This window comes from Cervus elaphus, chromosome 33 (assembly GCF_910594005.1).
Source record: "Cervus elaphus chromosome 33, mCerEla1.1, whole genome shotgun sequence".
NCBI lineage: Eukaryota > Metazoa > Chordata > Mammalia > Artiodactyla > Cervidae > Cervus > Cervus elaphus.
Window position 1 is genome coordinate 67,363,213 of NC_057847.1, and position 72,089 is coordinate 67,435,301.

The window sequence follows — 72,089 nt, forward strand, 5'->3', positions numbered from 1 at the left end:
CTCAGCCTAAGTCCATTGTCCCTGTGGTGGTGACCACCCAAGAATATATTTCCACATCTTGGAACCTGTGAATATGATCTTATTTGAAAAAAAAAAAAAAAGGATACTTGCAGATACAATGTATTTAAGGATGGGCTTCCCCCATGGCTCAGTTGGTAAAGAAACTGCCTGACAATACAGGAGACTCAAAAGATATGCGTCCAATGCCCTTAGTCAGGAAGATCCTGTGTAGAAGGAAATGGCAACCCCTACCAGTAATCTTGCCTGGAAGACAAGAGGACCCTGGTGGGCTACTGTCCATGGAGCTACAAAGAGTCAGACACGACTGAGGATGCACACACACTCACACATGAGATAAGATTATCCTAGATTATCTGGATAGGTGCTAAATGCAATGCTAAGTATCCCTATAAGACTCAGAAGAGGAGAAGACAGAGAGGAGACCAGGTGAAGATGGAGGCAGGCCCTGGAGGGATGTAGTCCCAAGTTCAGAAATGCCTGAAGCCGCCAGGTATTTTAGAGAGACTGTCCCCTGGAGTCAGTGGAGCATTCTGCCCTGTGGACACCTTGATTTTTGGATTTCTGCTCTTCAGAACTTTGACAAACTAAGTTCCTGATTTTTTTAAAGCCCTCCAATTTGTGGTAATTTGTTAGGAATGAATGAAAGTCTCTCAGTCGTGTCTGACTCTTTGCAACCCCATGGATAGTCCATGGAATTCTCCAGGCCAGAATACTGGAGTGAGTAGCCTTTCCCTTTTCCAGGGAATTTTCCCAACCCAGGGATCGAACCCAGGCCTCCCACATTGCAGGCTCAGGAAAGGAAGGAGGAGAAAAAGGAAAACAAGTGCCCAGGGTCCTCAAAGATAATTTTGTTAGAACTTTGCTTCATTGCCTTTGTTGTGCCCTCCAACTGGTTTCTGCCAACAACAGGCTATCAGCAATCTTCAACAAGGCAGAGCTTTTCTGTTTATCCTGATCTTGCATCCAAATACAGATCAGTGAGACCTGAAGAACGCTAAGGGAATTCTCTGTGGGTAGTTCGTGGGGAGTTGTGTGTTTGTGTGGTTTCAGCCAAAATCTTCAGGTTTAAACAGACTTCTACGGACTAAATAAAATGCTGAGATTTAAAACAACATTCTCGGTGGGAGTCTGCATATACCAGGCCCTCTTGGTGGTGAATGCTGTTACTTTTTCTCTCACAAAATAGGCGGCTAGAAAGATACTGACTCTCCCAGGGGAATCCATAGCCCTCCAGGTCTATTTCCAACAGTCTAGTTTATGTTATTCATGTCAAAAAGAACCTCTTCTCACTGGTGTTCAGTCTCACTATTGAATCATTAGTTTTTATATTTCCAATATTATTTGGCAATTAATGAAAAATCGATTCCTGTCTGGCCTATGTTTTCCCTGACTATCCCACTACAATTTAGACAAAGACCTGCCACTCTCTTAAGCTGTGCTTTCCATGAGAGTCTAGGTGTTTCTGTTCCTACTTGGGTTTCCAGACAGGCAGGCAGCCTAACTAGATTGCAGATAAGCTACCTGGGTATAAATGACTCACCTAATTACAACTTTTGATTCCTTGCTAAACTTCTATATGGCTTCAGTAAAAATTATGTTCCCTTTTCACAGCATGAAAGAGGCAGTTAAGGCAAGAAAAGTGCATTCAGAAGTTTGAAGAGTGCAAAAGTCTGATGGGTTGAGAAATGAGATTAACTCTTCATTGACTGGACTCCTTTCTCTGTCAAGGTCAATTCTTCTGGAAAAAGTTATGATGGCTAGCATGGTAGCAAAAGAGTGATAGTATCCTCTTGTTTATTTTTTGTCTTTCTCCTCCAGGTCTATTTCATTGTCTAATGTATCTTCTTTTCCTCATCAACCTGATACCTGGTATGTAATAGACACTTTTTGGTAACATTGTTCTTCAAGTATTCAGTTTACATAATTAGGGCTTCCCTGGTGGCTCAGAAGGTAGATAAACAATCTGCCTACAATGCAGGAGCCCAGGTTCTATCCCTGCATCAGGAAGATCCCCTGGAAAAGGAAACGACAATTCACTGGAGTATTCTTGCCTGAAGAATTCCATGGACAGAGGAGCCTGGTGGGCTACAGTTCATGGGGTCGCAAAGAGTCGGACACGACTGAGCGACTTTCATTCACTCACTTATATAATTAAGTGTGGTTTTGTGATTACCTTTTACATCCCAAGGTGAGACACTTCATAGAACCTAATTATTTTTTTCCATTGAAAAGATGTTTCAGAGACAGAAGCTATAGATCAGGATTCATTACTACAGCATCTCATTATTTTTAATGAGAAATTCCATTATTTCTGACTCTGCTGACAGTGGGATTTAATTCTGTCTGCTTGTTAAAATTTGGTGGTCAGAAACATGAATTCTGGTGGAAGTCTGCATTACAGATTATAAAATGTAAAGACAATGCTTCACAAAACTACTTGATGTAAGAAGGTGTGCTTCCTTTGAAGGGATAATTTAGATGTGTTGTAATTCAGTGTTATTTGTGTGTCTTCGAAATTCCTCTGAAAAATGGGTAATTTCTAGCAAATATTCTCAGTACTTAAATCTACTGAACTAGCCAAAAGTTTGAATTTCAGAAACGTTGGTCAAATCATCTGATAACTCTAAAGACTTGGTCCCCATTTTCTTCCTGACTTTTAGGATGCATCTGTTGTTAAAATGTAGATGGGTGATGAGTTTGTTCAAACATTTTTTGGAACATGATTGATGGAATGGAAAGAAAAGGGGGTCATGTATTTTAGACCAGAGGAAAGAATGATTTTCAGAAAATAAAAAAAAGAGGAGAAAAAGAGGAAATTAAATTTGCATACATTATTGCAGATATGGATATGGATGGTTTACATGAACGTAAACTCTTGTAACCAATATCAGCTGCCTTATTTTCAAAAGGAGAAAGAGACACCCAAATATAACTGTTTATATATAAACATAACCTGTTATGTAGTGTTTTGCTTGATGAGAGGGATATATAGTAAGTAAGGCAAAATTTCTATTGAAGACTGTAGAGTGTGTTGCGTGTGTATGTGTGTGGTGGTGGGGTCAATTACATAAAAGAATGGTGAGGAATGAGTAGATGAGAAAGTAGTGGTCAAACCAAGTTCAAAAAACAAAAACTAAAAAAAAAAAAAAAAAAAAAAAAACAAATATGTAAGCATCATTTTTATCTCCAAATCTTAGGGGTAGAGCATTGGAAAAAGGACTCTGCTCATGGGAAGATCACAAACCTGGGCTCATAGGGCATCTGAAGAGCATATAAAGGGTGTTAGTAGGCTCCAAACCTAGAAGGTTCAAGTGTAGGTTCAATCTCCTGTTAATTTTTCATAGGCCCAGACTTACACTGTTTAAGATCCAAAAGATACAATGGTTTACTTGAAAATTTGTAATATAACCAATTCTAGTTCTGTGTTCTTTCTTTTAATTCCCAGTGGTCATTAGCAGACATTTAAAAATGAATAGATTTTGTTAGCTTTAAACTCAATCTGGAATGACCAGAAATAGGCATTTCCCCCCTTATTATGTTTTAAATGACAACCTTTCAGTGCACCCCTTTCAAAATAGTCATAATTTAGCTTGATAACTTAAAATTAAAATATTAGTCATTAGTCAGTATTAGAATTGTAATACTTGTTTAAACAAATCTAGCTTGTCAAAACTATATACTAATTATTTTCAATGTTTTTTTCTCTATAATTTAAAATCATAAAGTAGAAATAATTTTGTTCTTTATACCTAGTTTAAGAATAACCCATTGTGTGAAGGCAAGGTATAATTATTATTCAACATATGTATTTTTGCCAATAATATGTAACTAAATTTGTTAGTTTCTTTGTGTCATGCATGAGACCAACTCGTTAAGCAATGCCTGGATAAGATATGTTAGCAAGTGAAGCATTATTTAAACTTGCTGGTGTTTTATAAATTCAAGTATAATTTATTCATATATGATCACTATTGGCTTTACAACTCATGCATTTATTTATCTCTAAATATTCTTTAACCTTTGTTACATGCAAGACATCAAACTAACTTCTGTAAGATGAATCAGGATTCCATTTCTTCCTATAATAAAGTTTCAATCATTTATATGCATATATATATATATATGACTGTAGTTCAGTTCAGTTCAGTTGCTCAGTTGAGTCCGACTCTTTGCAGTCCCATGAACCACAGCACGCCAGGCCTCCCTGTCCATCACCAACTCCCAGAGTCCACCCAAACCCATGTCCATTGAGTTGGTGATGCCATCCAGCCATCTCATCCTCTGTCATCCCCTTCTCCTCGTACCCTCAATCTTTCCCTGCATCAGGGTCTTTTCAAATGAGTCAGTCCTTCCCATCAGGTGGCCAAAGTATTGGAGTTTCAGCTTCAATATAAATCCTACCAATGAACATCCAGGACTGATCTCTTTTAGGATGGATTGGTTAGATCTCCTTGCAGTCCAAGAGACTCCCAAGAGTCTTCTCCAACACCACAGTTCAAAAGCATCAATTCTTCAGCGCTCAGCTTTCTTTATAGTCCAACTCTCACATCCATACATGACTACTGGAAAAACCATAGTCTTCATTAGATAGACCTTTGTTGACAAAGTAATGTCTCTGCTTTTTAATATTCTGTCTAGGTTGGTCATAACTTTTCTTCCAAGGAGTAAGCGTCTTTTAATTTCATGGCTGCAATCATCATCTGCAGTGATTTTGGAGCCCCGAAAAATAAAGTCAGCCACTGTTTCCACTGTTTCCCCATCTATTTGCCATGAAGAGATGGACTGGATGCCATGATCTTAGTTTTCTGAATGTTGAGGTTTAAGCCAACTTTTTCACTCTCCTCTTTCACTTTCATCAAGAGGCCCTTTAGTTCTTCTTCACTTTCTGCCATAAGGGTGGTGTCATCTGCATATCTGAGGTTATTGATATTTCTCTGGCAAGTAGAGAACTTACAAAAAGTAAAAATAAATAAAAATAAAAAATAAGAGTAGTAGACCTGTGTGACAAATATAAAAGGATAAACTGAGCATCACTCTCCAAATGTGGGCTTCCCTGATGCTGCTGCTGCTAAGTCACGTCAGTCATGTCCAACTCTTTGCGACCCCGTAGATGGCAGCCCACCAGACTCCCATCCCTGGGATTCTCCAGGCAACAATGCTGGAGTGGGTTGCCATTTCCTTCTCTAGTGCATGAAAGTGAAAAGTGAAAGTGAAGTCGCTCAGTTGTGTCCAACTCTTCACCACCCCATGGACTATAGCCTACCAGGTTCCTCCATCCATGGGATTTCCCAGACAAGAATACTGGAGTGGGGTGCCATTGCCTTCTCCACTTCCTTGATGGCTCGGATGGTAAAGAGTCTGCCTGCAATGCAGGAGACCAGGGTCCAATTCCTGGGTGGAGAAGATCTCATAGAGAAGGGAATGGATATCCACTCCCATATTCTTGCCTGGAGAATTCCATGGACAGAGGAGCCCGGTGGGCTATAGTCCATGGGGTCACAGTGTCAGGCACTACTAAGTGACTAGCACTTGGGGCTTCCCTGGTGGTTCAGTAGTAAAGAACTCACTTGCCAATGCAGGAGACCCGGGTTTGATCCCTGGGTCAGAAAGATCCCCTGGAGAAGGGAATGGCAACCTTGGCAATTCTTGCCTGGAGAATTTCATGGACAGCAGAGCCTGGAGGGAGTACAGTCCATGGGGGCATGAAGAGCTGGACACAACTGAGCGACTAACACTTTTTCACTGCAAATGTATCTCATAATTTGTGCCATGTGTACCCTGTGTTGGTACCAGCTATTGAGTGAAACTATTTTAACTTCTGGAAGGTCAACAAAGCCTGTTTGGTGTCAGGCATCTTGGAATGTCTCTGCCTATACAATACATGTAGCATGAAGATCTCAGAGTTACTGTCAGATAAATAAATATGAGAAGGGACTATGGATAGTTTAAATTCCCTAGTAAATAAAAACTTAAAACACAAAATTCAAAAGTGAATGTTCCAATGAGTTGTAAAAAGGCTGATGGAAGAATCCCCTCACCAGGAACTGTTGCCTAATCTCTGCAGTGGCTGTACATGTCCTGACATGTTAGGGATGATGCCCCACTTCTGACTTCTTAAAAAACCCCTATACCAAGCCAGGTAATGGGGTATGGTATCAGACCTAGCTATTTTCAAACTGTTTTCTGAGTTGGCCAAATATTTATAAATAGTTCAAAAACCAATCATCCAGGAGTGTGTCTATGGTTTCCTGAAGCAATACTGTCTTTATTAAATACAATCAATTTGGGAGCCATAGTGGATTGAATTATATCACCCAAAATGATATGCTACAGTCATAACTTCTAGTACCTCTGAACATGACCTTACTTGGTAATAGGGATTTTTCAGCTGCACTTAACTTAGAAAAGATTATACTGGAATAAGGTGGGCCCTTAACTGGTATACTTATGAAGATAGGAAACACACATCCAGAGGGGAAAAGGCCATGTGAAAACCAAGGGAGATATTGGAATAATGCAGCTATAAGCCAAGAAACACCAAGTATTGCCAGCAACCACCAGAAGCCAGGAAAGAAGCATGGAACAGATTATCTGTCACAGCCTTCAGAAAGAACATTGCCCCACCGACACCTTGGTTTCCGACTTCTTGTCTCCAGAAATGTAAGAAGATTTCTGTTCTTTTAATTCTCTCTGTTTTTGGTACCTTTTTACAGCAGTCCTAGGAAGCAGGGGAACAAAGAAGTGGGGAAGGAAATGGTGACCCAAATTCTGTTTCTTGCCTGACCACTAACTCCAATAAATGGATATTGATGTTAAGAGATTTTATATCCAGTATGCTTGGTATTAACAGCCTGCTTGTGGAATCCTCAGCTTGAGGAATATATGATGCTGTTTTCTAGAAAAATTAGGCTTGCTCAATTCTTCTGGAAAGGGATACCCATGAGAATACTCTGTTTTACTAAAAATCAGTGACCACATAGGAGACCCAGTATCATGTTCTACCCCTGACCTTCAGCTTGAGACAAGGTACCCGCTGAGATCTTGGACCTGAGATGCTAGGGAAATTTACTCAGTATCTAGTATGGCTTAGCCAAGTGTTTCCTAGAAAGTGCAGGGAACTTAGAGACATAGGCCTAAATTTGATTCTTTACTTCTTAACTTTTTAAAAAGTGACCTTGTACTTGCTGAGGAAACTCTCTGTACCTCATCAGTAATAAGAGGGTTTTGTAGGAGGTGAATTTAATGTCCTTTTCAACACTATGATTCAATGATTTGGTAAATGAATAATTTTCTTGAAATACTTATAAAGAATCTGAGTGATGCAGTTGGAATTAGCAGTTTACTCACCTGTAAACTGCCTTTTAAATAATTTTAATTAGTTCTTGTTGAATTATGAAGTTTATTTTATTGCTATTTTATTATAAATGAACTGCACCTCCTTCTCTTAGATGACTTTGCTAAGAATAAAGGAAAAGGAAGTAATTTGAATTGCAAATTTCTAGCCCATCAAATATGAAATGAATATTTAAAGATGAACAATAAAATTAGGCTACATTTTTTTGAAAATGTTTCTGCTTGCTAAATTCAGAATTATACAGCCACGACCTTTAAAATAAAATACAGAGTTTCAAATAAATGCTGTAGCTGCAGATTACAGTTTCTGGCGAATTCTGCCCAAAGTGATGTAAGCCCATTCATCTTTCCTTTCAAGGAACAAAAAAATCTTTCTCTTTAAGTCAGATGAGTATTCTAGAATGCTAAAATAATGCAAATGGCTCCCAGTCTTCCATGATAATATGGATTCTCCCTCAAAGGTTTATAATCTTTGATGCCCAATCATGCTTGACTTGGCATTTGAAAATTCTCTAGTAGATTTGCATCAGAACATGATTAACTACCGGGGAGTCTGTAAAGAACTTTGAGCTGTTCTATTTTTATTTCTTTTCAGATCGCATGCTATACTGAGTAGTCCATAGCAGAATCAAAGGAAATGGAGCATATGGTTCCCATAGCAAAATTTGACTTTGCTTGAGATATTATAATGCGTATACATAGTATACATGACAATTATTCCACAAGTTGGAGCATGTGTTAATGTTATGAAAACATCAATGGAAAATAACCTGAATTTTGTAATACAAAAGTATTGGGGGAGGGTTTTGACATACATTGTATAATAAGGCAGAAAGGCAACCATGTCTCTGGAAGTTTCAATGCCTCTCCCACATTCATTAGCTAAGTAACTGAAGGCTCCTTCTTTCTGTGTATATTTTGTTCTACTGCCTCAGATAAAGTGCAAATCCATCTTCATTGTAACAAAAATAAGAGAGAGGTGCAGGGTATTTATAATCTACTGTAGACTCTTTGACACTCAACAGTGTTTGCCTAGTACTTTAAATAAATGTACACAGTAGTAAGATTTTTGCTAGGTATATTCAGTATTAGAACATCTCCCACTAAATGAAATAATGACACAGTAATGAAGATTCCTGCTGTCTAAGGAGCCCAGTGGTTAACAGAGGAACTTCATTGTTTAGAGCTTTGGTTCTCTAGAGCCACACTACCTGGATTTACCCAGCTCTGCCACTTACTAGCTGTGTGATCTTGAACAATTCACTTAATCTCTCTGTAGACTAAATGCCATAAAAGCAGAATGGGAATGATAAGAGGACCCTCCTCTGAGGAGTGAGTGAATACATGCAAGGCACTTAGACTAGTACCCTTACTATAATAGGCCTTTGATAAATCATAGCTGTCATTATTAATGATAGTTTAAAAATGGGTAACTAGAAGGGAAATTTTGTGGAAGAAGTAAAAGTCTGCATCATCCACAAACATCCTAAAGAGCTATTGTATAAAATTCTACAGTTGGATCTTGTAGTTGGAATAATTTTAGATTTGGGTACCAAGTTTGAGATTCTCATTTTGGCTGAATAATCCAGAGCATGATAACTTGAATTTTGACTACCTGTATTTTGTACTCACAGCTAGCTCTTCTAGAGCTGATCTGTGGGACTCAGGCAGCATACAGAAGTTAGACTTTGAACTCCATTTCTTCCCTCTTAGTGAAGAAGCATGTGGATAAATATAAAGCTAGAAGGAGGATCATCGTCACTTTGAGGGACTCAAGCGTAGAGTACAGTAGGACATGGTCATCTCATTGGCAGTACCTGTAACTCTGGCCACAGTCCGGGAAGGAGAAGAACAGTAGCATAGGTTGAACAGTGGATGGTATGTGTGCTGCAGGAGGGGGTCTGGAGTTCCCTGAAATAGCATAGGTCTCCTGCCAACTCGTAAGTACTTTGTATCCTAACCTAGTGGTCAAGGAAAAATGAGTGCGGAAAAGTATGTTGAAATGTTATCCCATTTTTCTTTTCAGTTGCATTTTCTGGTATTTTTATTGGAGTATAGTTGCTTTAGCTGCATGACACTGTGTTAGTTTCTGCTGGATAATGGAGTGAATCAGTTGTATATATACTTACATCCCCTCCCTCCCGAGCCTCCCCTATCACCTGCCCCCCCCACCTTGCCATCCTACCCCTCTAGGTCATCAGAGCACTGAGCTGAGCTCTCTGCACTATGTGGCAGGTCCCCACTAGCTCTCTATTTTGCATCCCACGTGTATGTATGTCTATGCAAATCTACCAATGCATCCTTCCCTCTATCCATCCCATGTCCACACATCCATTCTCTATGTCTGTGTCTCTATTCCTACCCTAGGTTCATCTGTGCCATTTGGCCCCTTCACACCTAGTCTTGTGAATGGACCCCAGGAAGCAGAAAAACCACACCAAGAAGGCTGTTTTTTTCCCCCTTGTGATATGACAGTGGGCTGTCATCCTTGAACCACCTACCCAATAGCCTGGTTAAGTGCAATCTCATGACCTCCCTGCCCTTCCTTCTCTTCACTGATACATAACCTCAGCAGAAAGGAAAATGAGCTTGTTGTTTTCATGCACTATTTTCTTCTTTATCAGTTTTTGCTTGCCAAACTGCCCATGACTGCTGCAAAAGACAGTATGACTCCTTGTAGATGTGAACCTGCTGTGTTTGTTCCTACTTCTTTGTATCTGAGTAAAAGTGGAGGTGATCTTTGCCTTCTTTACACGTGCCAGAAAAGGAAGGGCAGCTCTTGGAATGCCAGGACTAAAATTGTGTAAGACAAGCCTTATGAAAAATCTTTCCTGTCACCTGATTAGGGGAATTAATTTGGAAGTTGTCTAAATAATAGGGACACTGTTATTCTTATTTTGAGCTGCAATTCTTAGAAACCCAAGTCCTGTGATCACAGGTGATTCCAAGAGAATGAGCTTCTTTTAGAGGAGAAGAATCAGAGAGACCAATGCATTACAGAAGCCGTGTGGCCCAGCCACGCTCACTCATTGCAGTCATTCTACTGTGCGGGCTGCAGTCCTTGGGTTCGTAAAGAGTCAGACATAACTGAGCACACACACACATTCATATAATAATACATTTTAAATGTATTATGTTATATATATAAATGTATAAGTAAATGTGTAAATACAAAATATAGATAAATGTATAAGTGGGGTACAGAGTTTGGGAGAATTACTTTTGCTTTAGTATCCTAAGTAAAATAATGCAAACTCACAGTTCTGGACATCAAAGATTCTATATATCACTAAGTTTGAGCTTGAGAAATCTTAACATATAGTTGATCAGATAAGAACATTTGCTGCTGTTGTTCAGTCACCAAGTCAGGTCTGACTCTTCGCAACCCTATGGACTGCAGCATGCAGCCTTCCCTGTCCCTCACCATCTCCCGGAGTTTGCCCAAGTTCATGTCCATTGAGTCGGTGATGCCATCCAAGTATCTCATCCTCTGTTGTCCCCTCCTCCTCCTGCCCTCCATCTTTCCCAGCATCAGGATCTTTTCCAATGGGTCAGCTGTTTGTATCAGGTGTAAGACTTACTTTTTATCTTCAGGATTTAGACTTCTATTCATTATTGAGCATCGTCATTAAAGTCTAATATCTATCTCCCTTGTATTTCTATCCCTAATGCATAACCCAGTGCTAGAGACATATTAGGCATTTAGTATTTTTTATTACTAAAGTGAACAAATTAATACATGAATATAAAACTAGTGTTTTATTTATAAAAACTTTTCAGTGAACAGATTAAAAATGAAAAAGTAAAACAAGCCAAACATACTGTGATTTTCTATTATACTTGATTTCTAAAGTTGGTATTATTTGACTTCTAGCAGAAAGAATACAAGGACTTCCCTGTAGCTCCCTGCCTGCAATGTAGGAGACCAGGTTTCGATCCCTGGGTTAGGAAGATCCTCTGGAGAAGGGAATGGCAATCCACTCCAGTATTCTTGCCTGGAGAATTCCATGGACAGAGGAACCTGGCAGGCTACAGTTCGTGGGGTGGCAAAGAGTCGGACATGACTGAGAGACTAACAGACACAGAAAGAATACCTAAATGAAGAAAATGTAACATTATCTCCTTCCAGCAGAGCTGAACAGTTGCACAGTTTTTTGAACGTGAAAACATGGAGACCTAGACCCACCAGTAGAAGCCATAAAATGTGTGATCAGCAAAAACCCAGTGTCTTCCATTTTTATCTAGAGGAGTATTTAGAACCTGGTCTCTCAACTGTCCTCAGATATGTTAGAATTAAATAAACAAGCATATTTTCAACCTCTAAAGTTGCATGTATGCTGAAAGACTGTGGAACAGAGACAGAACCAGAGTCAGAATTGGAATCATCTTGATTTTTATTGAGTTATAAAAGTAAAAGTGTCAATGCAATCCCTATCAAGTTACCAACGGTATTTTTCACAGAACTAGACCAAAGAATTTCACAATTTGTATGGAAATACAAAAAACCTCGAATAGCCAAAGTAATCTTGAGAAAGAAGAATGGAACTGGAGGAATCAACCTGCCTGACTTCAGACTCTACTACAAAGCCACAGTCATCAAGACAGTATGGTACTGGCACAAGGACAGAAATATAGATCAATGGAATAGAATAGAAAGCCCAGAGATAAATCCATGGACCTATGGACACCTTGTCTTTGACAAAGGAGGCAAGGATATACAATGGAAAAAAGACAACCTCTTTAACAAGTGGTGCTGGGAAAACTGGTCAACCACTTGTAAAAGAATGAAACTAGAACACTTTCTAACACCATACACAAAAATAAACTCAAAATGGATTAAAGATCTAAATGTAAGACCAGAAACTATAAAACTCCTAGAGGAGAACATAGGCAAAACACTCTCCGACATAAATCACAGCAAGATCCTCTATGACCCACCTCCCAGAATATTGGAAATAAAAGCAAAACTAAACAAATGGGACCTAATGAAACTTAAAAGCTTTTGCACTACAAAGGAAACTATAAATAAGGTGAAAAGACAGCCCTCAGATTGGGAGAAAATAATAGCAAATGAAGAAACAGACAAAGGATTAATCTCAAAAATATACAAGCAACTCCTGAAGCTCAATTCCAGAAAAATAAATGACCCAATCAAAAAATGGGCCAAAGAACTAAACAGACATTTCTCCAAAGAAGACATACAGATGGCTAACAAACACATGAAAAGATGCTCAACATCACTCATTATTAGAGAAATGCAAATCAAAACCACAATGAGGTACCATTACTCGCCAGTCAGGATGTCTGCTATCCGAAAGTCTACAAGCAATAAACGCTGGAGAGGGTGTGGAGAAAAGGGAACCCTCTTGCACTGTTGGTGGGAACGCAAACTAGTACAGCCGCTATGGAAAACAGTGTGGAGATTCCTTAAAAAACTGGAAATAGAACTGCCATATGACCCAGCAATACCACTTCTGGGCATACACACTGAGGAAACCAGATCTGAAAGAGACACGTGCACCCCAATGTTCATCGCAGCACTGTTTATAATAGCCAGGACATGGAAGCAACCCAGATGCCCATCAGCAGATGAGTGGATAAGGAAGCTGTGGTACATATACACCATGGAATATTACTCAGCCGTTAAAAAGAATTCATTTGAATCAGTCCTAATGAGATGGATGAAACTGGAGCCCATTATACAGAGTGAAGTAAGCCAGAAAGATAAAGAACATTACAGCATACTAACACATATATATGGAATTTAGAAAGATGGTAACGATAACCCTATATGCAAAATGGAAAAAGAGACACAGAAATACAGAACAGACTTTTGAACTCTGTGGGAGAAGGTGAGGGTGGGATATTTCAAAAGAACAGCATGTATACTATCTATGGTGAAACAGATCACCAGCCCAGATGGGATGCATGAGACAAGTGCTCGGGCCTGGTGCACTGGGAAGACCCAGAGGAATCGGGTGGAGAGGGAGGTGGGAGGGGGGATCGGGATGGGGAATACGTGTAAATCCATGGCTGATTCATATCAATGTATGACCAAAAAATAAATAAATAAATAAATAAAAATTAATTGAAAAAAAAAAAAGTAAAAGTGTTAGTCACTTAGTCATGTCCGACTCTTTGTGACCCCTTGGACTGTGGTCCTCCAGGCTCCTCTGTCCATGGAATTTTCCAATCAAGAGTATAGAAGTAAATTGCCATTCCCTTCTCCTTGAAAAATGTGAAAACTGAGGTTGAAAAGGGGCAGTCACATAATATATCTACACAACAGAGTACTCTTGCAGTTATTAAAGTAATAAAGAAGACTGAAGTTCATCACAGAAAAATGTATTTACCACAGGAAGCAAAAAATAAAACACTAAGTTTTGTATACACTTTAACTACAAGTACACAAGTACACAAAATTATGCTCATAAAAAATAAGTATGTTTTTTTCTATTTTCAAGCATTCTTCTATGTAGGAGTTAGTAAACACTTTTCATAAAGGGCCAGATAATGTATTTCAGCTTTGTATTCAAGAAGTCACATACTCTGCCTTTGTAGCACGAAAGTGATCATAGGCATTAATAAATGCTTTGGCATGGCTGTGCATGTGGCCATGCAAATAAGGCATGATTGGATTTGGTTCAGCTGCCATAGTTCAACTGCCTATACTTCATTCTTTCAACAAATGTTTATTTATTAAGCAAGTGTTATGTTCCAGGCACTGTTTTATACTTAAAAACAAATGTGAATAAGACCTGATCCTCATGGCCAACTACGTCTTTGTCCATATGGTCCTTGCCTTATGTTTTAATTAAAAAGTCATTTGTGAATTATTTTTCTCTTTATGTTGTTGACATCTTTCTCATTTATATAACCTGAAGGGCAAGCTTCTTCTTCCAATGTGCCTTAAGAACTTAGGGAAGGAGGAAATGCAAATGAGTCAGGTATGGTTGAGCCTCTAAGAATAACAATTTCCTACTGAATATAAATTCCCCTCATAATACGGGGTTAATATTATCACTTAGCTTTGCAAAGGAAGAAGGGAACTCAGTGTTTATGTTGAAATTTGCTTTCAAAGACAATAGAGTCAGTGAATTACGGAATCCTTGTGATCCTTTATGGAATATTCATGCTTGGCAAATCCCATTCTGTGTACTATTATTGCTCAAAGAGAGCTCAGGGGATATTGAGTAAATGCTGCTGGAGAGGAGATAAGACTTCAGAAAAGAAGAGCGCAAACAGAAATGCACACTTTTACAAAGAGCTGTATTGTGTGAGTGCTAATAAGAATGCAATCTAAGTTTAATCAGGAGGCCTTGTACAAGTAGGCTGAGTACAAATCGGAAACAACCTAATGGCTTTGCCAGAGGTTGTTCTACACACTGGAACTTTGACAAAAATTCTTATCATATAATGTGTGTTTAGAAAATATTCAATGAGTATACACTGATTATCTCTTGTGTCCTTAACTCAGTGACCTCTTAAAGTTGGAGGGAGGGGGAAAGAAATCATTTTGCTTAGGAGATGGTCCAGTGGGAATTTAGAAATGTAACATAGTGAAATCAGAAAGAGAAAGATAAATACCATATGATATCATGATATGTGAAATCTAAAATAGGACACAAGTTAGCTTATCTACAAAATGGAAACAGTCACAGACAAAGAGAACAGACTTGGGGTTGCCAAGGGGGAGGAGAAGTAGGGAAAGATGGATTGGGAGTTTGGGATGAGCAGATGCAAACTATTATATGTAAAATGGGTGAACAGCAAGAGCCTACTATTTAGTACAGGAGTTTACTCAGAATCCTGTGATAAACTCTAATGGGAATGAATATGAAAAACAATGTATATATGTATAACTGAATCACTTTGATATATACAGCAGAAATTAGCACTATATGGCAAATCAACTACACTTCAGTAAAATAAATTAAGAAAAAAAAAGAAATATAGCTTTTAGAATGCTGATCATGACTTCCCTTTGCCCCACACAGAAATTTTGCTAGTTCTCCAGTAAAGATGAGACTGGGAGATGGGGAAAAATAATTCAAAAATCCTTCCCATCCCACGTGAAACAATATGAAAAAATGTACATTATATTAAAGAAATACCTGCACTCAGAGGCACAACTGGTTCTCAAAAGACAGGCAAGCTTAAGAGCCCTTCAAAGAGATTAAGAGAAGGTGCAGCCTGCTGGTCCTATGAAGCTAGATGTACATTTCTCCTACTTAATGGCTTACACTTGCCATCTTGTATAGTTCTCATATTGACAAGTTTATCTTTGGTCAGGGAACCCCTCCTTAGTCAGAGCTAACCACTCAGTTTACAGTGTTGTTTCTAAGGAGCAATGCAAAGAAAGGAAATCTGAGCTTCATCATAAGCTTCCAGATGTGTGACCTCAGACATGTTACTAAATATCTCTATGTCTTGCTTTATCTCTAATAGTGGATAAAAATCATGCCTACATTATAGAGTTCCTAGAAAAAAGAAAGGTAAAGCACTTGAATTACCTGATAGTATCTTTTCATAAAAATTAGGAATTATTAATAGGAATGTAAATAGCAATAAAATATATATTTATGAGTTGCAGTTTAAGTAACAATTCTGTCCTTATGCTTAATCTGAAATTAATTTCCATCCCTTTCCTGAATAGCAGAAGGCTAATAAGACACTGTGTATGCAAGTATGCTCAGTCATGTCTGACTCTTTGTGACCCCGTGGACTGTAGCCCGCCAGGCTCCTCTGGCCATGGGATTCTCCAGGCAAGAATACTGGAGTGGGTTGCCATGCCCTCTTCCAGGGGATCTTCCCGACCCAGGGATCAAACCCACGTCTCTTATGTCTTCTGCATTGACAGGCAGGTTCTCTACCACTAGTGCCACCTGGGAAGCCCCAAACATCCATTTAGCGTTATTTAAAATCCTGGTGGCTCAGGTGGTAAAGAATCTGCCTGCATGTGGGAGACCCGAGTTCCACTCTTGGGTCGGGAAGATCCCCTGGAGAAGGGAATGGCAACCCACTCTAGTATTCTTGCCTGGAGAATCCCCATGGACAGAGGAGCCTAGTGGGCTACAGTCCATGGGGTCACACAGAGTCAGACACGACTGAGTGACTAACACACACAATTATCACAAGATGTTGAAAAAAATATATTGTTAAAAATAGTTGAGGTGGCATTTACTTTCTGGTCATAACTGTTCTACCAATTATTTATAACAATTGCTGTTTTAATTCAGATTAACATATATCAAAAATTTCATAGGCCCCAGTGTGACAGTTGGACTTCTAGTAACCATAGCTTGAGCCAAGAACAGTATCAAAAGTTATCTTGATTATAGGAATGATGTTTTTAAATGTATATGTGAGAAGCATCTGTGTACTTTTGAAAAGCTATTAGTACACACATGTAGGACCAGTTGTCCATCCTATAGTAATTGGTGTCTCTCTCTGTACATGTGTTTCTAGAAAATTGGTAATAAATATGTTGTTTCTAAAGGGGTCTTTGGTATGTGGGTGGAGAACTATTGATTTATGTCAATAAAGAAGTTACAACTATTTGCAGAAACTTTGTCTCTTTCAGATCATCAGAAACTTTGTCTCATTACAGATCATCAGGTTCAGTGCTGGGTTGATAACACTCTAATAATAAATAGCAATTTCAACATGAAAGTATGAAATGCTTTCTTCTTTTCTATTTACTCTCTGCACGAGAGAACAATTCAAGTGTTTAAAATAATATATTCAAAATTATTTAGTAATTTGCCATTTAGGCCACCTTTAAACCATCAATAATTTTGGTCAGTGAAGCTGACTTTTTCCCTTAAAAAGGTCATTTTAAAAAATTGTAAAGAACATAGTGTACTTTGGGAGAAAAATAAGCTTAAATTCTCTACTTTTGACTACATCAGGTTTCTTCTAATCAGACACCCCATTTAATGTCTGCAAAATTTAAAGAGTGTCTTTAAGCATAAAGTATACACACACCAACATAGAAAGCATGTCTTATTTCTGTTTCAAAGGAAAATTGTATTTACCTTATTACCTATCATCATAATACCTGTCTGAATTATTGTTGCAAGTTGTCCATCACCTTAGAAGTAAGTACTTTTCTTGATGTGTTGTAGGAAAAAGACATCAATACGGAGAATGATGATGGTGTGATTATACTAATTATCACATGAAACACAGGTAGTTACTACCATTTATTTCTGTTCTAATTCATTATAGAGGTAGTAAAAGTCACATTAGGGAAAATATACAAGATCAGCTCACATTAAGGAATTTTTGTTCACTGAAAATGAGAAGAATAAAAGGCTTTGAAGTAGATTTGATTTTTAATTTTTTTCTAGCTATTCTCTAGAGTAAATTTTAATTACCTATATATTATGGTTTTGAGAGAGATTAAAATAACTGTCAACTGGCAACAGTGTTATAAATAGTCATCTAAAAAATGAGAAAATAAGACAACAAATATTTAAAACACTCCATTTTCCCAAAATTTAGAGTTATCATTGTCTTTTACTTGAGCTGGAATTATTCAAAGGCAAAATGCATGAAAATGAAACCAGAATGAAAAAGATTCGAAACCATTAACACTAAAATCAAAAGGTCAAGAATCCATCCAAAAACCGGAAAAAAAAAAAAAAAAACTCCTAAGACACTAAAAGAACCTAGTTCTATAGAAGGCATTATCAAAAATGCAAGCAGATATAGAATGTGGCTCTCTTCCTAATGTGGAACCCACGTTTATCAATTATGTGAAGAACTGATTCCTGATGACTGACCAGGAGACTATTCAAATTCTCTAGCAGTAGAGGAAGTCTCTTAAAGGAAGTATTTTAAGTAGTAGAAATGTTCCATCTTATTTCATTTCTGTAAAGTTGATATATGGCTGCCCTTTTTATAATAGAGTGAGAACTTTCCCTAAGGTGTCTGATAAATGTCTGATACATGTTTTCCAGGTTTGATTGGCAAGACTGTGTTGTCCAAAGTGCCTGTTTAGTTTTTAGAAATGGGACTCTACCCTTTGCTTGCTTTTAAGTATGTATGAAATAGTAGTCCACACTGCTATTTTGGTCAGACAAAAGGAAATGGTGGGGAGACAACAATATACATATGAAATAGACTCAGTATTTTAATAAAGTCAGAAAGAAATCAATTCTTTGAGGTTTAATTAACTTGCTTAATGGTATGTGTGTGTTTGGTGTGTACCAAAAATGGAGTTAGCAATGCTCACCATATAAGAATATAATGGAGATTAAATATCTCACTTGCCTAAAATAAATGAGATCAAATCATAGGGGATTGATTTTTTTTAAACAGGTCAAAAGCAGATCTCAGTTATTTCACATGCACTTTTTTTTTTTTTTTAATTTTTTTATTAGTTGGAGGCTAATTACTTCACAACATTTCAGTGGGTTTTGTCATACATTGACATGAATCAGCCATAGATTTACACTTATTCCCCATCCCGATCCCCCCTCCCATCTCCCTCTCCACCCGATTCCTCTGGGTCTTCCCAGTGCACCAGGACGGAGCACTTGTCTCATGCATCCCACCTGGGCTGGTGATCTGTTTCACCATAGATAGTATACATGTTGTTCTTTTGAAACATCCCACCCTCACCTTCTCCCACAGAGTTCAAAAGTCTGTTCTGTATTTCTGTGTCTCTTTTTCTGTTTTGCATATAGGGTTATCGTTACCATCTTTCTAAATTCCATATATATGTGTTAGTATGCTGTAATGTTCTTTATCTTTCTGGCTTACTTCACTCTGTATAAGGGGCTCCAGTTTCATCCATCTCATTAGGACTGGTTCAAATGAATTCTTTTTGACGGCTGAGTAAAATTCCATGGTGTATATGTACCACAGCTTCCTTATCCATTCATCTGCTGATGGGCATCTGGGTTGCTTCCATGTCCTGGCTATTATAAACAGTGCTGCGATGAACATTGGGGTGCATGTGCCTCTTTCAGATCTGGTTTCCTCAGTATGTATGCCCAGAAGTGGTATTGCTGGGTCATATGGCAGTTCTATTTCCAGTTTTTTAAGAAATCTCCACACTGTTTTCCATAGTGGCTGTACTAGTTTGCATTCCCACCAACAGTGTAAGAGGGTTCCCTTTTTATAGTAGGTGTATGATAAATATTTTAAGAGATAAAGCAGAAATGAGAAACAAAGGAAGCTATAAAGAAAAAAAAAGAATATACAAGATATTATAATCTTGTTCAATAAAAGCATTGTCCTGCTCAATTACTGTTCACCACTTTAGCTGATGACTTAGACAACAAAAATTAATGTTCCTGCAATTTGACTTAAGGCACTAAAACCCCTAGAGATGCCTTCTAAACTGTGCAATATATTAACTAAAATTTAAGTGTGTGATGGGTATTTGTATTTTACAATCCTTTGAAAGTGCTAATTCATTCAGACTATATTTTGAGGACCACAGAAGAATAAAATTATTTTGTAAGTAGCTAACTAATTAAAAACAAATAATACATTTATTTCATTAAAAAATTCTAACCAAACTGAACTTTAAAATAGCTGTGTATAAAGAACAGATGTATATAAATCAGACCACACTGGGCAGCCTGTTCTGAAGAATGCATTTCAAGCTAACATACATCCCATGATTCCTTTCCATTGATTTCAAAGAGAGCTATTTAATCTCTTATTTTCATATATGATCCATTCTACAGATGAGTCAAAGTAAACTAATCAATCTCTCATTTTTGACTTTCATGAACAATGCAGGTATGAATATTTTGTGTATGTGTACACACACACATATATATATAAATGTTTGAATTTACATATATTTTATATATTTATATACGGTACATATATTTATACACACTCATCAGTTACATATTCAAGCACAGATATTGTTTTCTTATATGGGTAAGTTGTTTTTTTTTTTTTTTTTTTTTTAATTTTTACAACTCATTTAATGGCAACTGGTATTCATCAAACTAGCAATGGTTATTTTCAAAAATTATCACACTAGCTGTGCTACAATTTCTCAAGGTTGATCAGATACCTAGAGTCACAGACAATTCCCACACAAGATACGTCATGTAAAGCAGACTTGGTTTATCACCAGCATTTATAAAACCAGACCTAGGCAAAGAACTAGGTCTGGGGACACATGCATGGTCTTAATATAGCGAATGTTTAGCCTGCCCTGATTATTACAAAATCAGAACAGCGAGAATATTCGCAGGGGTAAGTTTTTATATACGATGAAAACTTAGGATTGAGAATGCCAGGCCAATGAGACATTTTATTTCAGTTAGCCAGATGTAGCTAAATTGCCCTTAAAGGTGTTATGTTTATTTATACTTTCTCCAAAACAGTGTCTCTTACCCATATGCTTACAAAAAGCTTCATAAATCATTTCTGGAGTATTTGCAAGTTTGACTTGTAGAAGAAAGCTTTTTAATTTGTAGTAGTTGAGTATTAAGGAGCTTAATCATCTTTACATGCATTTATTGCCTTTTAAACTTTTTGTCAATATTTTCTCTACATATTTTTTGGCTCATCTTTCTGTTGGGTTTTAAGGAATCTGTTATCTTTTAAAATATATTTTTCTGTCAATGTGACCCCAAAAATGTTCACCATTTTTGTTCTTTCCTTTCTCTGTACTGCTTTTTACTATGCCAGCATTTGAAAATTTTATGTAGTGAAATCTGTCAATATTTTTGAAGATTTATAACACACACACACGTATATATATGTCCTTTCACTTTCTAATATTTTATGTATGTCTTTATATTTAAATCTTTGTTCTTTCTGGAATTTATTTTATTGAAGTCAGTGAACAATGGTTTATTTATTACCTAATGACTGAAAGTTAACACCAAAACTTAGTGAACAATATACTTTCCCCTTGTCAATTTGAAGTACTTGCTTTTTATAGTCTAATTGTCCTTATGTCCTGGGTATATTTAAACTTTGAAAATGTATTTTCAAATGATATATTCTAGTCTTGCACTTACATCATTCTGTTGTGATTTTGATTGTTTTATTGTATGCTTCACTATTTTTTCCTGTGCAAGTCTGACTATTGAAATTTTCTTCTTCTAGTTGCATTTTAAAATATTTTGATACATTACAAAGTTAAACACAAAAAGAGAGATAGACAAACATTTGCACACACATTGGAATTTTCATTGAGCATACACTAAATTTATTGATTAGTTTAGGGAGAACTAATGTGATATAAAATTGAATCTCTATATCCAAGAACCACACCATTTATTTATACCTTCTTGCTTTGGCAGAGTTTTGCAAATTTATTTATATGTATTTTGCATAGTTTACATTAAGTGATTTTCTAGATTTATTTTTGCTATTGCTATTGTGGGTGGGATATTTTTTAAACTGCTTTTTCTAGTCTGTTATTATTTGATTAGTATAAAAGTGTTTTTATGTTGATTTTTAATTTTGCCACTATTTTGAAAATCTCTAGTATTTCTAATTTCTAATAACTTTTTAAGTGGCATCTCCTAGGTTTTTTATTTTTGCTATTATTTTCAACATATTATGCATTAAATACTGTATATCTTTGTTTAATGTCATTATCAAATAATTCCAGAATAACATCAGGAAAAGCAGATAACTGTAACTTAAACCTAACTTTGATGGCAAGACTTTTAGATTTCACCAGTTTTGGACTGGTAGGATGTATTATATGTGTTTTATCAAGATACACAATTCATCAACTCCTCATTTCTTACATTTAAAAAAAATTAGTAAGTATTCATTACAACTTTCCATATGTTTTTTTCCCATAACTTTTAGGGGACAATAACTAAATTTCTAACTAAATTTGTGATGTACCTCTAATGGTTATATTCTACTGTTCTTTTAATATATTGCTGAAATTAACTTGCTAATATTGTTTAGAATGTTTGAACATATTCATAAGGGGGAGATATTTGTAATTATCTTCCTGAATCCTACCTTCTTTTCTTTTTTTTTATACCTTCTTTTCTTAATGGTATTATTATGATTTTGTAAGAAAGAATAGTAAATATTTCTCTGTAAATATAGCAATGATCTCCAACCCCGGCTGCACATTAGAATTTTAAAAGCCATGAACATTTAAACATTACTGAAACCTGGGTCCTGCCCCAGATCATTTACATAGAAGTGGGGATATCAGTGATTTCTCTTTTTACCTTTGATTGACCATGAATGCTACCTTAACTCATTCTTTCCAGTTGAGCAGATTAAGGGATCTGGCAGCAATCAATAGCTGAACCAAACATCTTCCCTCTTTCTCTGGAATAGAATTAGGAAAGGTTACTAAAAGTGTTGGCCATTGGGACTTTTATAAGGTGTCTTCTGTATACAGAACAGTTAATAACATTAAGCTATGAGGACTTGATGCGATAGCAGAGTCTGCTCTCTGACTATCTAGTTCTGAATCCATTTTTTTCTCAGCCACCTTTTGTCTTGAAACTCCCTGGTGGCTCAGGCTATAAAGAATCTGCCTGCAATGTAGGAGATGCAAGAGATGCAGGTTCAACCCTTGGGTCAGGAAGATCCCTGGAGAAGGGAATGGCAACCCACTCTGGTGTTCTTGCCTGGAAAATCCCACGGGCAGAGGAGCCTGGCAAGCTACAGTCCATGGGGTCTCAAAGAGTCAAACATGATTGAGTGACTCTTTCACGTTTGTCTATAGATATCAATTTTTCTGTATTCCTTTATTAACTATTAATTAGTCTCTTTCCTAGAATTCAATTGGTCTTTTATGCTTAGATTTACCCTCTCTAATAACAAAGGCAGAGGAACTAGAGATCAAATTGCCAACATCTGCTGGATCATCGAAAAAGCAAGAGAGTTCCAGAAAAACATGTATTTCTTCTTTATTGACTATGCCAAAGCCTTTGAGTGTGTGGATCACAATAAACTGTGGAAAATTCTGAAAGAGATGGGAATACCAGACGACCTGACCTGCCGCTTGAGAAACCTATATGCAGGTCAGGAAGTAACAGTTAGAACTGGACATGGAACAACAGACTGGCTCCAAATAGGAAAAGGAGTACGTCAAGGCTGTATATTGTCACCCTGCTTATTTAACTTATATGCAGAGTACATCATGCAAAATAGCAGGCTAGATGAAGCACAAACTGGAATCAAGATCGCCAGGAGAAATAGCAATAACCTCAGATATGCAGATGACACCACCCTCATGGCAGAAAGTGAAGAGGAACTAAAAAGCCTCTTGATGAAAGTGAAAGAGGAGAGTGAAAAAGTTGGCTTAAAGCTCAGCATTCAGAAAACTAAGATCATGGCATCTGGTCCCATCACTTCATGGGAAATAGATGGGGAAACAGTGGTAACAGTGGTTGACTTTATTTTTCTGGGCTCCAAAATCACTGCAGATGGTGATTGCAGCCATGAAGTTAAAAGACGCTTACTCCTTGGAAAGTTATGACCAACCTAGACAGCATATTACAAAGCAGAGATATTACTTTGCCAACAAAGGTCCGTCTGGTCAAGGCTACGTTTTTTCCAGTAGTCATGTATGGATGTGAGAATTGGACTATAAAGAAAGTTGAGCACAGAAGAATTATTGCTTTTGAACTATGGTGTTGGAGAAGACTCTTGAGAGTCCCTTGGACTGCAAGGAGATCCAACCAGTCCATCCTAAAGGAGATCAGTCCTGGGTGTTCATTGGAAGGACTGATATTGAAGCTGAAACTTCAATACTTGAGCCACCTGATGTGAAGAACTGACTCATTTGAAAAGACTCTGATGCTGGGAAAGATTGAGGGCAGAAGGAGAAGGGGACACAGAGGATGAGATGGTTGGATGGCATCACCTACTCAATGGACATGGGTTTGGGTGGACTCCAGGCATTGGTGATGGACAGGGAGGCATGGCATGCTGCGGCTCATGGACTCAAAGAGTCAGACATGAGTGAGCTACTGAACTGAACTGAATAACAAATGCCTTCAAGAGCTTCTTCCTCATTGTCCTTATGTTCTATTTCCCTGTTCATATTACAAAGTTCCCTCCCATTGGGACTCAGAATTCATCACTCAAGGACAACCTTCTCACCCAAACATTGTTCCTCTGTTCCCAAGCTAGCCTCCAGGCTCTCTAACAATGCCCCTATTTTTTGGGTAGGGACAGGAAAACCAAGCTCCTGCATAGCTCACCCCTTCCCTTATTCTTGCAAAAACACTGTCATTTGGTTAAGAGCCGACTTCAGATTTTTAGAGAAAGCATAGCCATAAACTCACCATTCTTAATATCCTTGGTCAGTCTGCAAAGCATAAATCTCCAGGGCCATCCACCCATTTGTGTATTCACATTCCCATATGCTCTAAAGCTCTCCACCAAACTCACATCTTACTATTCTCACTCTACATTTTGTTACTGCATCATACTTTGTGTTGAGGCACACAGGGTACAAGATAAATTGATGTCACTGTATTCTCAGCCTCTTCACTGACCGTGCCATCCTCCCTCTGGCTGACTAGCTTTTGTGCTTTCTCACACTTCCCTTTTCCCAACCCTATTTACCTCTGTAATGAATGAGATAAAATATACACTCTTCATTCCTACACACGACTCATGAATATTCCAAATTTATGTAAAAAAATTCTGTTAATCTCAGGTTCTCATCATCTGCTCACCATCTCTAACCTCCTCTCTTCACTGGCATTTACCTTGCAACCACTTCTCCATATCATTAACTGAATATTCCACCTTGTAGATTGTTTCCTTCTTTTCATGGCAAGCCTTACTGCCATTCCCTGTATTACCTCATCAGAAAAGCCACCAATCAATTTGATCTCCTCAACAAAGGCAAAAAAATATGACACTGAAAGACGAACACCAGAGGTCAGTAGGTGTCCAATATGCTACTGGAGATCAGTGGAGAAATAATTCCAGAAAGAATGAAGAGACACAGCCAAAGTGAAAACAACACCCAGTTGTGGATATGACTGGTGATAGAAGTAAATTCTGATGCTGTAAAGAGCAATATTGCATAGGAGCCTGGACTGTTAGGTCCATGAATCAAGGCAAATTGGAAGTGGTCAAACAGGAGATGGCAAGAGTGGACATCAACATTTTAGGAATCAGTGAACTAAAATGGACTGGAATGGGTGAATTTAACTCAGATGGCCATTATATATACTACAGTGGGCAAAAATCCCTTAGAACAAATGTAGTAGTCCTCACGGTCAACAAAAGAGTCTGAAATGCAGTACTTTGGTGCAGTCTCAAAAATGACAGAATGGTGCTCGCTTCGGCAGCACATATACTAAGGATGGAACGATGCAGAGAAGATTAGCATGGCCCCTGCGCAAGGATGACACGCAAATTCGTGAAGCGTTCCATATTTAAAAAAAAAAAAAAAATGACAGAATGATCTCTGTTCATTTCCAAAGCAAGCCATTCAATAGCACAGTAATCCAAGTCTATGCCATGAGCAGGAATGCTTAAGAAGCTGAAGTTGAATGGTTCTGTGAAGACCTACAAGACATTCTAGAGCTAACAGGAAAAAGAAGATGTCCTTTTCATCATAGAGAACTGGAATGCAAAAGGGGGAAGTCAAGAGATACCTGTAGTAACAGGCAAGTTTGGCCTTGGAGTACAAAATGAAGCAGGACAAAGGCTAATAGAGTTTTGCCAAGAGAACGCACTGGTCATAGCAAACAACCTATTCCAACATAAGAGACAACTCTACACATAGACATCACCAGATGGTCAATACCAAAATCATATTGATTATATTCTTTGCAGCCAAAGATGGAGAAGCATTATACATTCAACAAAAACAAGACCGGGAGCTGACTGTGTCTCAGATCATGAACTCCTTATTGCCAAATTCAGACTTAAACTGAAGAAAGTAGGGTAAATCACCAGACCATTCAGGTATGACCTAAATCAAATCCCTTACAATTATACAGTGGAAGTGACAAATAGATTCAAGGGATTAGATCTGATAGACAGAGTGCCTGAAGAACTATGGATGAAAGTTTGTGACATTGCACAGGAGGCAATGATCAAGACCATCCCCAAGAAAAAGAAATGAAAAAAGGCAAAATGCTTGTGTGAGGAGGCCTTACAAATAGCTGAGAAAAGAAGAGAAGTGAAAGCCAAAGGAGAAAAGGAAAGATATATCCATTTGAATGCAGAGTTCCAAAGAATAGCAAGGAGAGATAAGAAAGCCTTCCTTAGTGATCAATGCAAAGAAATAGAGGAAAACAATAGAATGGGAAAGACTAGAGATCTCTTCAAGGAAATTAGAGATACCCAGGAAACATTTCATGCAAAGATGGGCTCAATAAAGGACAGAAATGGTATGGACCTAACAGGAGCAGAAGATATATTAAGAAGAGGTGTCAAGAATACACAGAAGAATTATACAAAAAAGATCTTCACATCCAAGAAAATCAGGATCATATGATCACTCACCTGGAGCCAGATATCCCAGAAGGCAAAGTCAAGTGGACCTTAGGAAGCATGACTATGAATAAAGCTAGTGGAGATGATGGAATTCCAGCTGATCTATTTCAGATCCTAAAAGTTGATGCTGTTAAAGTGCTTCATTCAATATGCCAGCAAATTTGGAAAACTCAGCAGTGCCCACAGGACTGGAAAAGGTCTGTTTTCAGTCCAATCCCAAAGAAATGTTTAAACTACAAAGAATGTTTAAACTACCGCACAATTGCACTCATCTCGCACACTAGCAAAGTAATGCTCAAAATTCTCCAAGCCAGGCTTCAACAGTATGTGAACTGTGAACTTCCAGATGTTCAAGCTGGATTTAGAAAAGGCATAGGAACCAGAGATCAAATTTTCAACATCCACTGGATCATTAAAAAAGCAAGAGAGTTCCCAGAAACCATCTTCTGCTTTACTGATTATACCAAAGCCTTTGACTGTGTAGATCATAACAAACTGTGGAAAATTCTTCAAGTGTTGGGAGTACCAGACCATCTTACCTGCCTCCTGAGAAATCTGTATGTAGGTTGAGAAGCAACAGTTAAAACCGGACATGGGACAACAGACTGGTTCCAAATTGGGAAAAGAGTATGTCAAGGCTGTATATTGTCACCCCGCTTATTTAACTTCTATGCAGAGTACATCATGTGAAATGCCAGGCTAGATGAAGCACAAGCTGGAATCAAGATTGCCTGGAGAAATAATAGTAACCTCAGATATGCAGATGACACCACCTTTGAGGCAGAAAGTGAAGAGAAACTAAAGATCCTCTTGAAGAAAGTGAAAGAAGAGAGTGAAAAAGCTGACTTAAAATTCCACATTCAAAAAATGAAGATCATGGCCTCCTGTCCCATCACTTCATGGCAAATAGATAGGAAAACAATGGAAACAATGACAGACTTTATTTTCTTGGGTTCCAAAATCACTGCAAATGATCACTGCAGCCATGAAATTAAAAGACACTTGCACCTTATGGCAGAGAGTGAAGAGGAACTAAAAAGCCTCTTGATGAAAGTGAAAGAGGAGAGTGAAAACGTTGGCTTAAAGCTTAACATTCAGAAAACTAAGATCATGGCATCTGGTCCCATCACCTCATGGGAAATAGATGGGGAGACAGTGGGAACAGTGGCAGGCTTTATTTTTTGGGGCTCCAAAATCACTGCAGATGGTGATTGCAGCCATGAAATTAAAAGACGCTTACTCCTTGGAAGGAACGTTATGACCAACCTAGACAGCATATTAAAAAGCAGAGACATTACTTTGCCAACAAAGGTCCGTCTGGTCAAGGCTATGGTTTTTCCAGTGGTCATGTATGGATGTGAGAGTTGGACTGTGAATAAAGCTGAGCACTGAAAAATTGATGCTTTTGAACTGTGGTGTTGGAGAAGACTCTTGAGAGTCCCTTGGACTGCAAGGAGATCCAACCAGTCCATCCTAAAGGAAATCAGTCGTGAATATTCACTGGAAGGACTGATGCTGAAGCGGAAACTCCAATACTTTGGCCACTTGATGAGAAGAACTGATTCATTTGATAAAAACCTTGATGCTGGGAAAGATTGAAGGCTGGAGGACAAGGGGACAACAGAGGTTGAGATGGTTGGATGGCATCACCAACTCGATGGACATGAGTTTGAGCAAGTTCTGGGAGTTGGTGATGGATAGGGAACCCTGGTGTGCTGCCGTCCATGGGGTCGCAAAAAGTCAGATATGACTGAGTGACTGAACTAAACTGATTGATCCTGTTTCCAAAACTTATACCGCATTCCACCCTTTTTCACCTTACGTCCTACCAACATTCTTATTCTGGTTACTGCTGTATCTCACCCAGACTACTGCAATAGTCTATTATTAGCCTACTAGCTTCATTTTTGGTCCTTTCCTTTTCTTAAAGACTAAGTCAGATCATATCATAACCTTTTTGTTACCCTTTATTGGGTTCCTGTTGCTTCAGGAATGCAACCTGCCATTGGCTTCCTGTTCCTAAACTCTTGTACAATCTATTCCCTGCACACCTCTTAGTTCCTATTTTCTATCTCCATCTTAATAACTACACTTCAGTTTACATTGATCTTTTTATCTTATTCTTTTTTTTTAATGTCAAGCTTAGTCCAGCCTGAGGATTTTGTTCTTTTTATTCTTCCTGCCTAGTCTTCTCTCAGATTTCTCTGTGTTTGCGTCTTTTGCATTATTTAGTTTCTAGCTCAAATGCCTTCTCCTGTTGAAGTACTCACCAACCACCCTCTGTCCAACAAGTCGTTTTGTTTTCCTACATAGCTTTAATTGTACAAAAAACATATTTTTTTCTTGTTTGCATATTTAGTTTACATGCTTTCACTATGCCTCCCACTAGACCATAAGGTCCATGAAAACAAGAATATTTTCTGCCTCATCTGTCACAATATACTCAGCCTTAGAAGAATGCTCAGAATGTTGAAAACTCTCTTTAAATACTTGCTACAGAAAGAAAATGAGAGAGAAAAACTAGTTCCAGGAGCCACTTTTTTCTCCCCATCATTTGTCCTTTTTTTCCTTCACTCCTCTCAGTGGTTCAGACTTTCTCGTTCTTCATTTCATTTTTGTCCCCTATATAGGATCACCTGAGACATGACTGTTTTCACCCTTTGGCAAATACCCAAGATTAATCCAGAATTCTGTTATCTCCTGCCTGTGCCTAACTTGCAGGGCACTGCTGGGGATAACCATGTGGTTGCTCTGTGCTCATACGATTGCACTATAATAAACACCTTGCGTCTATATCTACTCCTTTTCAACTTTCCCTCCTACTATGATGGAAAAGGTGCTCTCTCTTCTGTATGAGAATAATACCTTTACTGTTTTCTGAATCTCATTTTCTCTAGTCTTCTTCAGAGCTCTTTGCTGTTGGGTATCCCCTTTCTCAGCTGCTCCTTCTCAGCTGGCTACTCTGAAACATTTGAATTTGCTTAGATACTATCATTGCTTATCCCTACTTTATCAGAACTGTACTGCTGTGTATTTCCATTCACTCCCCATGCTTCTCCATCTTGCACAAATCAGCTGCCCCACAGGACTGTGTTTATCATATAGTTCTCTTTGTATGAAAAGTCTCTGATGTGTCTGCATCTATTGAATAAAATCCAAATCTTTCTCCTGTCCTCCACTTACTTACTACATGCATACATTTTTTTCTTCCATTCATTCTTTCTCCCTATTTCTCTGCCTAACATTTTCTTCCTTCTATTCATTTACTGAATGATGCCACTTTCTTTCATGGAATTAATACTCATATTTGAAATTAATCAATCAAGATTAACTAGAGGTGTTCTCTTTGGGGCTAAAATCAAAAAAGGCAAACATAACAATCAAGTCCAGAGTCCCATTTAGTCACCACCTCTAACCTTTAATCCACCCTTTCAAGAGGTATTAATTGTTATCAAATAGTGTGATTCCTTCACTTACATATTCACTTAAAGGAATCACTTGGTATGATTTATGTTGCATTTTGTTCTCCCTTTTTACTTAAATTCTTATTCAAGAGTTGTTCAGCAGATTGCTTTTTTCACCAAAAAAAAAAAAAAAGAGAGAGAGAGAGAGCTTAGAGAGTTATTATATTGGTAGAAGTGTAAATCTAATCTTTTTAACAGCTACATAGTATTCAACAGTGTAATTTAAAATAGTTTATTTAATTATTCCTCCATAAATGGGCATTCTTATTTTTTCTTTATTTTTAATTTTTTTGCTATTTATTTTGCTGACCCAGTGAATATTATATATAGCTCCAGGGCATAAGTCATATGGTTGTCTTGTGTAGATATGCCAAAGTATAATTTCAGTAACATGGGGTGTACAGAATTTAAAGTTAACAGACACTACCAAATTGTCCTCTATATTCCCTATATTAATTTAAACTTTTACCATCATCATATGAGAGCTATTTCTGAACATTCTTAGTTGCTTGAAATTGGTTTTCATAAATTTGTAAAATTGCCAATCTAATAGGTAAATTTTTTTATAAAAATATGTCTTTTATAAAGATTCTCATGTTTGGGTTACTGTAAAGGTAAAACATTTTGATATTTTATGGATGATTTACATTTCATATTCTATCAGAAGACCTTTTATGTCCTTTGCCTTTTACAATTGAACTGTCTTGTCTTTTAAAATTATTGATAAGAATTCTTAATTTTTTTTAGATAATAATCTTGTCATTTTGTCATTCTTCAGTTGCTCAGTCATCTCCGACTCTGTGACCCCATCGACTGAAGCATGCCAGGCTTTCCTGTCCTTCACCATCTCCTGGAGTTTGTTCAAAATCATGTCCATTGAGTCGGTGATGCCATCCAACCATCTCTGTCATCCCCTTCTCCTTCTGCCTTCAATTTTTCCCAGCATTGGGGTCTCTTCCAATGAGTCAGTCCTTTGCATCAGGTGGCTGAAGATTTGGAGTTTCAGCTTCAGTATCAGTCCTTCCAATGAATATTCAGGATTGATTTCCTTTAGGATTGACTGGTTCGATCTCCTTGTAGTCCAACGGACTCTCAAGAGTCTTCTCCAGCACCACGGTTTAAAGGCATCAATTCAACGGCATTTAGCCTTTTTTATTGTCCAACTCTCACATCTGTAAATGAGGAAAACACATAGCTTTGACTAGATGGACGTTTGTAGGCAAAATAATGTCTCTGCTTTTTAATACACTGTCTAGGTTTGTCATAGCTTTTCTTCCAAGGAACAAGTATCTTTTAATTTCATAGCTGCAGTCACCATCCACAGTATTTGGATCCCAAGAAAATAAAGTCACTGTTTTCATTGTTTCCCCATCTATTTGCCATGAAGTGGTGGGACTGGATGCCATGATCTTAGTTTTTTGAACGTTGAGTAGAATGTTGAGGTTGTTTTTTTTTATTTTTATTTTTTTGAGTTTTTTAAATTAATCTTTTTATTGAAGGATAATTTCTTTACAAAATTTTGTTGTTTTCTGTCAAATCTCAACATGATTCAGCCATAGGTATACATATATCCCCTCCCTTTTGAACCTCCCTCCAACCTTTCAGCCCATCCCTCCCCTCTAGATTGACACAGAGCCCCTGTCTGAGCTTCCTGAGCCAGACAGCAAACTCCCATTTGGCTATGCTGTCTAGGTTGGTCATAACTTTCCTTCCAAGGAGTAAGCACCTTTTAATTTCATGGCTGCAGTCACCATCTGCAGTGATTTTGGAACCCAGAAAAATAAAGTCAGCCACTGTTTCCACTGCTTCCCCGTTTATTTGCCATTAAGTGATGCGACCGGATGCCATGGTCTTAGTTTTCTGAATGTTGCACTTTAAGCCAACTTTTTCACTCTCCTCTTTCACTTTCATCAAGAGGCTCTTTAGTTCTTCTTCACTTTCTGCCATAAGGGTGGTGTCATCTACATATCCGAGTTTCTCCATTGCTGCCCTGTAAATAAATTCTTCAGTACCATTTTTCTAGATTCCATGTATATGTCAGAATATGATATTTATCTTTCTCTTTCTGACTCTCTTCATTCTGTATAACAGGTTCTAGGTTCATCCACCTCATCAGAACTGACTCAAATGTGTTCATTTTTTATGGCTGAGTAATATTCCATTGTGTATATGTACCATGCCTTCTTTATCCATTCATCTGTCAATGGACATCTAGGTTGCTTCCATGTTCTAGCTATTGTAAATAGTGCTGCAATGAACAATAGAATACATGTGTCTTTTTCAATTTTGGTTTCCTCAGGGTATATGCCTAGGAGTGGAATTGCTGGGTCATAGGTGGTTTTATTCCTAGTTATTTTTTTCTAAGGAATCTCCATACCATCTTCCATAGTGGCTGTATCAATTTATATTCCCACCAACAATGTAAAAGCATTCCCTTTTCTCCATACCCTCGCCAGCATTTATTATTTGTAGACTTTTCGATGATGTCCACTCTGACCAGTGTAAGGTGATACCTCATTGTAGTTCTGATCTACATTTCTCTAACAATGAGCGATGTTGAATCTCTTTTCATGTGTTTGTTAGCCATCTGCATGTCTTCTTTGGAGAAGTGTCTGTTTAGGTCTTTTCCCCACTTTTTGATTGTGTTGTTTGTTTTCTCGCATTGAGTTGTATGAGCTGCTTGTATATTTTGGAAATTAATCCTTCATCAGTTGTTTCATTTGCTAATATTTTCTCCCATTCTGAAGGTTGTCTTTTCACCTTGCTTATTGTTTCCTTTGCTGTGCAAAAACTTTTAAGTTTAATCATGTCCCACTTTTTTACTTTTTTTTTAAATTTCCATTACTCTAGAAGGTGGGTCATAGAGAATCTTGCTTTGATTCTTTATGTCATCCAGTGTTCTGCCTATGTTTCCCTCTAAGAGTTTTATAGTTTCTGGCCTTACATTTAGGTCTTTAATCCATTTTGAGTTTATCTTTGTGCATGGTGTTAGGAGGTGTTTAATTTCATTCTTTTACATGTAGCTGTCCAGTTTTCCCAGGGCTGTCTTTGCCCCATTTTTCTGAAATTCTCTAATGTTTTCTATGATCCAACTGTTTCTCACTTAACTTTTAACCATATTCCTGTATCAGTCACATTTACCTTATATTTTCTAATATGGACATTGTCTTCTGAATTGTAAAACTTTGTCTACTCTTAAAGACATACATCAATTTTTCTATGATTTTCTTTAATATCTATTTATAGGATTTGGGGAAGAATATGTATTTCAGAAATTTGTCAATTTTTTCTTTACAATTCTTTTTTGTGTATTTCTGTACCAGCTTTATAAAGATATAATTGAATTATATAATTGTATGAGTTTAAGGTGTACAGTGTGATGATTTGATATACATATATGTCATAAAATGATTACTACAATAAGGACAGTTAACATAGCCATCATTTCACATAACTATTTTTTGTAGTGAGATTTATTTAAGATTTACTCTCTTACTAACTTTCAAGTATGTAATACAATATTGTTAATAATCATCACTTAGTCCTTAGAACTTATTAATCTTAAAACTGGAAGTTCATACCCTTTGAGCAACATTTCATTTTCCCTAGCAATCACTCCCTAGCAATCACTGTTGTACCCTGTGTTTCTTTAAATTCAGTTTTTTTTTTTAGATTCCACACATAAGATCATATGGTGTTTGTCTTAGTCTCACTTATTTCACTTAGCGTGGTGCTGTCAAGGTGCATTCATCTGTCTCAAATGGCTTGATTTCCTTCTTTTTATGACTAAATATTATATATACATATATATATATATATGTTATTTATCAATTTACCCACTGATAGACCCTTAGGTAGTTTCCATGTCTTCTCTGTTGTGATAAATACTGCGATGAACACTGGAGTGTTGACCTCTCTTCAAGATAATGATTTCGTATCCTTCAGACATGCCTAGAATAATGGGATTGCTGGATAATACAGTAATTGCTTTTTTAATTTTTTTTGAGGCAATATAGTTTATCACATTTATTGATTGGTGTATGTCAACCATCCTTGAATGACACAGCTAAACCTACTTGATCATGGTTGTATGATCTTTTTAATGTGCTATTTAATCAGTCTATTAGTGTATTAATTCAGTCTATTAGTGTTGAGAATTTTGCATATATATTTATCAGAAGTATTGGCCTGTAGTTTTCTTTTCATAGAGATGCCTCATCTAACTTTGGAACCAGGGTGATGTTAGCTTTTTAAAATGAGTTTGGGAGTATTCTGTCCTCTTCAATATTTTGGAAGAGTTTGAAAAGGATTAACATTAATTCTTCTTTAAATGTCTGATAAAATTCACCAGAGAAATCATCTGGTCCCTGGCTTTTCTTTTAGATGAAGTTTTTGATAATTGTTTTAATCTCCTCTGTTGTTATTGGTCTGTTTAGATTTTATATTTCTTTATAATTCTGTCTTGGTCACTTGTATGTTTCTAGGAAGTTACCCCAATCTTTTTGATTGTACGCTTTATAGGCATGTAATTTTTCATAGTAACCTCTTCTAATTCTTTGCATTTCCTTGGTGTCAGTTGTAATGTCACCTGTCTCATTTCTGATTTTATTTATTTGAGTCCTCTCTCTTGGTTAGTCTGGCTAAAAGTTTGTGAACTGTGTTTGTTTACATTTTTTTGTTGTTTTGTTGATTTTTTTCTATTGTCTTTCCAGTCTCTACTTCATTTATTTCTCTTCTATTATTAATATTTATTACTTTCTAACTTTCACTGTATTTGGGCTTAGATTATTCTTTTTTCCTATATATTATGGCATAAAATTATGTTATTTATTTCAGATTTTACTTTTCTCTAAATGTTAGTGTTATAAATTTACCCTTTAGAACTGCTTTCATGCATTCCATAAGTTGTGATAGGTTTATTTCCACTTTTATTTGTCTTGGTACTTCATTTCACTTTTGATTCTTCTTTGGCTCATTGGTTGTTAAAAAATTATGTTATTTAATTTCCATGTACTTGTTTAATATACATGTACTTCCAACAACAATTATGTTGGCTAAGTTCCATATTCCCACTTGTCTCCTATTACCAATTTCTAGTTTCATACCACTGTTGGCAATAATGATACCTGATGTGATTTCAGTTCTTCTTAAATGTTTTAAGACTTGCTTTGTGGCCCAACATAGGACCTATCCTGGAAAATGTTCTATGTTCACTTGAGAAGAATGAGTACTCTGGTACTGTTGCATGGAATGTTTTATAACTATTTGTTAGGTTCATTTGGATTGTAGCATCATTCAAGTCCATTGTATCCTTTCTCATTTTCTGTTTAAATAATGTATCTGATGTTGAGAATGGGGTATTGAAATCCCATATGGGGTTTCAATCCCCAATTGGGTATTGTTTTTTATTTTTTTTCCTTTGTTAATCGCTCAGTCATGTCTGACTCTCTGTGACCCCATGGACTATAGCCTGCCAGCTTCCTCTGTCCATGGAATTCTCCAGGAAAGAGTACTGGAGTGGGTTGCTGTTCCCTTCTGCAGGAGGTTTTCCTGACCCACAGACTGATCCTGGGCCTCATGCATTGTGGGTAGATTTTTTATCCTCTGAGCCACCAAGGAAGCCCTGCTTTTTTTTTTTTCTTTAAGTTTTGGTAATGCTTCCTCTAAAAATTCACATGCTCCTATCTTGGGAACATTTATATTTACAGTTTTTATATTCTTTTAATTATTTGATCCTTTTATCACAGTAAAGTGACTTTGTTTTTCTTGTGACTGAATTGGACTGAAAGTCTATTTTTTCTGAAGGCGGTTAGCCACTTCTGCCTTCTTTTGGTTACTGTTTGTGTGGAATATTTTTTCCCATCCCTTCTCTTTCAGCCTATGTTTGTCCTTAAAACTAAAATGAGTTTTTTATTTTTGTTTTTTTTTTTAATAAGGAGCACAGCATTGGCTGTTGTTTTTTATTCCTTCTGTTAATATGTCTTTTAATTGGAAAATTTAATCCTTTTATTTTAAAGTAATTATCAATATATAAGAGCTTATTGCTATTTGGTTTCATTTTCTTATGAGGAATTTTCTTAGTTTCTTTAATTTTTATTTCTTTCTTATTTTCTTCTTTTGTGATTTTTTTTACGGTGTTTATGCTTTAATTTCTTCCTTTAACTCTTGATTTATCTACTATAGGTTTTTTCTTTGTGGTTACCATGAGACTTACATAAAGCATCTTATAAAAACAGCAGTCTGTTTTAAGTTGATAGCATCTTCAATCACATACAAAAATTTTGCATTTACTTCTCATTGTACATTTTATTCTACTGCTGTTATATACTTTACATATTTTTATATTGTTCAGAGCAAATTATTTTAGCTATAGCTATTTTTGACATTTTTAAACACTTGTACTAGAGATAAAAGTGCTTTATACATCATGATTACAATACTAGGGGTTTCATAATTTGACTATATATGTAGTTTTTTCATTGATTTTTATACTTGTATATGTTTTCATGTTATTACTTAGTGTCCTTCCATTTCAACTAGAAGAACCTCCTTTATCATTTCTTGTTAAGTAGGTCTAGTGATGATGAACTCCCTTAACTTTTGTTTTTTAGAATGTCTTTATCTCTTCTTCATTTATGATGTAAAATTTTTACTCTATATAATATTCTTTGTTAGCAGATTTTTTTTTCTTTAAGCATTTTGACTATATCATTCTATTTCCTCCTGGCCTGTGAGAAATATGTTGATAGTCTAATTGTGGGTCCTTTTTATCTAATGAGTTATTCTTTTCTCTTGCTGCTTTCAAAATTATCTCTTTGTCACTGTCTTGTGTTTGCCTTTTACCATTTTGATGATAGTATAATTTACAGCAATTCTTTTTGTGTTGATCTTTCTTCAGGTTCTTTAAACTTTGCACACCAGAATCTCTATCTCTTATCCAAGATATGGGAAGTTTTCCAGCAATTATTTCTTTAAATTAGTTTCCTACCCCATTCTCTCTTCTCTTTCTGAGACTCCCATGATGCAGATGTTCATTTGTGTGATGTCCTGTAATTCATGTAAGCTTTCTCCATTTAAATTTTTCCATTCTGTTTTGTGAGCAAATGATTTTCAAATGATCTGTCTTCAAATTTTTGTTGATTTTTTTTTTCCCCATGCATGATTAGATCTGTTGTTGAAGCTCTCTACTGAGTTTTTCATATCTCTTGTTGTGCTCTTCAGCTCCAGGATTTGTTTTCAGCTTTTTCTTATGATTTATGTTTCTTTATTAAATTGTTCAGCTTGTTCATGCATTGTTTTCCTGACTTTGTTTAATTGTTTGTGTTCTCTTGAATTCCACTGAGTTTCTTTAAGATGATTATTTTGAATTCTTTGTTAGGCAAATCATAGTTCTCCATTTATTTGGGGTCACTTACTGGAGCTTTATTAGTTACCTGTGGTAGTTTCCTATTTACTCGATGCTTTATGATTTACATAGCCTGTGTATTTGGATGAGAAAACACCTTTCCCCATCTTTAAAGACTTGTTTCAGCAGGTAAATATCTTCTCCCACTGGTTCCCTAGGCTGATGCGGTTTTCAGTCATGCTAGGTTGAAGGCTGTCAGTGGGGCTGCAGTGGGGTCCACAGTTGGTATGTTGGCTCCTAGAAGATCCCTGGGAGGATTCCTGCCCAGCCACTGGATGGGTCTTTGATTGAGCAGGACGGCCCTGGAACATGGCTGAAATGGACTGTAACATGGCCCCAGGAATATTTCAGTATCCACAGCCAAGGTTGAGGTCTGCGCACTGTAGCGGAGGCACAGGGGTTCCTGGGGGGCTGGATTTCTCCATGACCGTCTGTGGAGAGGCTGAAACTGAATGTATGGACCTTTTTGGATCCTTTGAAATATAGACATGAGTGTTTCCCTCTGAGTCCCTTTGCCAAAAGGACTGCTCACAGATTGTGTCTGAGAGGGGCTTGAACTGAACATAGGGACCTTCTAGATCTCTGGGGTTGCAAATGCTAGGTTCCTGGGTTAGTAGGTCTACTGGCAGACTTTGACTGTGAGGGGGCTGGCATTGAGGATGGTGTGCTTTCAGCATCTTCAGGGTCACAGGTGGGAGTGTCTCCTGCCAGGTCCGTATGCCAGCAGGAGTGATCCCAGACAGACGCTGGGACAGGCTGGAGCCCTCTCAGAATCTACAATATGACTGTGTTTATCAGGCTTACCCTTTCTGGCTACTGGGCAGTAGCCAAGAGAGACTGAAGCTGGGTCCACTTTAGGGTCTACAGCCGGGACCAAGTTCTGTGTGCCTGCTACCCAACACACTCCTGGGTGAGTGTGACTCCTCCCAGGTCCCTTCACACATGGTGCTTGTGTCAGGGCCAAGACAAATGGGGCTGTAACCAAGTTCTCAGGGGTACGGAACTATTTCTGAACGTGTATATCACATGTATATCCAACCATGGTCAGCAAGCCAGCCATCAAGGTACAAGCATTCCTCCTCAGAATTCTTGGTCTTGAAATTTACTATGAAAGTGAATTGAAAGTGAGAGTCATTCGGTCATGTCTGACTCTTTGTGACCATGAATGTAGCCTGCCCTGTTCCTCTGTCCTTGGAATTCTCCAGTCAAGAATACTGGGGTGGGTAGCCATTCCCTTCTCCAGAGGAACTTCCTGACCCAGGGCTCGAACCCTGGTGTCCTGCATTGCAGGCATGATTCTTTACTCTCTGAGCCGGCCACCAGGGAAACCCTCTGTTTTCACAATTGCCTACCTGGCTCCCAAAGCTCCCAGGAAGACACTTTTGTATGTGGATGGATGCCAAATTATTGACATTCATAGAGGACATATCTTACTTGATACTTCTCTGAAGTCACTCTAATTGTGTGTGTGTTTGTACGTGGTTAGTGAAAACATTCAAGCTTATTTTTATTTTCCAAAGATACCTTATTGTTTCAATATCATTTATAGAAAATTAGATCCCTTTTGTAATTCACATTTATTGAGATTGTGGATCACATTCAAATAAGACATAAAAAAGTACTTGGGAAAAAGCAAGGTTAGTGGAAATGATATATTTACTTTCTAGAATACATGTTTTCTCTCTCATTCTCTCTCTATTCCTCCCTATCTCTCCCTCCCACTTTCCCAACAAAGAAGTGTTCGATAGATAAATTAGATAATGCTTCTTTGCATGAGTGAGTTGTTTGCACTGATACTCACTGATTGCATGTTTATGTCAACACTTTCTGGTTATGTTACATTTGTAAAATTTGAAATCACATACTCAATCCTCACTTTTGGAGATAACAAATGAAAAATGAGGCAAGGAAATGGGAAGGATGCTGTGCTGATTGCTTTCTAGAAGACTCAATTTGTAAGCTAGTGGGAATGCATATCTTTCCCAGTTGACCTTTCTTGCTGCATACACGTTCTGCACTCCTTTCCTTCTAACACAGAAATTATCATGGGAATTTGTGTGAGATTATTTGATTCTCAGAACTGCATATGTTACTTTGTGGAATTTATAGCAGCTTCCCACAAAAATTTATTGGGACTTGTTGTTAAATGCTCTGTGAAATGTCTCCACACTCTCACAGTTAATACTCCCTCCTCCACGTGCAGTTTCTTTTTGGATTAAACTTAATCCTGGGTATTCCTGACAGTGATGTCAAGGAAGACGATATAAGCCTTTCCTGGTGTTCTAGCTCCAGCAACATCTTCCTATTGTATTACCTGCTATTCAGTTAATTATTAGCCATCTGCTATGGGCTTAGTGCTGTAATTTAAGTATTCTATCAGATGGGTACAAAGGGTAAGAAGATCGATGTTAAACTTTCTCCTCCTCGGCATGCCATTTAATTTGTTTGACATATTACACCTTGTAAGTTCTCATGTGTCAACATACCCTCTCTACCTCAAACCTAACTTGCACAACACTCTATGGTATATTGTTGATTTAAACCCTTGTCCCTTCCATAGCTCGATACAGTGTTTGGGATGGGCATACAGTTTCTAACTCACATATTGATTTGGATTGACAGCTAATGTAACTGACTGTACTAGAAAAATCCTGCTGCCTTTCAAGTGCAGCTCTTCAAACAGGGAAGATTTGATTTCTCTTTTTGTTATCATTTCCTAGTATCATAAAAACTCTGCTTTTCATACATACAACATTTTTCCATTCTTTGAAATATACTTTTTTTAGCTATAATAAGTCTAGATGGTATATTTAAAATCCACATTAAAAGCAAGTTCCATTAGTAACTTTGCTGTGTATTAACACTAGAACCTATGGATGGCTGAATTTGAACTTCTTGAATCTTAGTTATTTTCCATTATAACATATCAAGAAACAAGGGAACTTGGTGAATTAGATTTACTAAACTGAGAATAGAAGGTGTCTTGCTTTCATTTGAACTTACACTTGAAAGTCTTTTAGTTTTCTAATAATTGAAGTTTTTAATGGAATGTATTAGAAAATTTGAGAAACACGGAAAATATTTTTAAATGGAAGAAAAGTGAGTTTTACCATTCTATCATACTGACTAAAATTTTTTGCATACATTGTTGCATTTTTTGTTATATATTGTTCTTATAATGTAATTAAAATTATACTGAATAAATAATGTATATCCTATTTGTTCCACCTATAATTAAAACATAATTTATAATATAATAATTTATAATTTATAATATAAATTATATATAATAAAAATTATATATATTATATATAATAAAAATTATATATATTATATATAATAAAAATTATATATATTATATATAATAAAAATTATATATATTATATATAATAAAAATTATATATATTATATATAATAAAAATTATATATATTATATATAATAAAAATTATATATATTATATATAATAAAAATTATATATATTATATATAATAAAAATTATATATATTATATAATAAAAATTATATATATTATATATAATAAAAATTATATATATTATATATAATAAAAATTATATATATTATATATAATAAAAATTATATATATTATATATAATAAAAATTATATATATTATATATAATACATATTATATATAATATAATATAAATTATAATAAAATATAATTTATAATATAATAAAACATAAACACTCTGATATTTGAAAACTACTCATAACATTATTTTTAGGGATTCATAATTTTTCATCAACTGAGCATGTTTATTTTACTTAAGCATATCTAATGCCATGTATTTTCATTGATTTCCCATATTTACTACAATTAACAATGCCTCCATAAATGAAGAAATGTGTTTTAGACTATTTGATTTTACTAGAAGTTAAATTCTCGGAGCAAAACAAAAATTATTTTAAGGTTATTACTAAAAAACCTCTTTTTAAATAAACAAGGGAATATAATAGATAATCTGTGAACTGTAGGTTTTCAACTTTATTTTCTTAAATAAATGAGTCTTAGAGGGTGGTGGCAATGAAGAGTCCATCTTGATAGGTTACAAGATTTTAAGTGGCTTTACACTGACCATGATTCTGGGCTAGATGCACGTTTGGGATCTCTTGTTTTGAAAAATACTACAGGGAAGAGAAAAATATAGAAACATTTTTATTTTTATAAGGTAGTTGATCCAGTTTTAAAATGCAGCATCAAACTTCAGACTATATATTGTATAGTGTGCTTGTTGAAATTCCTTCCAGAAAAATATGAAACTAAAAATTATAAAATTATTTATTTATTTAAGTTTATAGTCTATAAACTTTAGGTTACAGTTTGTAAGTATAGGTTACAATGTTGTAACTATGTATGCTTATTGGAAACTGACAAAAAATTCAGTTTTTCAAGTTGTATAATCCTTCCCTTGATAGATGGCATTTGTAGCATGTTCATAACAAGGGTGAATTTTTGCAGAAATCTTTCAGTACATCAACAGTTTTCCCAAGGGCCTCTCCTAGTGTTTTGAAATTCAAATCATTTCCCTTTGAATTGTCTTTTCATAATTCCCCCACGTCACTTTCCTGCTCTATTCTTGCTACCTGGCCTGGCTCTGTCAGAAAGTCCTTTGTCAATGGCTTTGCATGTGGTTCTTCAACATCACTTTTATAAAATCCTGGATCATTTCAGAAATGAGAAGCTCCCTGATTCAACCCAGTTGCACTTGTATTTTAAGCATCACATACACACAACAGAATTGAAAGAGATCAGTAAGAAGAAGGGGAAGTATTTGAATAGAAATTGATTTGATAAATTTTCAGTTTAATTAGCTATATTTTTATCCTTTGAATTCTAACCAATATCATGACCTTAGGATTGAGGCTATAAATGTGGACTATAAAAGTCCACATGTGTGTTCTGGCCCTTATGTTCGATCTGTTCATCCAACCTAGTGTTGGAGTTTACATTTCACAATCAGGAAATTCTTTACACTCACCATCAGGCTGAGCTCTATTGAAAACAATGATTCTCAATTGGCTTCACATTAAAATCACATGAGGAGCGTTTAAAACTGCCAATGCTCAAACCATACTCAGATAAACCAAATTAGAATTTCTGATGATAGGACCCAGTTATCAGCATTTTAAACATTCTTTTTAAAAGGGGAATATGAATATGTATTTCCCATCGTCTGTACTCTCAATTCCTAAGAATTCTGTATAACTATGTTTGGGTATTTGGTGCCTGAGAATAAAAGAAAATGGTCCTTATATGATTGTGATACAAGTGGTCCTGGAAAACATTTTCAGATAATGCTGATTCACATAGACAGATAGTGGTGTGTAAAGAGGTAGATTCATTTCATCTTAGAGATGACAATACTCAATTTTCAGTTAATATCTTCACACACTTATTTTCAACTCTTCATAACACAATAACTACTTCTGTATAAAACTACTAAGACTACTTAACATACTATTTTACCTGTTTAATTGTAAGCATTATTGGTTATAAAGAATTTCATTTCAACCAATCAAAATTGGTGCATTGATATGTAATTTTTATATATTGGTGCTTCTACAACTTGATTGGGCATCCAAATAGTCTGAGCTTCTCACTAAAATTCTCATTAAGATTCTGATTCAATAAGGCCTAAGATTCAGCATTTATAACAAGCTTCCAATTTTTGCTAATGTGGCTAAACTTTGGACTAAAATTTGAGTAAGTAGGCTCCAGGCTAAGATATATATATATATATATATATATATATATATATATATATTTCTCAGAGGACGACAGGATGCATTATTCTCTTGAAACTGACCCTTTATAATCACCCTATAATTAAATACAATTGAAAAATATATTTTTCGACTATTTATTAATGATTTTCCATGGACAGAGCACTTTAAATATGAAATATCAAATACCTGACTGTATTTACTATACCTACTTAACTGAGGCTCAGAGAGAAAAATTACTTTGCCCAAGGCCACAGAGTGTGAAGGAAGACCACCTCTCTGTGACCCAGAGTCTAGAATCTTAGTGCTGAACAATGTCCTTCTCTGGCTCATCTGGACCCTACCTCCTGAGTTTTTGTTTTTTATTTTTTGGTAATGATCAAAGACGAATATTTGAACTTCCTCACAAGCAATATATTGCACCTTGAAGATGGCTGTCCAGGCAAGACTGTTAGTTAATAATAGCACACATAGTATTACATAAAAATACAAAAGTGTGATACTGGAGTGGGTAGTCATTCCCTTCTCCCAATCCAGGGATCGAGCCCAGGTCTCTTGCATTGCAGGTGGATTCTTTACCAGCTGAGTTACCAGGGAAGCCCCATAAAACACATAAATACATAGTACATACAGTTGTTATTGCACATTTAGATAGTACCTCCCTCCTGTACTCAAGTCCTTTTATTCTTACTGGATTTGGAATTCTTACCAGGAAAATGGCATTGTACTCACCTTTAGTTTTGGATGAAAAAATAGAAAAAATAGGTGATTAGTTACTTGGACGCTAAAACGGATCTTACAGATTTAGGGATCGAATGGAAAAAAATCGCTAATACAAATTGATCTATTAGACTGTACGATTTACTTCATGCATAGATTATCCCACTCAGTCCTCACAAGACACACAATTCTCATCTACGTTTTACAGATGCAGAAACTGAAAATCAAGGGTTAAAACCTTGCCTTCAGATAACAGCTGCTAAATGATGAAGGCAATGTTTGTCTTCTTAGTGAATCAATATAGTTAAAGGAATGTGGTATTTGTTTCTATATAAACTGCAGATAACAATTCAGAATGCATTAGATGAATTTGTAATATATTGTGCTAAAATAGATCTGTTTTTATTTCAGAACAAATGAAAGCATGTTTAATCTGATGATCACTGCAATAACTCTAGCCTAATTGAGATTCATGAGGGTGGTTATTTATGCGAGGAAGATAAAATAGCATTTTTGCAAAAGGCACACCCAACCACCAGTATTTTTGTATGTGATTTATAAAGTGAAAGCTTCCTGAAATGAAATATATGGAGTGTTTTATTTCTTGTATTTAACATTTGTAATAAACCATAACATGATAAATGAATAAGGTTATATTGACTAGGATTTTGCTGCAGTCAGTCTTCATTTTACTTTTTAAACTCTGATGCTTGAGAGTAGGAATTAAACAAATGGTTTAATTACACTTCCAATTGTACAATTCATTTTCAGTTCCAACTAGTAGCCATGAAGTTTTAAATAAAAGAGCAGATATTTCAGCACATTTGCCCTGTATTTCCAAAGGAGTTATGTGTTCCAACTATAGGAAAAGTTTGCAACTTTCCTATTCCTGGCTCTCCTTCCTTCACCAACTAAAGATGGATTCGTTTACAAAGGTCTGGCCTCCAGCATGTATGCTGGTAGATGGTACTTTCTCTTCCCTTTTCCTTCTCCTCACTTTTGTTTCATTTCTGCTTGCATATTGAAATTATTATTTACAAAAGTTCTCTACTTGATATAAACCCTCGAGGGCAGTAAGTTTTTTTCAGTATTTGAAACATTGGCATAATACAATGATGAGGATTCAATAAGCTCAGTAAATATTGATGGAATTAAAAAGTATCAAATACTCATGCAGAACATTGATTGAATATTATTAACAAGCTCTCTAATTTGAGCTAGGTACTTAGCTCAATAGTAAATAGTAAAAGGAAATTTTTCTTTTTTCTCTACTTTTGTTCTTAAATATCTCATCATGATGCTATGATTTCTAAAGAAATTAACTCTGCAGAATAAAAGTCATTTTAAGGTAATTCCTTGTATTTTCTCTTGGATCAGGCACATGGATATATCTGTTTAAAAGGAGTCTTTTCTTAGCAGGTTGTTGCCAGCTAGCAATCCATTTGTGTCCTCAATTTGAGACCTGCCTTTGCTTTAGAATACAGATTTTCTGAGTAGCAGTGGCCGTGCTAATATTGTACACATAGGTGGAATGTGTTTTTCAAACAAGGTCTGATTACACCCCAGTGGTTCATGAAACTCTAACGCAGGGCAATTGTTTCAAAACATTTTATTTGTGAACACCTCAAATGAGATTTCTAAATTTTATTTGCTTGGAGCCCTGATTGAAATACAGGGAGGTGGAGCTGAGATCATTTGTTATAATGGGAAAACACACGTCGGCTTATACTGCCGAGAGCACTTCCTGGGAGAACACTAAAGGGTCTGTGGAATTATTCTTTCTGTACCTAGTATGCTAGTAGAATAGTTGTTTTCTAAAAGACCCTATTGTTATTGCAATGGTGCTAACTGGTATTCTTTAGGTATCTTTAGTTTATATTATAGTGTTTACTTAGGACTAAACATTAGAGGACTCTTGGGCCAGAGAAGCAATCCAGGATGTGAGTTGCCTGCATGTTTTGTCTAGTTAGTTTTCTAGAGAGCTTAAAAAAAAAAATAAAAATAAGGCTTATTCTATACTAGGAAGAATCTGCTTTTTGAAGAGAAAGGATCTGGAATCCAATCACAGCTAGTATATACCCCATATACTAGATGTGTGAAAGTGAAAGTTGCTCAGTTGTGTCTGACTCTTTGTGACTCCATGGATTATACAGTCCATGGAATTCTGCAGACCAGAATACTGGAGTGGGTAGCCTTTCCCTTCTTCAGGGATCTTCCCAACCCAGGGATCGAACTCAGGTCTCCTGCATTGCAGGCAGATTCTTTACCAGCTGAAGCCCAAAAGTCCTGGAATGGGTAGCCTATCCCTTCTCCAGTGGATCTTCCCAACTCAGGAATCCACCCGGGGTCTCCTGTATTGCAGGCAGATTCTTTACTAACTGAGCCATCAGGGAAGCCCATACTAGCTGCACGTCATTAGATAATTTTTACAAACCCTTTGGAACCCTGCTTACCAATCTGTAAATGGAGATAACAGTAGTTCATTAAGGGTTTATAAAGATTAAAAAATGTATACACTGAAAACAACCTACCCATACCCGACACGTTGAAGTAGTAATACACATAATTTGTTCTTCTGTGGCCAAACGCTGTATGCCATCGATGTGCATGCAGGCTAAGTAGCTTCAGTCATGTCCGACGCTTTGTGACCCCATGGACTGTTCCTGCCAAGCTCCTCTGTCCATAGGATATTCCAGATATTCCAGGCAAAAATACTGGAGTGAGTTGCCATGCCCTCTTGCAGGGGATCTTCCTGATCCAGGGAGAGAACCCATGTCTTTTATGTCTCCTGCATTGGCAGGCAGGTTCTTTAAACACTGAGCCACCTGGGAAGTCTGTTGGTGGTATGGTATTAAGGGATAATTACTGCAACTCATTGCCAAAGTTGGATTAAATATAAAATCCTAAATGTTCCTACTACAGAAATCTTTTGTATCGTTTTAATTAAGAAATACTCAATTTTGACAGCTATAAGCGATCAGGAATTTCTGATGCATTTTAACACTTAGATTATAAATCAGGGGTAAGTGAATTTTGTCTATAAAGGACCACAGATAGAAAGTTATGACTTTGTGAGTCATATGGTCATGGACTCAATTACTCAACTCTGCCATTATAATAGTTTAAGAGCAGACTAGATACTATCTAAACAAATGAGCATAGCCTAAACTCCAAATCTGGCACATAACCCCTGCAATATATTAGGTAATAGAGGCAGTAATTATAGGTTATTAGATAGTATTGCAAAAATGAAAACACTGTTGTGTTTTCAATAAGTTGGTGTGGGTGTGTGTTTGTGTGTGTGTCTGTGTGTGTCTATGTGTGTTTCATTTCTGAGAGTGTGGGAGTGAAGAAGAATAAGCCGTCAATCCCACTTCCAATGATGATTAAAAACAGGAGGAATTTACCCCTTCCAGGGGCTGTGTATTATTGTGAGCGAATAAACAGAGAGACGCTAGTAAAAAAAAAAAAAAAAAAAAACAGGAGGAATTTAGATAATGCATTATAAATTACTTATTTGGAGATATGTCTGTTAGAATACAGTTTTAAGAAGAATTATGACATTTTATGATTCTCCAACTGATTACAAGAATGCTTCAAAAACTAATATTGTGCTTTCTTAAAATTTTTAAGAACTGAGAAGTCAAATCTCTGTTTATTGTAGTGTCTTTCATGGAGTAAGGGCTGGATATAGGAAAAAATTTCTATGCTTCACAACATGATGCTTGAGACGTACTTTATTTTAAAATGAGCAACTCTCTTAGGATATCTAAAATGGGATATAATTGGTGGAAATCAATTTGCAGAGTCTTATGTAGAATATATCTGTTGGCATAAACATACTTTATATTTTCACGAATTTATCTCTTGAGGTTTCTGTATTTGAGGACATCTTCTAAATAGTGTAACATCACTGTCCAGGCCAAAAAAAAAAAAAAATTATGAATAGCATCTGCACTTAAAATAAGGGAGAGTGCTAACATGCTGGTTTTGGTAAAGACACATTTGCTGTTTCTGCTGCTGATTTCCCCTCTGGGAAATGTGTGCAATATTATTTGTGATTTTTATGATTTTGTAATCACTCCATCCTATAGAGTTGTTTTTTGTTTCTTTTTTGATATCTTAAATGTTTATTATCAAAACACTGTATTCAAGTTTATAAACCTGGGTTCTGTATTATAAGAACTCCAAGAGTAGACTGAAATAATGAGTTCTCTCATTACTCTTGTTTCACATTGTTCATTTTGTCTTAGATATATAAATTTATTCTCTCAATTCTTGCTTTTTAAAAATTATGTTTTGCCTTTCTTTTTGAAAAATTCATTGTCTATCTCATCAAGCTTTATAATAAGTGGTTTTTTATTTTTATTCAATAAATAAATGTGTGTTATAAAAACGAATAAAAATGTGTGTTAAAATGTTAGTGCAAATCTGCTGTTTAGGGGTTGTGTGTGTGTGTGGTAGTTGCTCAGTCTTGTCCAACTCCTTGCAACCCCATGAACTATAGCCTCGCAGGCTCTTCTGTCCATGGAATTCTCCAGGCAAGAATACTGGGAGGGGGTAGCCGTTCCCTTCTCTGGGAGATCTGCCTGACCCAGGGATCAAACCCAGGGCTCCTGCATTACAGGCAGATTCTTGACTGTCTGAGCCACCAGGTAAACCCATTTAGGGGTTACATGAATGCAATGGAATAATTCTCCCTAAGTATAGATTACAAAAGTAGAAGGTACCAATGAATATAGTCCAAAATAAATAAATAAATAAATAAAGCAAATTGACTTTTTAAAATCTCTTAAATCCATCTTCTTCAAGATTATTTACATAGGGTCATTCAAATTTACATTTGTGAACCATTCAATCCACCTACATTTTCATTAAGGGCTTCCCAGGTGGTGCAGCGATAAAGAACCCACCTGCAGTGTGGGAGACACAAGAGACAAAGGTTTGATCCCTGGGTTGGGAAGGTCCCCTGAAGTAGGAAATAGCAACCTGTTCCAGTATTCTTGCCTGGAAAATTCCATGGACAGAGGAGCCTGGCAGGCTACAATCCATTGGGTAGCAAAGAGTTGAACACTCCTGAGTGACTGAGTGCACACACATATTTTCGTTTAACTAAAATTATTGTCCATGCATTGTCTTTGCCCTTAGAGAAAGTCAAATATGGCTAAGACATGGTCCTGGCATTGGAAGAACTTACTAGGAGAGGAGATGAATTTTGACTACTATTAACACATAGTAGGGGCTTCCCGCCAATGCAAGAGACAAAAGAAACAAAAAATGCAAGTTTGATGCCTGGGTCAGGTAGATCCCCTGGCAGAGGGCACGGCAACCCGTTCTAATATTCTTTCCCGGAGAATCCCACGGACAGAGGAACCTAGCGGGCTCCAGTCCATAGTGTCTCAAAGAGTCAGACATGACTAAAGCAAATTAACAGCAGCAGCAGCAGTATATGGTAGAGTCTTTTCATATAAGAAGCTTTCCAAGTTTTCTGATTCTAGGACTCAGTCTCTTTTCATATTGTCCATATCATAAGTTACATTCCATATTGTTCTATACTTAGATTGTAACATGTGTTATGAATCAAGCTATTTCTCTCCCAAATGCCCATCCCAATCCTGCCCAAATTATTTCAATCCTACCTGAGTAATTTTTATCCTACTCAATTTATACCTCCCAATTTAAATATTTCTTCTTGGAAGTCTTTATCCAATGTTCAGTCAGATCTGCCAACCATGTTGCTTTCTTTGAATTTCTATGATACAACTTAAAAAAAAAATTTATTATGCTGCTTAGTGCAGTCCATTGCTGGTTTAAAGTATGGATACCAACTACCTTACCAACAGTTCTAATTTATTTTGATTCTTCCCAGTAAGACTCTGACATTAGGAGGAATTTGGTCACTCTGTAATGGCTTTGAAATTCTATTTGTTTTTGCTTATGGGTATGGCAATGTCTTTTCCTCTGATGTGCTTGCTACTCTTAAAATATTGCTAATCATCTATTTCATGGAGATCAGATGGAGTCCTATATTTATATGAGGAACAAAACGACAGTTACTTCCCAACAGTTCACCCAATAATACCCAGTTCAGAGATGTTTATTGCTCTAGTTCTGTTCCTGATTTTTAAAAGGTCCTTTACAATATTTAGCACCTCCCCTCCCCTGATAATAAATGGAGGCTTTGTGTGGACTGACTCAATTATGCAACATTAGGGAATATCTGTGCCTTAACAAAAAATAAATACTTTGAAAGAATACATTTTATGAAGTCTATAGTAGATTAGAGAAGAGTGAGTGTGACTTGATGTTAGAGTTTTAAAATTGCTTTGGGAAGAGGACAGCCTGTTTTTATTTCTTTGTCATCTAACACTGTTATGTGAGAAAATTAATTTGCTGTATTTTATGTTCCTGTTATAATCTGTGCTGTGTGACAGAGCTGTGGCATTCTGTTGTAAAGATAAGGAGAGATAAATAGCACTACAGTGCTTAGAGAAGATGACTTTATTTCCAACTGTGGACAGCCTGGGAAATTTAGCAAAGGGTTGACCTGGTTTTTGAGTGGTGACAAGCTTAGAAGAGATGAATTAAAGCATTATCAATTGTCTAGTCCTATTTTTAGTGAACACACTGAAAACTAAGGCTCAAGTCCTAGACCTTATTGTTCTCATTTCCAGAATGGTTAAATTGACAGTATTTCCTAGAACAATCAACAGGACTCTTAGACTGTTCTCTCTCTCTCTCTCTCTCTCTGCTTTCTTTTTCTCTCTTACTCTCACTGTCTTTCCTTCTCTCTCGCTAAAGAGTGAGATCCCTTCAGAACTGCTCTTCCATCAAGCCAAATCCCAATTATTCTTCATCTTCAAACCAGCATTCACCTTTTAAGAATTCAGGTGCCAGCTGGAGCTTGGAAACATGGTTTCAAGAGACTCCAGTGCTGCTTTCCTCCCGCTCTCTGATGACTATGAAGCTCTTCTCCTGTCCTGGACCCCCTGCCCCTGCCCCTGGCCTGCAGAAAATCCAGAACACTGACCCATTGTAGTAGTGACAGCCTATCTTTCAAAATTTCTCTCCTAGAGCTCACAGATCTTCTCACTTTCCAAAGTCCCCTCTTCAAAGCCACCATCCAGGTAAGAGGTGGCCAGTGCCTGGTTCTATATCATGGCAAAAATATAAAATATACATGGCAAAAACACAAAATACAAAATTTATCTGTACAGTACATGGAGAGAAAGACCAAAGCTATGTGTAGCCTGTGATGATAGATTCAAGTGTTCAGCTGCCCCAGACCTTTCCTGGCAGGGAGACTCCATCCTTGTCTCAGAGCCCTGTGAGCCATCCATAACAGTCCAGGTAGGGAAGATTTTTCTTAGCTGTTTCCAGCCTAGGTTGACTTTAATGGATTTTATTTTTCAAGTGACTCTAAGTCAAGCCCTGTAGGAGTTGGAAATCAAGTGGCTCCTCCTGTCAGTTACTTAGAGAGAGAACTTTCTCTTTCACCTTCTGACCACTTTACTGGGAAGGGAAGTTAAAGGATCTGATTTCACTCTGCCTCTTCTTCACTGTGGCTCCCAGTGGGACATGTTTCTATGACATTCAAAGGTTAGAAAGAAGTGGATCCTGCAGTTCAGAGAGAAATAGAAAAGGCAGAGGCAAAGGCAAAGACAAAAGGAGGAAGACAGGATGAGGTTCGCACATGAAAGTGTTTTCTTTTTCTCTTGGGCTGGTTTCACAATGCAGACACACCAGGGTAGCCGTCTTCTTCAGTACTTTGTTAAAGGTCTCTGATTGGGTTAGGAACTAGACTGTACTAGGAGACATCAAACATCTAGCAAGTCTTTGGTCTTACTCAACAGTTGGGTCCCATGTTTCTGTTCTCCCATTCACCACATTTTGCCAGAGAAGCCTAGTTTGCTTCCGACACTCAGTTACCTTTCCTTTACCACAAAGGAAAGAGGTCGGTGGATGAAAAATCATACTCAGTTTTAGCAGAGGAAAGCAAAGAGAACCTACTGTATCTTTTATTATGAGACACCTATGTATAGGTTTTTTTTTTGTTGTTGTTGTTGTTTTTTCTTTTACTAATTTCTGTTTTCATCATATTGAATATTTTGTTTGTAAAGCTGAGCAGATTCTACTTAAAGAAGTCCACAGAAACCCACTAAATGACCATGGTTAATTGTCATTGAATTCTTAACTGTTCAGTGAACATCTTCTAACTAAAAAGTACATACCTGCCTAGGTCAATAAGAATTTTTCACTGGTTGAATTGAAAGAGCATATTTTATTCTTGTTTTTACTTGAATTTTCTGCTTGGTCTGCCAGATCAGTATTCCCTTTTTTCAGTTATCCTCATTTTCCTCCTTCTAAATCTCTGATTGCCCTTTCTCAAACTCTTTTTTGGGTCCCTCACGCTCTATTTAGTTCTGAAGTATTATTATCCACTAACTTCCTTCTTCACATTACCCTTATTACCTCTTGACTCTGCCTATTTGCCTGCTGATTTCCCCAGTCTTATATCTCATAAGGTAAAACCTAGATTTGGATGTTAAGCCATTTCCTGTGCTGCCATAACTTTACTTATTAACCCCAAAATTGCTGCCTGGTTGCTGCTCTCTTAGGTTCCTCCTGTCCCTGTTTTGCTAATAATTAACAGTTAATGTTTGGCTTTAAAAATAAAACATAGAACTAAGATCTATTTTTCACCAATAGAAGCTTCACTCTTTAGGCTGGTACTAATGGCTCCCAAATTCTATCTCTCAACCATGAGACAATTCTTTGAAACTCCAGACTACCTATCTGCTTGCTAGGATTTCCCACTGGAAATGTCCAATTAGTCAAAGCTATGGTTTTTCCAGTAGTCATGTACAGATGTGAGAGTTGGACCATAAGGAAGGCTGAGTGCCGAAGAATCAATGCTTTCCAACTGTGGTGCTGGAAAAGACTCTTGAGAGTCCCTTGGACTGCAAGGAAATCAAACCAGTCAATCCTAAAGGAAATCAACCCTGAATATTCATTGGAAGGACTGATGTTGAAGCTGAAGCTCCAATACTTTGGCCAACTGATGTGACGAGCCAACTCATTGGAAAAAACCCTGAAGCTGGGAAAGATTGAAGGCAGGAGGAGAAGGGGGTGACAGAGGATGAGATGGTTGGATAATATTACTGATTCAATGGACATGAATTTGAGCAAGCTCCAGGAGATGGTGAAGGACAGGGAAGTCTGGTATGCTGCATTCCACAAGGTTGCAGAGTCAGACACAACTGAGTGACTGAACAACTAACTAAATCAAATGTGAAAAATTAAACCCATCCTTTCTTCTATGAAGACATGCAATTTCTTACTCTTATTCAAAATCCTAGGTTTCGATGAAAGTGATAGTGTTTGTTGCTCAGTCGTGTCTGACTCTTTGCAACTCCATGGGACTGTAGCCTGCCAGGCTCCTCTCTCCATGGAATTCTCCAGACATGAATACTAGAGTGGGTAGCCATTCCCTTCTCCATGGGATCTTCCCAACCCAGGGATCGAACCCATATCTCATGCATTAGATGCAGATTCTTTACCATCTGAATGATCAGGGGACTAGATTTGGGTAGTGAGGCAGAATTAATGATTGGTCTGAACCCAGTAGGAATCCCTAAGAACTAGCCATTTCAGTTGAAGGAACTATAATCTTTTTCAGATAAATCATATGATAAAATATTATAACTTCCTCATTATCACCCCATTTCACCTCCAACCACCCCATTTCCCTGGTTGTTGTCATGTCCCAAACATCTGCCACTTCTGCGTGGTCTCTGGGGCACCCACCCTAAGCTGCTCAACAACCACACTGGGAATATGCAGTCTCTCTTCTTCACAGAATGTCCTTTCTTCTCTTGTCTATTTCTTCTAATCTGTCACAACTTCAAATTCCAGTTAAAGCATTTTTCAACAATAAAACATTTTTTTTTTCTAAATCTGCCTGAAATGAGTTCTTTTCTCTCCTTGAACACCCGAAGATGATAAATTTAGTGCTTTATCATACAATATTTTATGCAACCCTCTGTTCCTATGGATGAGTCATATCTCCTCAAAGAAATTCAGAGGAAAAACCACATTATGCAATTCTATTTTATTTTCAACAGAACCCAGTTTAAGGGTGAATAGTCATTCTCTCATTCCATTTTTATCCATCTGTCAGGAATCAAGTATTGTATACATATTATTTTCCTGATATTATAAGAGGACTTTGTGATAGAAATATTAGAAACACAATACTCAAACTCAGGGTGTTTACAGTTTAGTGGGTGGGATTGAGAATGAACTGGGAAAATATAGTAAAACAAAAAAATGCTGGCTGTATTCACAGACCACTAGGAGAATCCTGACGTGTCTATATAAATGAGAAAGGAAGATCTTGGGAGGCTTTGTAGAAGAGGTGGTATTTGATCTAGAATATAAAAGGCTAATAGGAGCTAGTCAAGTGAGAAGACGGTGGGTGGGACCCAGTATGCAGAAAGTCACAGAGGCACACTGCATTAAAAGATCTACACACAATTTTGCAGAATCAGAGCGATGTTTCTCCTCTACTTTTTCTACCTCAATGCACCTGAGGATTAGAAATTAGATTCCCTTTTGCTGCCCGGTGCGATGACTCATGCAGTAGTGATTCATCTAAGAGAGGCAGAGAAAGCTATAACATTTTGCAGGAAATAAAATCATCAAGGCTGTGCTTGGTTGAAAAAGCCTCCTAGGGGTTCCAATGCTTGATCCTAGGAAATACTGCTTTCCCCTTCTACTTGAGAATCATGAGGCTAAATGACTGGATTGGTGAGGAAAGTTGGGGGTAAATGTTGGACTTACGATGAGCTGCTTATATTCTGGGCACAGAAAGTGATTAAGCTCTAGTCTCTTCGTCTGAATAATTCACAGTCCAGGTGAACTGACAAGTGCATATGGAAAGATAAGATGTGTGACAGAACCGAGCACAGGGTGTAAAGGCTCAAACAGGAGAAATCACATAAGGCTTCCAAGAGGCAGCCATGCCTAGGCTGAGTTTAACAAGGGATGCTATACCATTATCAACAGAAGTAAAGAAAGAGAATTCTAGGAGGACATGTGTTTTTCCGTATGTAGGATTCTTAGCTACATCTGAAACCTGGATGGTCTTTGAACCGTCAAAAACATATTCTGGATTTCCTTCCCATTTATGTCACTGCAGAGCACTAAGTAGAGTTCTGTGTGCTATACGTTAGGTTCTCATTAGTTATCTACTTTATGAAAGTGTGAAAGTATCAGTAGCTCAGTCGTGTCTGACTCCTTGCGACCCCATGGACTATAGCCCACCAGGCTAAGGCTCCTCTGTCTATGGAATTCTCCAGGCAAGAATACTGGAATGGGTAGCCATTCACTTTTCCAGGGGATCTTCCCAACCTAGGGATCAAACCCGGGCACTCTGCATTGCAGGCAGATTCATTATCATCTGAGCCACCAGAGAAGCCCCTATATATGTGCCAATCCCAATAAATACAAAAAGGAGGGGATATATGTATTATTGCTTAGTTGCTAAGCCGCATCCACCTTTTGTGACCACATGGTCTGTAGCCCACAAGGCTCCTCTTTTCATGGGGTTTCCCAGGCAAGAATACTGGAGTGGGTTGCCATTTCCTTCTCCAGGGGATCTTCCCAGCCCAGGGACTGAATCCATGTTTCCTGCATTGGCAGGTGGATTCTTTACCACTGAGCCAGCAGAGAAGCCTGGATATATGTATACTTATAGTTGATTCACTTTGCTGCACAGAAATTTATGCAACATTGTAAAGCAACTCAATTTCAATTAAAAAAATAATTTAAAAGAAAAAAAGAGAACATATTCTGAAAAGTTAAATTCAGAATTTCTTTGCTGAAAAACCCGAAGCCATCAATTCAACTCTTGTCTTATCCTAGTACCCTAATTGATTTGCTAAACTATGTGTGTATGTTAAATACAGTTTTGAAAACATTTGATGGAGGCTAAGAAAGAAGGAAATGACAACCCACTCCAGTATTCTTGCCTGGAAAATCCCATGGATGGAGGAGCCTGGTGGGCTACAAGTCTAAGCGGTCACAAAGAGTCAGACATGACTGAGCGACTTCACTTTCAAGAAAGCTCCAGGGTGTCTGATGGGAACAGAAAGGAATAAAGGATCATGTCTAGGATTTTGGACATTTCTTAAATTGAAGTTTTGTTATGTTTTTTTTTTTTTTCCTTATAATTTTGACTTGGGCCGCTTTACCTTTGGTTAAAATAGAAACAGTGACTGAAAGGGATATCTCATTATAATATCATCAGCCTGGAGTGCCTGTGTTTGATATAGATGATCTAATTATCTTTAGCAAAGAGTAGTACTATAAGAGTAAGGATTCTGGGTAAGTCAATTGTTGGTGGTGATTGGGTACAGTACAGGCTTTGGGGAAGGGTTGAAGGAAGAGGATGTCCTGGCCAGTCAGGAATAGCCAGTGATATTGATCACCTGGGACCAGGATAAAAGAGAAGTGAATTAAGCAAAATTTACCCTCATCTACCTTAATGTTCCAGAGAACTGACACTAAGACACGGACAAAAGTAAACAGGTGTGAAAAGCTCTGTGTTTGTGTACATGTGCTATGTGCAGGCCTGCATTTTAAAAGGAATGGGGAGTAGCGAGCTGTTCAGTTTAGTTCAGTCACTCAGTCGTGCCCGACTCTTTGCGACCCCATGAATCGCAGCACGACAGGCCTCCCTGTCCATCACCAACTCCCGGAGTTTACTCAAACCCATGTCCATCGGGTCGGTGATGCCATCCAGCCATCTCATCCTCTGTCATCCCCTTCTCCTCCTGCTCCCATCCCTCCCAGCATCAGGGTCTTTTCCAATGAGTCAACTCTTCGCATGAGGAGGCCAAAGTACTGGAGTTTCAGCTTCAGCATCAGTCCTTCCAATGAACACCCAGGACTGATCTCCTTTAGGATGGACTGGTTGGATCTCCTTGCAGTCCAAGGGACTCACAAGAGTCTTCTCCAACACCATAGGAGGTGCAAAAATAGCTCAGATATTTTTTTCTAATATTGGGCATCCTGGATCATACTAGAATCTCATAGTAACAATCAGGAAGAGTTAACTTAGTTTCATAACCGATGGCGTTGATTTCAACACTATTGTTTCAATCCTCCTGCAACATGTTGAAATTTAGAACATTTTTTGCATTATTTATAAGTCAATATTTAGATGGGTTTATTTTCTATTAGCATCTTAATGTGTAAAATATTATATAACATATTTGTAATGGGATGGTGGGAGAAGGCAATGGCAACCCACTCCAGTACTCTTGCCTGGAAAAATCCCATGGACGGAGGAGCCTGGTAGGCTGTGGTCCATGCGGTCGCTAAGAGTCAGACAAGACTGAGCATCTTCACTTTCACTTTTCACTTTCATGCATTGGAGAAGGAAATGGCAGCCCACTCCAGTGTTCTTGCCTGGAGAGTCCCAGGGACGGGGGAGCCTGGTGGGCTGCCGTCTATGGGGTTGCACAGAGTCGGACACGACTGAAGCGACTTAGCAGCAGCAGCGGGAATGGGATGGCATTTATGTAGAAGGTATCTGTTCTCCCGTAAGTTTACTTAGCTTTCCCATAAATGAGGATGCCTCCTCCCAAGATGTCATTAAGGTAATGCTTATTCCTCAGTCCATCTTTGTTTTGGGGATTTTTGGTTTGTTTGTTTACTTTTCTAAATTTCTTTAGGGTTTGGTCTTTTTCAATTCCTGAGTTATCTTCATATTTTTCAGGAGATATTTTATAATTTACATGCAAAATTACTTATAATGCTTATAGATAATGTTTTTTGCCTTCAGCATCAGTTTACTTATTCATTTAGTTTTTAAAAATTTTATGATTTTAAAGGTTTCATTAATAGTTATTACAAAATATTGACCATATTTCCCTTGTTGTACAACACATCCTTGAAGCTTATGTGAAACTCAATAGTTTGTGCCTGCCACTTCCCCACTCCTATAGTGCCCTCCCCACCTCCCACTTCCCCACCTCCTATAGGGCCACTGGTAACCCCTAGTTTGTTCTCTATACCTGTGAATCTGCTTCTTATTGTAATATTTCATAGATAACATTTAAAGAAATGTTAAATGTTAAAATCATAAAATGTTAAAATCATAACCTTTACCGCATTGTTTAGAAATTCTGAGTGTGTTTGTATTCCTATATGTATTTCTGGGTATGATGAAGTCAAGAAAATTATATTCTAAAATAAAGGCAATTTTACTTTTTTTGTTGTTGTTCCTGCTCTCAGTGCTGAGTTCAATAATGGAGGATTAGAAGCATTTCAAGCAATGAAACATGCACTTTGTAGTTAGAGACTTAAATCCTAGCATTGCAGCTTACATTCTGTGCAACCTTGGGAAAATGACCTAACTTTCTTTGAACTCAGCTTGTTAATTTTTAAAATGAGAATAATAAAAGCACCCTCCTTATAGGAAGATTGTGAGCATTAAGAGAATTATGAATATAAAACACATCACAGGGCCAAACGCATGGTATGACTTCAAGGAATTTTATTTCACTGATTATGAGCCACACATTTTCTCCCTATATTTTAATATCGCCATAGATGAGAAATGTCTTACCATTTTTGGTGTCTTAGCATTAATTTTGGGCTTCCCTGGTTGCTCAGTGGTAAAGAATCCACCTGCTAATTCAGGAGACGTGGGTTCAATCCCTGGGTCAGGAAGACTCCCTGGAGAAGGAAATGGTAACCCACTCCAGTATTCCTGCCTGGAAAATTCCATGTATAGATGAGCCTGGTGGGCTACACTTCATGGGGTCACAAAAGAATCAAACACGACTTAGCGACTAAACAACAACAACCATAGCTAATCTGACAGTTGATGAATCATAGTTTTATCATTTAAATACATGATTAATATTTGAAACAAAACACTTAGTTAAAAATGTTAGAAATAAACACTATGAAGTTAGATACCAACTATCACATTGGGTATAATTTGCAGTAAAGAATAACATGAGAAGTTTGCAAATTAGGATGAAATGAATACATACATATTCTCTCCATTTTGAGTTTATTCATCTATTTATTCCACAAATATTTCTTTGTTGAATTGATAACCATATGCCAGGTTTCATGTATGTTAAACACCTAAAAGATTAGTGAAACATAATCTTTATATTCAAAGATCTAACAGATGTCTTACGGAAATCAGCAAAACTATAAAAATACGGTATCAGACATAATTGCCTAAGCTAAGAGTTTACATAGCAAAAGGATCTAACTCATAGAAGAGGAGAGGAAGAGGAAAACCATAATAGAAGATGTGATTCCTGATTTCTTAATAGGCTAGTAGAGCAGGTCAGACAAAAGGTGAGGGGAGTATATTCTAGGATGAGGAAACATTAAAAAGAACTTGAAGGAGGATGAGGAAGTGGTCTTTCTGGCTCAGGAAACTACATGATGTTTAACTTTGATGAAGTGTTTGAAGGAGGAGCAAAAATCAAAGTGAGAAAGGGAAGAAGACCGAACTCACTCATGAGAACCCTGCATAATCATACAAATGTACTGGGACTCAGGACTTCCATGTAAATATTCTGGGTTTCAACAGCGGAGGTGGTATAATCATAGTTTTATTTCCAAAATGCTTCTCAGAGTGTATTAAAGCTGACAACGTTGAAGACAAGTAGAACAGTTAGGAACTTACTGGAATAATTTTTAGTACTGGTAATGGGGATCCAGTAGGATGAGGAGATCTGAGAGATCATTAAAGGAGATGGAAACTATGGGAATTGGTGATTAATTGATTGTGAAATAAAGACAGAAGTCAAGTTTGGATGAACACATTTCAGTTCTTTGGACTACTTTATATACCCTTTGTATGAGTAATGGTGATGGGTTCATAATGAACATTTGGTAAACAATTGTACCTTGACTGATGATTCATTTCTCTAGAAATTCTTTATGTATTTCATAGATAGATGGCCATAGTGAATAAATATAATTATCAAGAAAAAGAATATCCCTGAGTCAACATTTTGGAAATATTCAGTTGTCTAGAGTGGTTTTTCTAGTTGTCTTTTTTCATAACAACATGGTGGCTTACAATATAATGTGACAGCAAGAAATAGCAAAATAAAATGGATCTTTGAAACGGTTCTTTTTTTTCTCTCTCTTGCCATATTCTCAACAGCATTTCTCTGATTTAATTCTTTGATGGTTCCAGGGAGAATTACATTTCAAATTCCATAATTGCACAGAAGAATTGGAGTCTTGTAAAAATTTAGAGTGTTCTATTGAAAGGCAGTTTTTATTATCAGCTGAATCTTGCTGTGATGCACCAGAAGGCACTGTTCAGAGCATTTTAAAAGAACTCTTTTTAATATGACTACTTTCCCTTGAAAACATGTAGCACTCCCTTATTTAATATGACCATATTAGCTACTATTGACTACATATTTGTTGAAAGTCTTATAGTATGGTATTTAGGGTACTGAACTAGTACAAAATATACATGAACTTTATCAATTTTCGTTTTCCTTTTACAAACCAAGAAAAATAGTAAGTGACATTTTATGACATTTGATAGGTATTTAGAATTTGTTATTGCGGCTGTTCAGTGAACCGTCAAATACAAGTGTAACAGGATGACTGTGCTTCCATGATGAGAAATGGATGTGAGAAGCAATGAAATCTGCATCCTATAATATGTGCCCATTTTCCATCAATGTCTTGCTCCTGACTCTCTGTCAAGCTCATTATCCCCTCTGTGCCCAAATTTGCCCCTATGAAAAGTTAGGACAAAAGGAAAAATAAATTAATACTTGCCTCCAAAATGTTCTGAAATCTAGGTGTGGAAGATCTCATACCATTTTAAAGGCTGGTTTTTTAACTGCTGTCCTCATACACTAACTACACTGTTCTGTGGGGGGGTAGCTGAGAGACTGATGAAATAGTCCTTTTCACACCTTTCATCCATAAAGAAGGTTCTTTTATTTGCAGCTGAAGCTATTATATCTTGAGCCTATGGCTGTTTGACACTTTTAACGATGGGAATTTTAAAAGAGAAACAGCAAGTAATGTGTGAAAATGTCCTCTGGGAATGTTATTTTATTACTATATGTCTCTTATCATTTAGGAAACTAGATATAATATGAAACCTTCAGTCAAACAGTTTGTCGTGTGACTGGTTGGCAAAGAATCAAATAAGAGGTACTGAAAAAAAATAATGCTTAACTTACCTAAGTTGTGTGTGTGTGCGTGTTTGTATGAGGGTGCCACAAGCCAAGTTGAAGGGATGAATAGAAACATCACCAGAGGAGAGGCAAAAGTCATTTGGTGTGAAAAAGCAACATGGTGTCATGAGGGGCTTTGGAGTGTAGCAAGCTAGGGTTTGGACTGTGGTTTTTCCACTGCTTTATTAATTTATGTGTTAATTTCTTCTATGAAAAAAATACATGCTTATACTAATAGACTCACAGGGTCACTGCAAATGCCCTTATTTCATTCTTTTATGGCTGAATAATAGTCCACTACATACATGTACCGTGTCTTCTTTATCTATTCCTCCATTGATGGGCATCTATGCTTCAATGTCCTGGCTATTGTAAATACTGCTGCAATGAACACTGAAATGCATATATCCTACTGAGTTATGATTTTCTCCAGATACATGCTCAGGAGTGGAGTTGCTGGATCATATGGTAGCTATATCTTTAGTTTTTTAAGGAACCTCAATACTGTTCTCCATAGTGGCTGTACCAATTTGCATTCCCACCAAAAATATAGGAGGGTTCCCTTTCCTCCACACCTTCTCCAACATACATTGTTGTAGATTTTTTGATGATGGCCATTCTAACCAGTGTGAGGGGCCACTTCTCTCTTAATACACATTTTGGTACTTTAGGGGTTCTTCTGCTTTCTTTTTTTCCTCCAGATAGGCAATCCATACATGTATGGATTGTGACAACTTTCTCTCTCTCTCAGTTCCCCCATATATATATATACACACACATACATACACACACACATATACATATATACCTACACACACACACACACACACACACACATATATACACACACACACATACATTGTATTCCCCCCTTATCCCCTGTTTGCATTCTGTAGTTTCAGTTATGTGAGGTCAACCACAATTTGAAAATATTCAATGGAAAATTCCAGAAATAAATAATTCATAAATTTAAATTTTGTACCATTCTGAATAGTGTGATGAGAAATTTCACCAATTCAGTCTTCTCTGTCCTGCTTGGAATCCCCAACCACTGACATAATCTGCCTTTGACATTCAACCATTGACATCCTCATGCCTGGATGATCTGGGATCAGCAGAAGTAGATGATCCTTCTTCTGACTATTATCAGAAGTTCAGTAGTAGCCTAAGGCTATGTCAAGTACCTTTGTCATTCACCTCACTTCATCTCATCATGCAGGCATTTTATCATCGGAATAATCACAAGATGAAGACAGATAAGTACAGCACAAGTTATTCTGTGAGAGAGAGACCACATTTATACAACTTTTATTGCAGTATACTGTTAAAATATTTAATTTTATTATCAGTTATTGTTGTTAATGCCTTACTGTGCCTTATTTATAAATTAAACTTTATTATAGGTATGCATGTATATATACATAGTATACATAGGGTTTTATACTATCCTTGGTTTCAGGCATCCACTGGGGGTCTTGGAATATATCCCCTGTATATAAGCGGAGAGGTGCATCACACTTCCCCCGTGGCTCAGTGGTAAAGAATCCACTTGCCAATGCAGGAGACTCAAAGAGACTTGAGTTTGATTCCTGGGTCCAGACGATTTCCCGAAGTAGGAAATGGCAACCTGCTCCAGTGTTCTTGCTGGAAAATTCCACAGACAGAGGAGCCTGGTGGCTTATAGGCCATGGGATCACAAAGAGTTAGACATGACTGAGCAGCTGAGCACACACACATACAAGGGACGACTATAGTATATATTATATAAACATCAGTCTTTCATCTTCTAGCTTTAAGCCTTTGCTTTTTTATGTTCCTTTGTCGTATAATTTATAGTCAAGAATTCTGAATACTAGCAGATTTTCTTATAGCCCGAATGTTAGTATATTTGTTATTCAAACAAAGCCTCTTTATCTATTTATTATTTTATTAATGTATATTTACTTAATTTTTCCACAGATGTATTATAAACAAATTTGGAAACTATCAAAATAAAGAAAAAAAAATTTTCAGAACCCAAGAAGAAATCATCTTGTATTTTAAAGTGTTTCAGGTGTGTCATTTATAGTACAATTCAGAGGAATTCTTAATTACAACTGTACTTTTACTCACCGGTGTAATGTAATTGAAAGTTCAAAATATTGCTTCTGTGAAGAGAACAACTTTTTACTCAAACCCACCAATGTGTCTAGAAAACTTGCATGCATTTTTCATGTATATTTTGATATTGTTGCAGGAAAATCACTTTTTAGAACTATCCATTCTCAGCCCATCAAGGGTAATGGGAGTTTGATTAAGCCTGTATGAAGGAGCACTTAACCCACTAAGGGTGTGTGAAAGTCCTTAATGACCCTCACTTGTGGTGACCACATTCTCATATATTCCCATTCCACATTGTACTCAAGTTTTTCTGTGTGATCAAAAGAATGTGACAGAAGCTACACATACCACTGTGTTACTTCCAGTATTAGGTTTAAAAGATATTGCAGCTACCCCCACTTTCACTGTCCTTTGTGAAACCACCTGCCATATCATAAAAAGAGGCCATTGGAAATGAACTGAGGCCTTGTGCCAAGAGCTCTTTGAGTATCTCATCTTAGAAATGGGTCCTCCAGCCACAGTCCAGCCTGCATATGAGTGCAACTCCATCCAACATCTTGACTGCAACCTCATGAGAGATGCTGAGCTATAACCACTCAGCTAAACCTCTTCTGGATGCCTGGCCTCAGAAATTGTGTACAACAAATGTTTGCCATTTCTAGCTGCTAACTTTTGGAGCAGGTTATTATGCATCAATAAATAATTAATATAGAGAGATTAAGGGATTAGATGCTTTTTTCTATACTCACAACACATAAAGTCAGAAAGTCAATAGTTGTTCCTGTAAAAGAAGATTCAATTAAATCTAAATCAAGAAAATAAGACTTAGTCAAGAATCTTAGAAAGGGGAGTGAAAGTTTGGAGATTTGAGAACAAGTCCATTAAGAGTGATCTATGATTTATTTATTTTTTATTTAATTTATTTATTTTTAATTGAAGGATAATTGTTTTACAATATTGTGTTGGTTAGTGCAACTGTCTGCCTAGCTCTTCATGTATTTTCAACATGACTTTGCAAATATGAGCTTAGTGTGTTCAAATGAATGAAGGCAAAAGGACCATAACATATTCTAAATACTGTTTTCATAAGTTAGGGACATTTTCCAGAATGATAATTGTCCCTCATATGCTAAACTTTCTAATTTCTGTCTTATCATGTTTATGATTTACATGTCATACTACCTTAAAATGTAACTTCCATTGGTCAGAAATAGTCAATTACCATTTTAAAATGCTCTCATGATGTGTTCAATGATCCTAGGTCTTATATGTCAGATATTATGCATTTTGTAGGCAAATAGGGTTTTTTAAATAACTAGATGAGTTGAACCTTATGATCCACTTTAAACCTATAGTTCTACGATTCTGTGAATATGTAGGCTGCTCTGGGTGACATAAAACTTCAAAATAATTGAATAGTGATAAATCTAAAATATCCTATGAGAATTGTCTTACAGACATAGTGAAACTCAGAAGAACCTACTATATCCACATTGGTGTTCTATGAAGGAATGGCCCATTGTATGGATATCTATCTATCTGGAGAGAGAGAAGGGGAAGGTAGGAAGGAAGAGAGAGAGAGAAAGCTGTCCCAAGAACAAATTATGATAAATTGATTCCAGGCATAAAAATAAAATGTGGATTTAGAAGCCTTTCACTTAGCCACTTATTAAGAACATTGCTTCATAGTTAACTTTGAAAAACACAAACATGACCATGTTAGGAGGCTTCCCTAGTGGCTCAGACAGTTAAGAATCCTCCTGAAATTCAGAAGACCTGAGTCTGATTCCCAGGTCAGGAAAATCCCCTGGAGAAGTGAATAGCTACCCACTCCAGTATTCTTGCCTGGAGAATTCTATGGACAGAGAAGCCTGGTGGGCTAACGTCCACGGGGTCACATAAGAGTTGGACACAACTGGCATGGCCTATCCCTAAAACCCTTCAATAGCTCCCTGACATATGAAGCAAGAATCCCTATCCTGAACTTATGGGTCCTTACAAGTTCCATGGTCTTTGGGAAAGTCTCTGAACACACTGCAAGCACTATGATGGTAGACTGAAGTTTTTACCTCCCCATCTCTACATTCCTATTAGAGAATTTTCTACCTTTTTCTGGATGTGATGGCACACATCTAAGTACGAAGAAGAAAGTTTTAGCAGTTCTTGAGAGGCAGAACAAAGAGGCAGAGGCTGTTAACATTATAATCTCTAGAGCTTTTTTTTTTTTTTTGATAGTCCACATATAACATTACATAAGCTTGAGATATATAAAGTGTTATTTTGATACATTTACATATTGCAATATGATTACTATAGTAGTGCTAAATGACACCTTTATCACATCACATCATTATCATGTCTTTTTTTGTGTGTTGAAAACAACTAAGATCCAGTCTCTTAGTACTTTGAACTTTATTATATAGTATTGTTGGTTATAATCACTACATTGTGCATTAGATCTACAGAGCTTTTTTGTCTACTAGTTGCAAATTAATAGTAATGTTTTAAAAGGAAATTAATATTAGCAAAAGGAAGATTTATTTATTAAGCAAATACAACAACTGAGGATAGGCAGGGCCTGGAGGCCTCCTGATACTTCACCAGCTCCATCACGGAGGATGGAATTAAGTACACAAGAACTGAGACTACACAGTGTGGGAGGTGCAGAGGAAACACAAGGGAGAGACAGAAGGAAGCAAGAGGAAGGGAAGTGGTGTGCTGGACTCTGTATGGACAGAGAGAGGGTATATATCATTTTTGCTACGCATTATTTAGGGTACTGTTGGATACAACCAATAAACGTTGAATTCAGATTTGTAAATTAATTTTAAATTGCAGTATAATGCTTTATATTGTTGTGTTAGTTGCTTCTGACAACATGAATCAGCTATATGTACACATATTATCCCCTCCTTCTGGAGCCTCCCACCTCCTAACCCTGATGCCACTCCTCTAGGGCATCACAGAGCACCGAGCCAAGCTCCCTGTGAGGTAGAGCAGATTCCCAATGGCTATCTACTTTATACATGGTAGTGAATTCAGATCTATTTAACCATATAAGGGGCTTAGTGGCCACCATAAAAACAGGGTCTGGTGGTAGGTGAACTTCAGAGCTATATTGATTCTGTGACTCAAAAGTGTCAGTAAGAACCATGTTTCTTTCCACCTCTTCATTCCACCTTCTATGGCGTAGACTGAGTTCTAAAGCCTGGTTCCCCATCATGGTCTCAGAATATGGCTAGTAGTAACTCCTGCAGCTGCTCTGCCCTGAACCATATAGATAAGGAGAGAAAAGTTCTGCAATTTGCTTCTGGAAATCCTCCCAGAAAAATCAAGGATGTTTGTTTCCCAGAAGCCTTCAGCCAGCCTTTTCAGTAAATTGCTTGGTTAAATATGTGTTTTGTACCCTCCCCTAAATCAATAACTGTGGTCAAAGGGTAGACTTTGAATGATTAGCTTTGAATGATAAGCTGGAACCACATGCCATACCCCTAGTCCCTAAAGACTAAGTCAATTTCTCTCAAAACATCTTTATGTTATAGGTGGAGGTGTGGCCATTGAAATGAAAACTAAATAAGTCTCCAAAAGAAAACAAATAAACAAAGCTGTTGATATTGGAGAACCGGTCACCACCTCCATTACTATTTTATCCTGTGGAGACTCCTTGTGCTTGTCTGATAAACTAAAAGCATTCCCCCCCCACCCCCCGCCCAGGCTGGAGGTTCTATTTCCATCTTTCCCAGTATCCAGGATATTCTATAAAAATATGTGTGTATATCTTTTACCAAACAGAAGCTGCAAAACTTTCACTGGAAACTGAAGGAAACTTGTGATCACAAAATGTGAAGAATCACTGAAATTTAGGTAAAGTTTCTAGAAAAGCCAGTTCTCACTTCAAATGGTTCTTTAAGTTATCCATGCCACCAACACAAGAACAACTTCATCCTTTCCCTTTGTCATCCAGGGCCATTGCATGCATCAGGTTCTTTGACCACGTTGTTATTTCCTCACCTATCTCTTCTCACCATGCTCTTAAGCATGACATTAAGTGTTAAGTACAACCTTTCCAGTGGAGGTTTCCTTTATTGCTCTGTATTTGTGAACAGAGTTGATCCATTGCCTCTGTGCCCTAAATGCCTCATGTCAGTAAGTACATATTCTACTACAGTGATATTCCTTATGTGCACATCCTACTCTCAAATGGGATCGTAAGCAATTTAAGCTGAAGATTTGTGTCTCTCTTATTCATCTGTAGATTAGCTCTCCTGCCTTGTAAAACCCTTGTTCAGTGAACAAACAACCATAGCAGGCTTAGTTGTCATCAAAGTCATAACAGAAGATATGCAGGAGTTTTGTGATGCCTCACTATTACTATTGTTAACATCAGAAAGCATTTTCTCATTCCTCAACTAAGACTTAGGTACAGGGGGCTGAGATGGTATAGAATCTGCCTGCAGTGTAGCAGACTGGAGTTTGATCCCTGGGTCAGGAAGATTCCCTGGAGAAGGAAATGGCTACCCACTCCAGTATTCTTGCCTGGAAAATCCCATGGACAGGAGAGCCTGGTGGGCTGTAGTCCGTGGGGTTGCAAAGAGTCAGACATGACTGAACAACCAACGAACTGTAAGACATTAGGGTAAAAATAGGAGCTTCCCTGGTGGCTCAGTGGCAAAGAATCTGCCTGTCAATGCAGGAGACTCAGGTTCGACTCCTGGATCAGAAGATCCCCTGGAGAAGGAAATGGCAACCCACTCCAGTATTCTTGCCTGGGAAATCCCACGGACAGAGGAGCCTGGTGAACTACAGTCCATGGGGTTGCAAAAGAGTCGAACAGGACTTAGCGACTAAACAACAACAAAGGTAAAAACGGAGCTTTGGGTAAACGATGGAATCCTATTTAACTATTTAAGATCTTGTGAATTTACACACTATACCCCTAAATCTACGTAATGAATATCAGTCTTAAAGCTGACATCTATTGAGCGCTTTCTGTATAGTGGACACTGTGCTAAGTGCTCTACAGACATTATTTCATTTGATGCTTTCAAAATCTCAGGAGGTGGATATTATGATTCTTTCCATTTTATTTGTAAAAATGTTTAGGTTGACAGAGAATATATGCACATTACCTGTAAGTAGAGGAGATAGGATGTGAATTCAGGTCTCTCTAGCTATAATTAAACCCTTCCCTTGTGTCTCAGATGGTTTGATCCTTGGGTCAGAAATATCCCTTGGAGAAGGAAATGGTAACCCAGTCCAGTATTCTTGCCTAGAGAATTCCATGGACAGAGGAGCCTGATGGGTTACAGTCCATGGGGTCGCAGAGTCAGACACAACTGAGCAACCAACACTTTCACTTCATTTCACTGAAGATTAGTTAAAGATCAAGCTTCAAGGCTCTTTGTGTGCCAGCTCATTTATTATTATTCTCATTTTAAATGTGGGGAAACACAGGTTTAAAGAAGATAACAAAATATTCCAAAAAAGCAAAATCTGAAAAATATAGAGCTACTCTTGAATACTAATGTACTTGACTCCTGAGTGCATGCAGGTACTTTTCAATCAAAACCCTGAACAACAGAGTACTAGATATATCCAAGGAACTGTTTGATAGTGTGCCTGGCAAGCTGAGGCTGTGATAAAAAGAAGTTCCTCTGTGCAGGGATTTATAGCTCTGTCAAGATGGCAAAATAGAGTTTTATAAAATCTTAGAGTTGAAATGGCAATTTGAGGACATCTACAAAAATAATGTGAAAAGTTAAATACCAATGAAAACTGTCAATGACAATTCAGTACGAGCCTAGAAAGATACCTCTGGATAGAAGGGATTAATTTTCTCTTGGATGAATAATTATAAATATGGGCACTTGGGGAAGAGGTATTTGAACTCAAGCTTCACTCATGTTGAGGAAATCATCCCTCTGAAAGTCTGTAAGTGGCCTCACTGGGATGCAACATGATGGCCAGTTTCTTTGAGAATCAATCCCAAGGGACTGTAAGTTACTTGAGTACAGGTAAAACCATGTATTGTATTTTCGTTCCCTGAACTTTACCCAATTTGTAGTACTTGGTAGGTATTCAGTAAAGATTTATGGCGCAAATTTACCATCATTCCAAACATGAGATTATGGTCAATAAAACCATCATGGGAGAAACAAATTTTGAAGTCAGAAAAAGTTTCTGGTAGGTTATGATGATATGGAAAGGTGTACCCATAGGATGAAATGAGTCATTCTTGGTGTCAGAGGAGAATCCCAGTGGATGCTCTTTGCTCCCAGCATCTTCCTGGTCCACTGGTGGTCCACTGGGTGACCACCTGAGAGAGACTCTGCAAATAAGGCACAAGCGCCAGAGATTGTTACAGGGGAGAGGAAGAAGCCTGGATTCTTGAGGGTCTCATCACAGCTCCAGGGTTGCTATGAGGCCCCCTACAAGAATCATCAAGCCTCATGTTCTTTTCTGAGCAGATTAATTATGTGATATTAGACAAGCCATTTTATTTCTGTGCTCTTCAAATTATAAGATAGTAAAATAGGCATTATTATATAGTTTAAGGTATTTGGCCTTGATCTTGAATGGTCACATCTTACCCTGTTTCCTAACATACTTGGCTTCTGTTCCCCTGGGTCATGTGACAACTTCAAGACAAATGTCTTTTTCCTTGTTAATTGGAACTGTGCCTTAATATTCTGTCATATTTAAGTCTGGTGACATTACCTGCTCACATGTGAGCCATAGGACCCCTTCTGGTATTTAACAGACTGGAATAGCCTGATTCATCTCATATTTCCTTGGACCCATCCTGGATTCTCTCTCCTTAAGAGCAGATGTATCTCTGGGATGAGAGCCCCAGACCAATCAGCTGCATGAATGGATAGAAAATAAGCCAATCTAAAGGAAACCCCTAGAAATACTAAACTGAGAAGATGGAATCATGGGATTTCCCTGGTGGTGCAGTTGTTAAGACTCTATGCTTCCAGTGCAAGGGGCTTGGGTTTGATTCTTGGTTGGGGACTAAGATCCAGTATGCTCTATAGCACAGCAGAAAAGAAAAAGAAAAAAAAAAAAAGAAAACGATGGAGTCTCTTCTATCTGTGCTCTTCTTAATGCAGTCTCTACTGTCTTTATACCTTGAACAATTTGGAGCCTATTTTGCCTTTGAGTGTATCTAAGTCACTCTGCAATGGGGTGAGTAGGGTGAGAAAAGGGGATGAGGATGTGCATTGGTTGAGAAATGAGCTTTTTCTGGACGCTGACGTTTCACACACAAAAAAATGTCATTGTATTGCTGGTTAGATCAAATGGGTAAAATACATGTGAAATCACTTTGAAAAAACACTATGCAGAAAACTGTGTTAGAGGTAGATGGTTTTATTAATATAGGGGCTTTACCTTAAAGAATCATTTCTAAATCAAACAAACAAAAAGCATATCTAAATCTCTTTCTCTTTAAGAGCTATTCTCCTCATTCTGGAGCAAATGAGTCATTAATAAAAAAACAGAAAATCATAAATAGATGTACAGAGCTGCTAAAGTTTCATTAGATCACAACTGTGACTTTACAATACATCTTAATAAAAAGAGTAAATTACTTTTCATTTTCACAGACACAGGTTTGTTTCTAGGCTTGCCCAAGTGGATTGATATACTTGTTTGAATGTGATTTTCATTCACCTTTATGTTAAAATGAATGGAAGAGAAAAGGTCAAGTTTATTCAGAAAATTGTCAGCTATTCTTGGGAGAAAGTAATTCAGCATATGTGATTTTAATCAATTTTCATTCATTGTTAAAGTTCATAGAAAGTTTAGCTTGATGACCATGGGAAATGGAAATGGTGATTGGCTTTACAGGCACAATAAATTTACCTGAACCTAAAGTCCTCCAGACAATATTTCTAATAAAGCATATTTGTCTGGTTCCCAAAAAATAGGAATGTTTAAATTAGAAGAGCTGCTTGCTTAGATGCTAGGTTAATAGGAGCATTTTCAATTCTCAATCTTCATTATTTACAATGCCAAGAGGGAAAATTGACTTCATCACACTGTCTGGGCTGTGAATCAGAGTAGTTACATGATATCTGGGGACCAGCCACAGGGGAGAGAACTTGGAGGTGGCAGATCCCAAAAGAGGGATTTAGGCCATTTGCCTACTGCTATCCCAGGCTGGGGCTGCATTACAAATTTTTCCAGGTTTTCAGTTAACTCCACATGTAGTGCTGGAGAATGTGAGGGCAAAGCTTGGTCCTTTTAAGGTGTGGTGAGGATTAGGGATAAGGTAACACTTAGAATGGGCTTCCCTGATAACTCAGCAGGTAAAGAATCCACCTGCAATGTAGAAGACACAGGTGACACGGGTTTGATTCCCGGGTTGGGAAGATTCCCTGGAGAAGGAAATGGCAACCCACTCCAGTATTCTTGCCTGTAGGATCCCATGGACAGAGGAGCCTTGTGGGCTACAGTCCAAAGGTTGGCAAAGAGTTGGACACAACTGATGACTAATACAGCACAGACACTCAGAATGACATATTTAAGAAAATAATTCAGGTCCATAAATATGAAATAAAGGTGAGAATAACACATATATGTGGAATCTAGAA

The 72,089-nt window shown here is 37.2% G+C and overlaps 2 non-coding genes across 2 annotated transcripts; one reads left to right on the forward strand and one right to left on the reverse strand.

Annotated features, from left to right (window-relative positions):
* Positions 1 to 20,470: 20,470 nt before the first annotated feature.
* Positions 20,471 to 20,602, reverse strand: LOC122688879. The gene has a single exon (XR_006339617.1). It is a non-coding gene; the product is annotated as a small nucleolar RNA SNORA72 (small nucleolar RNA).
* A 5,037-nt stretch (positions 20,603 to 25,639) lies between these two features.
* Positions 25,640 to 25,746, forward strand: LOC122688846. The gene has a single exon (XR_006339589.1). It is a non-coding gene; the product is annotated as a U6 spliceosomal RNA (small nuclear RNA).
* Positions 25,747 to 72,089: the final 46,343 nt, after the last annotated feature.